A 72,089-nucleotide genomic window follows, 5' to 3' on the forward strand; every position below is an offset into this window, starting at 1 on the left:
TGTGTTGACATCTTCATATGTTTTGCTGTGGTTTGTAGACAATGAGCATCAAGGCTTTTAATCTCTATATTATCTATAGTGTGCAAGGAAATTAGAGAGATTGTTATATAAGTAGGCAAAAGGAACACTAATGCATATATCTCTCTAGTTTCCTTTGCCTACCAATAACCAACTTTCTTCAAAACTTGTTTCAATTGTATTATTAACTCCTTGACAAGTCTTTCTTTCATGTTATCTCTCAAATTTTGTGTGAACAATAGTTATAATAGTTAATTGGTTAGAGAAATAAATAATTCATGTGATTTTAAACAATGAGAATGAAAAAAGTTTAAAAAAATTGCAACGGTAAAAAACTAAAATGTGTTTTTTTTTAAAAAAAAAACTATTAAACTTAAGAATAGAATGTTGGACTAGTAAATAACTCATTTCTATACTTTTTAAATGTTCTTATTCAAAATTTTAATATTTATGTTAAATATAAATATATTTTTCTTAATTCAAATGAGTTCTATATTCTTTTATGCGATTTTATGATTAAGGTAAAAATCATCATTTATGTATACTAAATAGTAATTACATCTTTAGATGTTGTGTGTATATGTATTTTAAGTATCTCGATAATTCATAATATGATGAAAACAAATTGATTTTTTTAAAATTGATTAAATATTAAGTTTTAATATATAGCATTAAAAGTTAAAAAATCTTGATTAGAAAATAAAAATAAAAAAAGATCTGAAATTACTGAAGGATAAAAATCAAAAAGTAGAGTTTTCGGTTACAGAAAGCAAGTATCTTGAAGCTCATGCCAATTGGCTCACGTCAAAATTAGTACGAAGTCTAGGTTTCACCTTAAATCTAGTTGATTATTTTTAATTATGTCAAATAAGATATTTATACTGCACTTATATTTCCTATTTTTATAGAAGCAATGATATCTCCGGTTATAGTTTCTATGGGGGTGTAAAATATATTTTTTCTCATTATCCTCGTAGTGAATGAGATACAACAACGCCTTATCCCACTAGGTGGGGTCGGCTACATGGATCAACTTCCGCCATAATGTTCTATCAAGTACCATACTTCTATCCAAATCATTAAGTTCGATATCCTTTTTGATAACCTATCTTATAGTCTTTTTGGGTCTTCCTCTGCCTCGAATTGTTTGTCTTCTCTCCATCTGGTCTACTCTCCTCACTACAGAGTCTACCGGTCTTCTCTCTACATGCCCAAACCACCTAAGTCTATTTTCCACCATCTTCTCTACAATAGGCGCTACTCCAACCCTCTCTCTAATAGCTTCGTTTCTAATTTTATCCTGTCGAGTCTTACCACACATCCACCGCAACATCCTCATCTCCGCTACACCTACTTTATTCTCATGTTGGCTCTTGACTGCCCAACATTCTGTTCCGTACAAAATCGCCGGTCTTACCGCAGTCCGATAAAACTTTCCCTTTAGCTTGATCGGTACCTTTGCATCACATAACACCCCCGATGCTTTTCTCCATTTCATCCATCCTGCTTGTATGCGATGATTCACATCCCCTTCAATTTCCCCATCATCCTGTATTACAGACCCAAGATATTTAAACCGTGTGACTTGAGGGATAATATGGTCTCCTATTTTCACTTCTGAGTTAGAAACCCTCCTTCTTTTGTTGAACTTACATTCCATATACTCCGATTTGCTTCTGCTTAGGCGAAAGCCATGTGTTTCTAGAGCTCGTCTCCAAGTTTCCAACCTCTCATTCAACTCCTCCCTCGACTCTCCAAGGAGGACTATGTCATCTGCAAAAAGCATGCATCTCGGCGCTATCTCTTGGATTTGTTCCGTGAGGACATCCAGAATTAAGGTAAAAAGGTAGGGGCTAAGGGTTGACCCTTGATGTAAACCAATTGTGATGGGAAAATCGTCTGACTCTCCACCCTGTGTCCTAACACTAGTCGATACCTTATCATACATATCTTGGATAGCTCGAATATATGCAACCCTAACCCCTTTCTTCTCTAGAGCTTTCCACAAAATCTCTCTAGGCACTCTATCATACGTTTTCTCCAAGTCAATAAAAATCAAGTGCAAGTCTTGTTGGGCCATGCGATATTGCTCCATCACCCGCCGTAATAAATAAATCGCTTCCATGGTCGACCTTCCCGGCATGAAACCAAATTGATTCTCAGTAACTTGAGTCTCCTTTCTTAATCTCCGTTCGATCACTCTTTCCCATAATTTCATGGTATGACTCATGAGCTTGATTCCCCTATAATTTGCACAATTTTGTATATCCCCCTTGTTCTTATAGATTGGCACTAACGTGCTTCTCCTCCATTCCTCCGGCATGCATTTTGACCTCATAATTTCGTTAAAGAGTTCGGTGAGCCACTCAAGACCTCTATCTCCAAGAGTTTTCCACACTTCAATAGGTATGTTGTCTGGCCCCACCGCCTTACCATTACTCATTCTTTTCAACGCTTCCTTTACTTCCTGTTTCTGAATCCGACGATAGTACTTATAGTTCCGGTCCTCTTCTCTTGTGTCTAGACTGCTAGAGTCATATCCATATCCATCATTAAATTAGTTGTGGAAATACGCCTTCCACCTTTCCTTGATATCTTTTTCATGCACTAAGACTTTGCCTTCTTCATCCTTAACACACTTTACTTGATCCAAATCTCTAGTCTTCCTCTCTCTACCCTTAGCAAGCCTATATATAGATCTTTCTCCGTCCCTGGTTCCTAGAGCTTGGTATAGTCCGTCAAAAGCTTGGGCTCTTGCCTCACTCACCGCCTTTTTGGTTTCATTTCTAGCTATCTTATACTTATCCTAAGTTTCAGAATTTCTACACCTAGACCACTCCTTGAAACACTCCTTTTTTACTCTAACTTTGCTCTGAACATTTTCATTCCACCACCACGATTCTTTACCCCTAGGTCCAAAACCTCTAGATTCACCCAACGTCTCTTTAGCCACTTTAATAATCTCTTGGGACATCTTGTTCCACATATCATTTGCACTTCCTTGTGATTGTCCACACCAACCCTCCCATATCTTTTGTTGGAAGATTCCTTGTTTCTCACCCTTCAAGTGCCACCATTTGATCCTTGGTGCTACCATAGGACTTCTTCTCTTTGCTCTATCTCTAATTCTTACATCCATAACCAAAACTCTATGTTGGGTAGTCAAGCTCTCTCCCGGGATAACTTTACAGTTCAAGCAATACTTCCTATCAGACTTCCTGATAAGGAAGAAATCTATCTGAGAACATGTCCCTCCACTTTTGTAAGTGATAAGATGTTCCTCTCTTTTCTTAAACCATGTATTGGCTATAGAAAGATCCAAAGCCTCCGAAAACTCCAAGATGGATTTACCCTCCCCATTCATTTCCCCTAGGCCAAAACCCCCATGCACTCCCTCAAAACCTCTAGCCACGCTACCTACATGTCCATTGAGATCCCCTCCTAGGAAAACTTTCTCTCCTTGGGGTATATCCTGAAGTACCCCTCCTAGATCCTCCCAAAATTTTACCTTAAAGTGTTCTGCTAACCCAACCTGAGGTGCGTACCCACTAATAACATTAAGTTTGATTAGTATCATATTGTATGATTACGATTCTATCATATATAGTTTGAATTAAAATTTATAAATTTAAGTTTTAAATTGAATTTGCATGAGCAACTTAAGCCTTTTCTCATTTTTACCAAAAAAACAAGTTTTCAGTCAAAATTTTAATGTGCAACCATATTTTTAAGTATAATCAAACATCGTGTGAAACTAAGTTTGTTTTATAAAAATATGCTTAATATCCAAAATTACTTTTTGAACGATTAATCAAACAAGCACTTGATCTAAGAACTTAGTAGCAATACAAGTACAGTTGAATATCAATAAAAAGTCTCGTTTGCACAAAAAAAAAAATGAGTTCATTTTTGTTCTTAAAAACAAATGTATAGAGAAAGAGCCAAATTGAACTACACGTCTAAACCTACGTTGTTTTGCAGATACCAAGAGGTAACAGAGCACGTAACTAGAACACTAATCCTCTATGGTTGATGTCTTTATCATATTTCATTCTCAGACACACATTTGAGAAGGCAAGGATCCCCTGCAACTGCAGGCCCATTTACAACGCTGCACCATCCTCAACATTTGTTTCTGTTCATCATGCCCCATTTTTCAACCAAGCTCCTTCAGTTTTCTCCTCACTCTTGCATCAATTCTCGAACACCCTTATCCATGTCAAGTCCATCCACGCGCAGATTATCAAGAATTGGGTATCCACGGAAAGCTTTCTGGCCGCAAAACTCATCAGGGTCTACTCTGATTTGGGTTTTCTTGGCCATGCCCGCAATGTGTTTGATCAATGTTCTCTACCGGAAACCGCCGTTTGCAATGCCATGATTGCCGGGTTCTTGAGGAACCAGCAACACATGGAGGTTCCCAGGTTGTTCAGAATGATGGGGTCTTGTGATATAGAAATCAATAGTTATACGTGTATGTTTGCTCTGAAGGCCTGCACCGACTTGTTGGATGATGAGGTTGGCATGGAAATTATTAGGGCAGCTGTTAGAAGGGGGTTTCATTTGCATCTCTATGTCGGTAGTTCAATGGTTAATTTTTTGGTTAAGCGTGGTTATCTTGCTGACGCGCAAAAAGTCTTTGATGGGATGCCAGAAAAGGATGTTGTATGCTGGAATTCGATCATTGGCGGTTATGTCCAGAAGGGCCTCTTCTGGGAGTCAATTCAAATGTTTCTTGAGATGATTGGTGGTGGGTTAAGGCCGAGTCCAGTGACAATGGCGAACTTACTCAAAGCGTGTGGACAGAGTGGACTTAAAAAAGTTGGAATGTGTGCTCACAGTTATGTCCTTGCGTTAGGCATGGGCAATGATGTGTTTGTGCTTACTTCGTTGGTTGATATGTATAGTAATTTAGGTGACACTGGCAGTGCTGCTTTGGTTTTTGATAGCATGTGCAGTAGAAGTTTGATTTCATGGAATGCTATGATTTCAGGTTATGTTCAAAATGGTATGATACCTGAATCTTATGCACTCTTTCGTAGACTAGTCCAAAGTGGTTCTGGGTTTGATTCTGGAACTTTGGTGAGCCTTATTCGAGGATGTTCTCAAACATCTGACTTGGAAAATGGAAGAATCCTCCATTCTTGTATCATTAGAAAAGAACTTGAATCGCATCTAGTTTTGTCCACTGCAATTGTTGATATGTATTCTAAATGTGGTGCTATAAAGCAGGCAACTATTGTTTTTGGAAGAATGGGAAAAAAAAATGTAATTACATGGACTGCTATGCTGGTTGGTTTGTCACAAAATGGCTATGCAGAGGATGCCCTCAAATTATTTTGTCAAATGCAAGAAGAAAAAGTGGCTGCCAATTCTGTTACTCTTGTTAGTCTTGTGCACTGTTGTGCCCACCTAGGATCTCTCACTAAAGGAAGGACTGTCCATGCTCATTTTATCCGACATGGCTATGCATTTGATGCAGTTATTACATCAGCATTGATTGATATGTATGCCAAGTGTGGTAAAATTCACTCTGCTGAGAAGCTATTCAACAATGAATTCCATTTAAAAGATGTTATACTCTGTAACTCTATGATTATGGGTTATGGAATGCATGGTCACGGGCGTTATGCTCTAGGTGTCTACAGTAGAATGATAGAGGAAAGGCTCAAGCCAAATCAAACTACATTTGTTTCTCTGCTAACAGCTTGCAGTCACTCAGGCCTTGTTGAAGAGGGCAAGGCTTTGTTCCACAGCATGGAAAGGGATCATGACGTTAGGCCTCAGCACAAACACTATGCTTGTCTTGTAGATCTTCATAGTCGAGCCGGCCGCCTCGAGGAAGCGGATGAATTGGTGAAACAAATGCCCTTCCAACCCAGCACAGATGTGCTTGAAGCTTTGCTCAGTGGTTGCAGAACCCATAAGAATACTAACATGGGGATACAAATAGCAGATAGATTAATTTCCTTAGATTACTTGAACTCAGGAATTTATGTCATGCTATCAAATATATATGCTGAAGCAAGAAAATGGGAATCAGTGAACTACATAAGAGGCCTCATGAGGATGCAGGGCATGAAGAAAATACCTGGTTATAGTTTGATTGAAGTAGGGAACAAGGTATACACATTTTTTGCTAGTGATGATTCACATCCTTCTTGGGCAGATATTTATCAATTATTAGAAAATTTAAGGCTTGAGGTGGAGGCAGAAGGTTATATTCCTGATACTAGTTGTGTTCTTCGTGATGTAAATGAGCCAATGAAGGTTAAGTTGCTCTGGGGACATAGTGAGAGACTAGCCATTGCATTTGGTCTTTTAAGCACACCTTGTGGAAGCTTGATTAAGATCACCAAAAATCTTCGTGTGTGTGTTGACTGTCATAATGTAACCAAATACATATCAAAAATAGTTCAGAGGGAAATTATTGTCAGGGATGCTAATCGTTTCCATCACTTTGTTAATGGGAAATGCTCATGCAATGATTTCTGGTAATAAGGACTTGCTGAGAACTATGATCCAAAGATAAAATACATATCCAATATGACAATTGTATTATTCTAAGATGGTTAAAATATGTTTTTGTCTCTATAAATATCGAAAAGTTCAGAATCTGTCCATGCAAATTTTTTGATACGTTTTTCATCTTCATAAAATTAAAATGTGATATTTTTTTGCCCGAAGTAAGGCTTGGATGAATCCAAGCCTATGTGGCATTTTTTAAAGTTTAAATTATAGGTTAAAATATATTTTTCATTCCTATAAATATTGAAATGTTCAGACTTCGTCCCTCCAAAATTGTGTCTTTTTTTCGTCATCGAAAAATTGAAATTTGTTACTTTTTTTATCCAGACATAGGTTCGAGTATCAAAATCTATGTGTCACTCTTTCATTGATTTCATGGGAGTTAAAAATCGTCACAAAATACTAAAAAAAATCCCACAAATTTATAAATCTCTTTTTCTTAACCTTCTTCTTCCCTAACTTTCTTCATCTTCTTCAAATTTAAATAAACAAATTTTTTGGTTTTTTTTTAAGTGTTATGTTCAACTGCAATGACCAACACCACCTTATTAACCCTGTCATCTTCTTCTTCTTTGAATTTCCCTTCCTTTCGAAAACCTAACACCTTTACTTTCAAACTCAACGTTACAAATATCAATTCCAATGTTCTATCGAAATCAAATGTTACTGACAAATTCAACAACTTGACTTTCGAATTCACCTCTCTCTTGGATTAGCTTGGTGGACGAAGAAGATGAAGAAAGATAGGAAAGAAGGAGGTTAGGGAAGAGAGATTTACAAATTTATGAATTTTTTTCTATATTTTGTGATGATTTTTAACTCAGAAATCATTCACTCCCATAGTCATCAATGAAATCAAAAGAGTGACATGTAGGTTCAAATACTCGAATCTACGTCCAAGCTAAAAAGTAACAAATTTCAATTTTTTGAGAACAAAAAAAAGACTCAAAATATTACAAAGATGGATTCTGAATATTTCAATATTTATAGGGACGAAAAAAAATATTTACAAAAATATCTTGTAAGTTCAGATTTGTCCAAACCTGACTCTCAGAAAAAAAAAAAAAAAACAACACATTTCAATTTTAAAAAGCAAAAAACATATCAAAATTTTTATAAAAACAAATTTTAAACTTTTCGATATTTATAAAAATAAAAAATGTATTTTAGCGGATATGATACGTGGATAGGAAGATATTAGATACGTATGTATAAAAATTCATAAAACATAATACATAAAATGTAACTCTGTAAATTCAAATTAAGAACATATTTCTTATACGCTATAAAAAAAAAAATAATAATTATAAATCATTATCTTTATAAGTTTCAGGAATAAAACTATCAATTTCATTTCTTTCTTAAAATCATATATAAAGATAACAATTTCTGTCTTTGATTCATTAATGAAAAATGCTTTCATTTTTCTATATCATACATATTTTTATGGAGTTATATATACTTTATCAATCGGATACGGATAGGTGAAGTAAATTGAAATACCGGTAATTCATTGGCTGAAAAGCTATTGACAAGTTACAAAAGCTACCTTAATGAGGAAATTAATGAACGTGACTAATGTCAAATACTCAAATGGTTGGAACCCATGTATCTAGTTTGGGAAATTCATGACATGGTTGCAAAAGAGAAATACTATAGTTTTTTCTTTCATAGTTAAACTTTACCGACCAGTCAATTGTGTTAGTGCGGTGCTACTCAAATTCAATTCTTTAAAAAATGTAATTATTGTGGTTGGCGTCACTCTAAAAATTCCATACCCAAGGTAGTTGTGTAAAGTAACATGGGAGTTGGTGAACTTAACAATCCTCTCAATAAGTAAATCATGACAAAAACACACTACGAGTATATTAGTACCTCTACGAAATTTGTTAAACTCCTAAAGTCTCCACTAATTGAATACTATAAAAAATTTATGATTTAAAGTGTATCGACAAAGAAATTTGTTCTTGAAAAACATATGCTTGGTATGAACATAGGAAACTAAGGAAAACAAATGTTGGTAGAATTTTTAAAAAATATAAACTAAAAGGAAAATGCTTGCACTTTAAATGAATTTTGTCGGACCTTAGTATACTTTTTTGGACATTAGTATAATTTATCAACCAGATAAAAACCCGTGTGTTGCATTGCATGAATATGTTATATTGTTAAGATATATATACATATATATATAATCAAGGCTTAATTATATTTTTTACATCCAATTTTTTATTTTTTGGTGAATTTTATTTTCAACTTTTAAGAATCTTACGAACTTTATCATTTTTTATTTTACTACCAACATAATTGCACTTTTTATTCCAGATTTATTTTTATTTTTATTTTTGTAAATTTTACCCTTAAATTTTTAAATTTTTTGAAGAATTTTACCCCTAATTTTTTATCTTTTTGGAAAATTTTATTCTTAACTTTTATACTTATTAATAGATAAATGATAGAGGATAAAATTTGCAAGTTTCTTTAAAATTGGAGATAAAATATGCTAAATTAAAAAAATGATGGTAAAATTTGTCAAAAATTAAAAAGTTGGAATCAAAATTACTATTAGGCCTAATATCAATCATAGTAAATGTTTTAGAATAAATTTTGCTGAAGTGTTTATGTTTTTTAAGGAACTAAAGTGTTTATGTTATGTCAAAGAATTATTGGTTTAAATTAATGCGAGATAATTATAGCATGATATTATAGTTTAAAAATAAAAATGTTCCTTTTTAATAAACAGAATCCTTGTTTGTATTTGTTTTTTGTTAAAATAATTTGTCTTTATTTGTACATGTTTGAATCCTAATTTATTTTTCTTTTGAATTTTTTTTCTTCTAACTTTGAATTAAGATTGATTCTTTTTTATAGGATCTTGAGTTGTTTGTTTAATTGAATGAATTAACTTATTTTCAAATTGCTTAGACAATTGAATGATTTTCTATAATTGATAATGTTAATTCTTGTGTATCCTAGTATGCATTTGTCATTGATCATTGATACTTTTTTATTTTTGCCTTTCATTATCATCATCATTGATGATTGTATAAATTGTAAATATTTTTGGTTTTTTTAGTTTGATATTAAGAAATATTTTGTATTTTATATTTTTTTAATGAAAATTTAAACATATCTTGCATATAAGATTTCCATTCTCAATTTAAATGTGTATAATAATAAGGAAGTTTAATTAATTCAATTAATTGAACATATTGTATGAGTTATTATAAACTCTTGACGTCATACAAAAGGTTTGATATAAATTTATTGAGATATTGAGAAAGTTATAAAGATTAATGAGAAATATAGGTTAGGAAAGATGATACATTCATTAATTAAGATTAATGAAAGATAAAGTAGACTTATTGTGAAGGTTTATTTTAAACGGTAGAATGATGATAATTAAGCTGAAAGTTTGATGTGGTAATTGGTGAAATTGTTTTGTTAAATTTTATTTATATGAAAATGTTACCTTCATGTAAATTACAAATGACTTAAATAATTTTTAGGTTTATGATATATATTTGATCTTTGTTTTAAGATTCTGATAAATTTTTTCGTTGTTTTGAGTTTTTAATATATGTTATTTTGTGTCTTTATTAGTTAAGCGATAGTATAGTAGTGATAATGTACATCATCCCAACTATCAATATATATTGAAAGAATCGTTGAGATTATATCATATCATCACTTAACTAGTGAATTCAGAGTAAAACTTTTAATATATCATGACTCAAAATAACAACAAAATTTTACCAGCAACACAAAATAAAAATCAAATATATATTATTACGAATTTCAGACATATTTAAATCATTATAAATAGATAGATTTTTTTTCTCCAGAAACCACTTATATATCATTTCATTCATAATCAATTGAACAACACAGGATGGAATGTTTGAGAAAAGATGGAGACTAGGAAAGATGGAACCGCTTCTGCAGGTGCATGCGTCCTAACAAAACCCAGGACTGAAGCTTGGATTACTCATGAGTAAGGACCTTATAAATAGATAGATAGTCTTATGATTTCTTCAACTTATAAAGTTTCAACCGAATATTTGATTTTAATTGCAGCAAATTAACCTTTGGGTTCATAATTTTGATAAACTATAATTCAACTATAAATGAAAAACAATAAGTAAACCTCTATTTTAGTTTCTGACATTATAAGCATTAGTTATATATTTTAATAATTGATTTTGCAAACTTCTTACTTGGTTCCTAGTTAACCTTGCAAAGGGTCATTTATTTTTTAAAAAAAATGGTACAAACAAGAGTGAAAAATGCAGTTAAAAAATAGATGAACATTTTTGTAAAATAAGGATTTAGTAAAATTATGAATTCAAATAACTAACACTTGCTATATTAAGGAGTACAGTATACTCAAAAAGTAATGATATAATATATGCTATTAATATAGAATAATAGTGTGATATATAAAATTCAGTTATCAAATAACTAGTATTAATTACCCCAAAAAATAACAAAAATTAAAATGATGTAGAACTACATTATTTAATAGTAATTTTAATTTAAATCTATCATAATTTATTCAGTGATGTTATTATCTTCGCATTAATTAAACAACAATACAATTTCCCTAGGACCAGGCAACCCACCACACAACTTGATGGGGATTCTTAGTACAATTTTGAAGGGCTTCTGGATGTTTAGACCGTATCATCGTACCCTACGACATACGAAAGATGCTTTCTTAAGTACAATGAGCAATTCACCATTTTGTCCAATTTCATTATTGAAAGGACAAGGTCTTCTAATTTGATGAGCCGAGTATATGCATGGACTTCAATTTTGGCCTTTAGTATGTGTTCAATTCCCAAATATTTATTCTGTTTATTTATTTATTGCAAGTATTCCCACCTTTGTTCACTTTGACGAAGATAAAACATAACCAAAAGAAACTCCAGTTAGTTTAATGGAAGTTGGAAATAAATTGCTATGCCTTAAAACTTTTCTATTTTTTTTTTTTTTGGTGAAATGGGAATATATTAAAACGTTTCAATTAAACTGGAACCAATCTTCAATTATAGTCCTAGGAAAAAAAAATCCCTGAATGATTAAATTCAAGTACTAGTTCCACATGTGCAAACAAACTAAAGTCAGAACAAATCTCTTCTTCACATGCAACAAATTGCTATGCCTTTGAAATTTCACGAACCCTTCAATCCACGCCGCGATTATCGTTTGTCAAGTCTTCGAAGATATCCAAAAAAAAACACAAAATTATCTTTAAAAAACACACAAAGTCCAATTTATGAAAGTTTTATAATTTTGGCCTCGTGTGAAGACTAAAGCACGGTTGTTGACAAAATTGAACTTATAGCTTATGGTCTTTTTAAGAGACAAATAGAGTCGTTGGTTATATTATATTTTATATTTTATGTCCTCTTGAAAGCGAAATGATACGTAGTTTAATGTTTTCTCTTCTGGCCTATTCGTTAAAAAAATTGTCTTTTTTTTTTTATCTAATGCATGCCTTCTTTGTTGACCAAGGACCCCAATTTCAGGAACAACTATAACTATTAAACCACGTATTTATCTTGAACTCTTTCATTTCAAGTGTGTGAGCATTAACCCCTTTGGTTTTTTGTGAGGAATAATTAAAATCTGTTTCATTTTATCACAAAGTGACATTGATTCTCTATACCCTATAGTGCCTCAACCTCACAAAACTAAAAGGCCAAAGAGAAATTTTGTTCAATTGGGGTGCTAGCTATAATGGGTAACACATTTGGTGCGAAGAAAACCACAAAGGTTATGAAAATTGATGGTGAGACATTCAAATTGAAGACACCAGTGAAAGTTGGGGAAGTGCTTAAGGATCACCCTGGTCTTGTTTTGCTAGATTCTGAGGCGGTTAAACACTATGGCGTGAGAGCAAAGCCATTGGAAGCACACAAGGATTTGCAGCCTAAGAGGCTGTATTTTCTTGTGGAGCTTCCGAAGGAGACGACGCCGCGAAGGGTTCGTTCCGGCATCAACATGAGTGCCAAGGATCGCCTAGAGAGCCTTGTGCTCACTAGAAGGTCTGCCTCTGATCTTTCAATCATGAAACAAAGCAGCAACACCGATAATAAGGAGAATAGTAATAATGGTGGTGGTGTGAGGTTGAAAATGAGGCTTCCAAAAGCAGAAGTGGAGAAATTGATTCAAGGTTGCAAGGATGAGGCTGAGGCTGCTGAGAGGATCATGAACCTTTATAAGGCCAATGGAAGCAGAGAAAATGAGGGTGGAACTAAGGAAAATGGTGAAAAGATGGTGGTGTTGGACCAACAAAGTGTTAAGGAGAGTACAAAGGTATGTGAAGTTTGTTTTCATGGCATGGTTTTGTCGATTGTTTAATCTTTAAACGTGAGTTTTAATGTTAACTGGTTCTTTTTCTATTAATGTTAATTATTAGAATCCTCTTTTGGATTTATACAAAAACTTGCTCTTTTAAACCAGTCTAAGGAATTCGTTGGAATTTGGTGACAGAGTTATGTTGCATTTAACAATTGTGTCGTATAAAATATGTGAAATTTTAAAAAATTTCATGACGCTATTCCTCCTATTGTTGAACTTTTTTTAAGAAAAAATTAACTTTTACTTTAGTTTGATAGATTTCATAGTGAAGTAGATTTAAGAAGAGGAGACATTTAGCTTAATTATTTTTACCTTGAATGTGAGTGTATTTGAAGATTCAAAGGCCAGATATCAACCACCTTATGTTTTGAAATTTGTCATTATTTTCTCTTCCTAAAATATCTGTTAGGAAAATGATATTAGAAATTTCCGGAGGTGGTATATTTGAACAACCATATTAAGGTTTTATTCAGAAAAAAAAAAAAAAAACATGTTAAGGTTTTCTTTAAGAGTTCTACCAAAATTTATGCCTTTAAAACCTTTTTTAATTGAGTTTCGCCAAAATACAAAAAAAAAAATGATGAACAAACTAATATTAATGGCTGAGAAGCGTCTCAAGAATAATGGGGCCGAAAGAATGCTTAAACAATAATTAATGTTGTCTGGCACACGCTTTTTTAAATTGTAGGAGTTGAAAAATGAGATAAGAGAAAACTTTAATATTTGATAGATGATGTGATATAAAAAGAAAATAAGATGAAAATAAAAAGTGTACACTTATATAAATATCATTCTTATTTTTTTTTTTATACATCATCATTCTTATTTATTAATAGTATGCAACAACCGAAAGATTTCAATACATTAACATACTCTGCATGTGACCCCCGTGAGAAATTAAGTTACCCTGCAACCGAAAAAGAGTATTGAGATCTGAAATATTACATGTTATGTTCATTTCAATTTGTTGGTTCTGCATAAGATATAGTTGCACGAAGTTTGCATAATGCATATTGACTTCAAAAAAAAATTAGAGGGACTGAGATTTTTATTTTATTTGAGTATGAATATTATGTGTGTCCATATGACTATTTTTTACAATATTGTATCACAAAATCCTGTTTATAAAGACTAATTTTTTTGCGTTGAATCAAAATTCTTGCAGAAAAGGGTGAGTTTTATGCCAATCAACGAAGGAGGAATTGAAGTAGCTGTGGCTTCATAACCACTTTCATTACATTAACCATGAAGCCGAATATTGAATCCACTGTGTTGCTGTTAGCTTGGGGAATATGAATATCTCACAAACCAAAGGAGCTTTGCTTACACATAGTTGAATAAGAGTTATGTTATTTGAACAATGCTTAGAATTTCAACTGGTTACAATTTTATAGGTGTCTGTATATTAGTTTTCATAGAACAGAAGAATATATATTTAGTAAGAACTAGTAGTTGCTCTTTTTTAGCAGACACCTGTTGTGACTAATTGTAAATCTATGTATTGTATATGTAGCATTACTCCTAGAGTGATGATGTGTACATATTTTGAGGATGACTTGATATTAACTTTCTACTTTTCTCTTAAGAGTTCTCTCAGGTGTTTATGATTACCAAATAGTTTTGAAGCTCCAATTATAATTAGTAGCAAAAATAGAACAAGGAAAAAAATGGTAAATTACTAGTAGATGAACATAGGTGAATGTTCAATCTACTATGATCGATGAACATACTATACAAGACAGAAATTCGGATGAAGAGGAGGTGGGTCTCGAGAGTGCAGATGGAGATTTTGATTAAATTTAATATAGTTTGAACAATAAACTTTGTTTAAATTATCATTCCTAAATTGTGGAATCAGTCTACAAGCATAATAAAGTGAACAAAATTAATAGATTAAATTTAAAATGTTATTTAACAAAACTTAAATGAAGTATTTTTACCAACTGCCTATTGCAGCTACCCAACTCAAAATTCTATTAAGTTTTTTGGTCAATTAGCTTAGCTCTTAAATATCATATGAATTAGTTAGGCTGTTAAAATAATAGTCGATTCAATATTCTAAAACTATAAATAGTTGTTTCGTACATATGACCAAATACAAACATTTATTTTTCTCTTATTCTTCTCTAAGAGTGTGTCTTAACATGGGGTAAGTTTTAAAGCGACAATCTTCTCTACTTGCTATTTGTGTATTTTCTCTTCTCATTTGCCTTTTCATCTCCTTCCATGGTGCGTCCTCCAACCATTGATGACAATTTTTAATCTATGCTTTCTTCACCCATTGGAGAGAACTATTAACTCCTAGAACAGGTCAATTCAATGAATCTATTTCTCGTCCTAATAAATGAGCTTGCCATCTTTCTTCTCGTTAACAAAATAACATCTTCATCAATTCTTGATTACTCAATTTAGTTTGTATTGACTGTGTAACAAAACTTCACATAATTAAAGAGAATGTAGAGAAGAATTGAATATTTTTTACCAACTTGCACCTACATCTATTTGGCAGTGCACATGGTTGAACATAACCCAATAAGAATATGTACTTGCCTTTATAATAGGACCCAATGAATGCTATTCTCAAGTTCATAGACAAATTATTCTTTTGGATCTTATCCTTTCCATTTCGAAAGTTTTCTTTATTTGTTCAATATGGTGAAGCATTGTGAACTTGGTTATTCATTGTTACTAGTGCAAGAATTGCAACTTGTTTTTGCTGTGAAACACACCAATTTAAAGTCTTCTAGCAATTATCTAACAAAAATGGAAAAAAAAAAAAAAAAAAAGATCATCCCTCATGCACCCATAAAGAGGCTTGCTTGGGCACATTATATGAATGTGTGACCTAGATGTAATGCATTTAATTTATCACAAGGGCACATTCATACATCATGCTCAAAACTGAATCCTACAACAATTTTTGTTTTTAACCAAGTTGGCCCAAAATCTAAGTTGTAGACTTGTTGGTTCAGCAAATTAAGATTGTGTTTGCATGTTACCTCAACGCTGGTGAAATAGGTGTCCAAACACAACCTAAATCATTCCAAGTCGTACAGTAGCAAAGAAAAGATTAATATTTTAAAGGTAAAACAAAAAGAAAAAAAAAGTTAATCATATGACAAGAAATATTTTAGTTAGTTAATTTTGTTTCTAAAAGCTTTTACCTAAACAAATTAAATGTCTTAAATATTTCAGATGGAGAACAAAGAAACATGCTTTTTCTTCCTTGTAATCGAACTACTGCATTCTTTTTTGTTTTGGATGGAGAAACTTTGTGGTGAAGGGATCAATGTTGTCACCCAATCCAAGGCCAAGACAAGTCCTTAAGTTAAGCAGTAGTCATAATAGAATATTCTTGAATTAGAACTCAAGTTATGTGTGTTTGTCATGGAAGGAAAATGATTAGGAGAGCCAACCTCCCTTGGCCGCGTTATAGTTTTTTGTTACTTTTTTTTGCTGAATGTAGTTTTTTGGTTACAAATAAAAAAAAAGTCATTAATATGGATTAATGTTGAAATTGAAGGTTGACTATGTATTCTTGCTTTAAATTATTATATTTGTTCGTTATATTATTATTTGTTTAATTTTTTCATGTTATGATTGGTTTTGAAGTTGCTCTTGACATTCTTTTTAAGAAATTATAACATAGTGGTTGATTCATTAGCTAAGCCTGCTAAAAATATTAAGGTTTTTTAAAATGTCATGCTACCATAATTTAAGTCATAACATTTAAAATATAATGTTTTTAAATGGCATGCTATCAATGTGTAGTATAAGAATCACCTTTCAATATTTCATACACATGTCACAAGGTGGTTGGTAGTTTAACTTAACATTAAATCTCACATTTTCGTATGTAATTATTTTATATCTTGCTGAAAAATTATTTTCTGACAAAATGTATGTTTGGATTGATAGTAAGTTCAACTCACAATAATTTTCAAAAGCAACGAATAAAAGTCAGTTACTTTTATGGTGATGCGCTTATCATGATTTTACACTCACCACAATATATTTTACCATCAAATCAAACACATTATAATACTATTCATTTTGTTACTATTTTTGTCTTACAAATATCTCATTTTCTTCGTATCCAAAAATATTGTCCAAAATGTACGACTACATGTGAAGTCAATTTAGTAAGCTCTCTGAACGTGGCCTGCACATGTAGAAAAGAAAAGTCGAAGATCTCTTATCAAGAGAATTTCATCTCACTTTCCTATCAAAGCATGTGCAAAAAAAGTGCACAGCCATTGAATTCTCGGAAACTCAAGCTTCCGTCAGCAGCAGCAATATTAAATCATTCATTCAAAGAACACCATCTTAGGCCCAATCAAAAGGCACGCTAATAATTAGCCATTCACAAAGCTCAAAATGTATCTCAGTTTAATTTAATTTATTTCAAAAAATATTGTAACTATTATTATTGCATTTGTTTCTTTATAGGAACTTTTAATCATGATAATTCTTCTAATGTTATTTCCACCTCTAAACAGGCACTTAACGTAAATGGTCAATTATTTCAAATTATATTTTTTAATATAATCTTTGTGACACCATGATAATGCTATTTTATTATTAAGTGAATTTTATGTGATTTCTGTAAAATAAAAAATTCAAATAATTTAGTGAGACCCGTAAAATTCATAGCTTCATTCAAAATGAGATGAATAAAAATGAAGTACCAGAAGCAATAAATAAATAAAATGTAGTGCCAAAGATGAAGATTTATTTGAGCAGAAACCACCACGTCCAATTTTTTAATAGTTTTATTCATATGATTGTTTAAAAGTACATTCATTATTAATTTACTTTTAAGTACATTATAGCCTTGATTGATCAAAATTTAAAAATGAACATACATTCACTTGGCTTTTTAAGTGCATGTTTATGTTTGCTTTATTGTTACAAACATACTTTTGGAACAAAATGAGATTTACAAAAACATTCAGATCCTTTCTTTTGCAAAACTGTGTTTGTAAACCATTAGATTTATCTTTAAAAATTTACACCGCATTTTGAACAGAAATCTAAACATAACAAGTTTTTAGTCAAACTCTCTTTAAAAACACTTTTTTTCAACTTCAAAACCAGTTTGTTTAAAAGTTCAAACATGAATAACACAAGTTTCCTAATCTGCCTCGTGTTAGCTGTTATATATACCTGCGACAATTAATTAGGGTTAAAATATAGTTTAGCATGACGTGGTTCAATTCAGTTCACAATTATTTTAAGAATAATACTAATAGTAATGCCTCTCCCTCTCATCAGTTTTATTGCTATCATTAGCCTGTTATATTATACACCAATCCCATTTTCTATTTTACAAAGCCAGTTCAATAGCCATTTTACCTAATATTTTACATTAAACGTGCATTCTAATTTACAAAGAAACGTACAAAGGTTCCAAAGAATTTAACATAATTCCAACATACCATTTTGATTTGGAGGCAAGCTGATGAGGCAAAGAAAACAAGTTAGCAGTAATTAATCATTATGAACATATCAAAATATTCATTTCTCAAATTATTGTAATATTCTAAGTTAGAACAATAGATTGGGAAAGAAAAAAAAAAGTACAGCAAGGTGTATCCAAAACAACAACTTAGTATCGAATATGGATACATGGCTAACATGTACATTTGACCACTGCCTCTGCCCTTGTTGTGTGTTGTTTGGAAAAAAAATATATGATTATACATTTTCAGGATGACCATTGATCAGGTAAGGTGAGAAAGTATGTAGTCATGGCCTTCCTGAATCTTTTCTTGTATTGCTTAGGAGAAACTATTGTGGGAGCAGCATTTTTTGGACCCCCAAGTATCCCTGATGCCTTCACCCATGTCTCTAAATGCTTGTCCCATGTGTATTGTCTCATGAAATCAATGATCCCCAAAACCAGTTCTTTGCTATCATCGTCCACCCCAACCAGCAAAGAATAGTCCATCACATAAACAGACTGAAGAACCAAAAATGTTGTAGAAAGTAAGTAACAAGTAACAACCTTGCAATAGAGGCAATTGCTACACTTAAGTAAGTGGTAAGACCAAGAAATGGCTAGTTAAAACATTTGTCATAAAGTGAAATCATTGTTTGCATGCATGGTTCAAGGGAAATTTGTCAAGAGATCATTTTATAGAAGCCACATGATTAACATAATAAACAAGCCTCAAGAGATACCATGGACACTTAGGCATAACTTATGGATACAGCTAAGTGCTAAGCAAATTATAATTCTGTATAACTTAATTTAAAAATGCTAGATGTAACCTTTAGCCATTTAAGGTTGTTTAGAAGCCAAAATAAAGCTTACCGCCAAAAAGGATGTGTCATTCCATACAGCTCTTTCCAGTCTTCTCTTAGCCCTACTCCCAAGAAATATGGGTTTTGTTCTCAATGTTTCTAACAAATTCATGTCTAGCATCACTTTGTTTGTCCCGGTTGTGTCTGGATTATACCTGGATCTTTCTGAGCCCTTGAGATCATATACCCTGGATATGTTTCTCTTGTAAAAGAGATTCTCCATTACCATCAGATCTATTTTTGTTTCCTTGCCACCTTTTGGGTATTTGACAGTGACCTGCCACCAAAACAAGAAACATTGTAAACATAAAATTTACATTTATACACCAGTCTGGCGCCTGTATACAAAATGTCAAATAAAGACTTGAGTTCTCAGTTCTCACCTGATAAATACCAAGAATTTTGGCAAGACAAGTTGGCCCTCCTGAGTTGAGGGCATCCATCAGGTATTTGAAATACTGAGGTGCAAATTTTTCAAAGGACTCCAATTCTGTCTTTGTCACTTGTTTAATAATAAACCTCTCGTCCAATGATTTAGCGAAATATACATTACTTTTCCCTCCTTGTGCACTCCATCTCCGGCAACGGCTCATGGATCGCACAAAATCAACCTCATTGGGGCAGCATTTTTTTCTAAGTGATTCAAACTGCTGTGCAAAATAGCAAGTGACAGAAAAATTCACTTTACCTCCAGCTCCCACAGAATCATCACCAAAGGAAATTTGCAAGTGTAAAGATTTTTTGGAGTCCCTGAGAAGAGAACCAACAGAAGATGGAACATCTTCAGACCCATAACTACCATAATTGATATAATCCAAGTCCAGACTACCCCATGCAGAAAAGCCAGAAGTAGCTAAATCTTCTTTGCTTCTCTCACGAGCAATCCTACTCTCTTGCATATCTGACTTACCAGACACCCAATCTTCATATTCCTTGGAACTAAGGGCATAGGATATTATGCTAGAGTAATCATTGTCATAGACCGCAATAACTCTATCACCATGATATGTTTGGGAAAGTAGCAATCGAGCACCTTCAGCTATGCCTGACACAGAGGAAATGAATGATGGTGTGGAGCTCAGAATCAGATTTAGTTTCTGAGTCTCCCATGGCAACATTTGAAAGTAAGACCGCAATATGTTAGAGAGGGGGTCTCTAACCATATTCCCGTAATCTCCAGAAGCATGAAAAGATCTAAGTGTCGATAAATGTAAAGATGAGGGCAAGATTTTTCTGATTCTTTCCTGAACTCTTACTGCTGAATCAAAAGAATGAACTCTCACTGGTTGTGACACCCTTCTAAAAGGAGGACTATCATGTTGATTCGGCCGCTGAATACTTCCAGCTGGGACGGCATTAGCTTGAGGTTGATCAGTTCCAGTCCATGCAGAATCTATTCTCTCAGAAAGATTGGACTCATTTGATGGGAAACACTCGGATAATGTTCTGTTAAGTTCACCATCTGAATGTACTTTCTCTCCCTCAAGATAACATGTAAATGATCCCGAAGCACAAGGTTCAAGTGTGTCATCTGGCTCTGCAAGCATATGACTCTCATGAGATTCATGCAATTTTGAAAGGCGAGTATTATTTTGCTCAAGTCCACAATCAAAATTCTGCTCCTTGTGAAGTGAGTCAACTCTTAACTCTTTAACATCTGCACATAATTCATTTTCTTGTTTAACCTTGGAGCTAAAACTTCTTTTAATGAGAGAGTCCAATGAGAATAGTCGGTGATCCCAAACATGTGAACCAATAAGAAGAGAACGCCTCAACCGATTTAGTTCCAGAATGTCTAATGTCATCATCCCTGGTTGTGTGGCCACTGAGCCTGACTGTAGCAAACACTACATACACATGCATAAGAAAAGGAGGGGGGACAGGAAATTAGATACAAGTATTAAAGTATATTCATCAGTAAAGCACACATAAAAACACTTGAACCTGACAAGGTTCTACAAAACCAAGTACCATAAGGCAACAATGATACATTACATAGACAGCATATATACACTAGCTTGCTTACATGATAATCAGTTCTTTCTCTTTGAAGCATATCTTTCAGATCCAGTATGTAGTTTTGAATGTCACATGTATCCGCCGACTCATTTCCAATACCAGGAGACACAATCTTTGTTTCCAGCCGTTCAAGCACGTTAGATATCTCCACATACAAGGTTTCCACTTTAATAAAAAGCTGCACAAAAGAATAAGGAAAGTGAAGTTAATTTTTTATACCAAGGAGCAGATAAACTAAAATTTACAATTACTCTAGAATATACATACATACATACATACATATATGTATGTATATATATATATATATATATTGTTCAGAACTACATTTAAAATAGCAAAGAAAATATTGTAGCTTTTTTATATCACCTCTCCTGCCTCCTTTATAATCCACTCCTCTTGGATGTGGCCAAATTCCAACACAGATGGAGGTAGATGGACAGAAAGAATATCAATAGGGGAATACCGGAAGAAAGCAACCATGCTCCCAAACCTGTTACACATAAGGTTGTTTGTTACCTTTCAAGTATTGATAACCAACACAAATTACATAACAAAAAATTGATTGGTGATTCCTTGTCTGGATGATTTACCCATAGAAACGGAGGCAATCCCTCTGCAAAGAATGTCCACAGGTTGCAACTCGATTTGCAGTTGCATGGTTTGAAAAGCTAAGTTCCAAGAACTTTCCAAAAGATAATCCCCAAGCAGCATTCGACATAACAACTCTCTGAGTTGCTGGTGGAACTCCATCCTCAAATGGACACCTCAGACACCGGTGCCACATCCAAATCTTGCCATCTCTTTCCCCTGGTAACTTCACAGAGGGAAGGCACCGAACATTGATTGTAAGATTTCCTTGCTGGTGAGTAAAACATAGGACGTGAGCCTCTGCTGGCTCTTTACAAGACTGGCAGCAACATGCCTGGAAAAAGCAATTCATGTCCTTTCACTTCAGAAATAACTAGTACCAGAAAACACAAAAATAAACACAACTTACCTGATCAAACAGATCATCACGAAGATATCTCCCAAGAGGCTTATCAAAAGATCCATAAAATTTAAAGCGCAGCAACCTAGTACGTTCACATACAGTTCCTTTTGATACACAATGACTGGAAAAGTACACCAATATGCTCTGATGACCATCAGTGGCAGAAAAGAATTCACCAGAAAGCTCATCCTCATTAGGCTTGTCTTTTGAGTCAGCAACTTCACCACACTCCCTCTCGTCTTGAACCATGGCTTGTTGCAATTCTGATTGCAAAAGGTCTCTTGTACTAAATATAGTCTCTCCGTCTGATTCATTGCACTGATGTAAATAATCTGATTCTACAGTCAAATTAGAAGTTAAATTATTATAGAATGAATCAGAGAGTACACTCTCGGCTCTATAACCTGCCATGGTGCCTGTATATGAATGACAACTAAGGTCATCAAGATGCTCTGGCACTGATCCCAAATTTTCAAGCTTTAAATCAAGGCCAGCAAAGTCTTTCACTCTAGAAGCATCGTCAACCTCTGATTGGCACATGGTTGTAGAAAAGGAGTTAGGTATCATAGAAATATCAGTGTCAGCAGTTGCACTCTCTGGCATGTCAGTAGAGTTTTTTACTATCATTTTAGGTAGGGTAGCACCCTCATCGGCAAGGAATGAAGTCTCAAGAGATAAGTGATAGGCTGCAAAAACTGCATATTGCACAACATGTTTAATTTTCTTTAGTTCTTCACGGCATGTGCCCTTCAGCAAGACCTATAATGAGAATCAAAATCAGAAACAGGCACCATTGCACATCCATATCCATACCTTACACAAAAAGAAACATGTAAAAAAACATGGAAGAAAATAAAAAGAAAAAGGAATACCGTGCAACCCAACCGCCGTGGACAACCTTCAAAAAACATTAATGTTTTGGTTGGCTTTTTGTTCAACTGATGAGTAGTCTCATGATCTTCCATCATTCTGTCTAACCGGAACAACTCACAGTGCCCCAATCGTGCTTTAGATAAACAATCCACTGATGGAGTGACAAGAGCGCCAGTGCACCGAGCTATACGCTCCAGCAAAGGCCTTTTAACATTCAACACCAAGGAGATTTCCTTTGCCAGCAAATATTCCTGCGCACATGAAGCTACACTTTTTTCTACCAGCAAAACATTTGGTCGAAGAGCCTCAATTTTCGAAATAATCATCTTCAGATGATCATTTTCCTGCCAGCATTTACAAATGAGAATTTCTTTCGAAGAAAGAAAAAAAAAACTGAAACGGAAAGACACATAATCCTATGTGAGTCATGAAGGCACCTGCTGTAACAATGTATCAAAAGAAGCCAATTGATTTGGAACTTTCTGATATTCCAGAGCTCCACCTAAAAGGAGTAGTCTAGGCTTTCTGTATTGAGAGGTCATGCGCTTGTGCTTAATATTTTTTGTGCAAACTACTCCTTTGACAAGGGTGCTACAAAACCAAAAATCATAATTTAATGGTGAATCACATAGAAGTGCCTAGGAACAAGGCAGGGATTTACAAGGTATATAGGCAAATTTCGGAAGATATGTTACCTCTCACTTGGGCTTCCAGATGCCACACATTTGACCTTCACATAATCACCTGGATCCATACTGCCACCTTTGCTGGTATCTGGTCTCACAAAGTTAGCAGCCTGCCACGCTACTGTTGCAACTATGTCAAGCCAGTCCTCAGAATCATTTTCCTTACCAACTTTAATTCCCTCTCCCTGTAAAAGCTGTGAAACAAGAGCTCTAAAATGCCCTTGGATGACTGATTTTAAAGGTTCCTTGTTTTCGTCATTATGTTTCTCCTTTCCAGGAAACATATTAGATAGACTGCAACTGGATGAGAACAAGGCACCTGAGTCACCAATATCATCATCCTCGTCATCATATGCAAAGAAATTACCTTCTGCATCATCGTTCTCATCATCAGGCGGTGGGGGGAACCAAATATGACCACTGTTTTCAAAATCCAATGGCCTCTGCGAATTCTCATTCTGGTTCCGGAAAATAGACAAGTCGTCAGAAAAATAAGCAGTAGTATATGCATCCTCAGTCCCTTGTTCAGGCTTTCTTAAAACAGCCATACTTTGTTGACCCAAGGGACCATCATTCTGAGGGATGTGGCCTTTCTCCTGCCCCTTCTGTTCAGGAAGCCCAGCCCTACTAGAAGTAAAACCAATCCTAGAAGGGCTATCTGAAGGACTCGACCCCACAGAATTATAGTTGTAAGTGTCATGTCTAGCACTAACGCTACTTGAATCTATATCTGAATAAGTATCACAATATGTACGTGACGATGGGCTGAGAAGGAGCTTCCTAGATTCCTCCATCCCCTCTTCATCACTCCTACATTTATACACAACACATATCAACTACAAAGGAGTTTTGAGGAAGAGGGACTACTTGAATTATGCAAGTAACTTTTAGTTTTCAAACAATTATAAAGGATCATTTTGTTCTCGAAATTCAAGGATAAGAAAACATATATGTGAGAACATATATTCATCATCAATTAAAATAACAATGAAAATTTACCCTTTCAATTGTAATAGTAATAGAACATGGAACACCATTATGTTAAGATATCAGATACGCAACAACTTTCTAATGAAATTCCAAAAAATACAAACCAAAAACATATAACTTCCCGTAATGATGATGAAAATATGATTACCTGAAGGTAGGTGGATGAGTAGATACCGAAGAAGGGTGAGTACAAGATGAGTTCACACGCTTGTTGACCACAGAACAAGGATAACATCCATAATCCAGATCGTGGAAACAGCTATCGAAGTGAGTTCCCTGATTCAGTTCAGCATTGAGAGGAGAACCGAGTCTATCACTCTCAACACTAAAGCATGGAGAAGGTGGCTCAGGACTTTGTCTTGGACTCTCTTGTGGAGAGACAGAAGGGTGCACTTTCTCACTGCACTTCTTCTGACCCTCAAAACACATCCTCCTACTATTGGCATCTGAACAGAACTTGCTTGAACGAATGGTTTCCTTAATTCCAGTGTTATCAGATTCACGATTCGACAGGTCACAACCCCGGATGCATTTCCCACACAACCAACGGCCACAGCTTTTGCAATTGTAATTCTGCTGCTGATTCATTTCACCAAGATTTCTATTGCACTCACAACACATTTTGCAGCCACTATGATGGAGCATATCAAATTTCTCAGACAAATAACACAAATCACTTCCTCCCCAAGAAACCCAAGACCTTACCTTTTCTATTAGATCTAATAGTGAACTATCAGGTATTCCCATATAAGATTTAATGATCCAACAAAGAACTCAGTCACTGCCTCAAAACAAAAACAAAAAAAAACTCTACTTACCCCTTTTTCGGTATAGGGGTTTTCTTTCACAAAATCAAAAAAAGCAAAAGTAAAATCCTATATATGCTTCGGCACCAGAATACTGATCACTAAAATTGTCTAAAAATAACAAATCAAGTGAAGAGTATTGGTAAAAAAAACCCACGATAAAATTAGAGGGGGTGACTGTGATTGTTTTTTTTTTTAACAAAAAAAATCAAATTAAAAATAGTTTCCTTTTTTTTCCTCTTTTAATTTTGCAAATCCTCCAGGGAATCAAATAATATCAAAGGAGGAGGAGGCGACAACTATAACGACGAGAATCTAAGATTTCACCAATCAAACAATATTTACACCGAAAATAGAAAAAAAATCCAAAATAACCACTGAACAACAACAATGTTTCAAATATCACGAACCAAGAACGAGAACCTCTCTCTCTCTTTCTCTCGCTCTCCACAACACCCAGCAACAAAAAAGCACGAAACTTTGAAATGCTAATGAGACCCCCACAAAAACTAACCGATCCCTAAATCACCCAGAATGCAGTGAGGAACCGATTCGAGCATTACCACGAAAAAATAAACAAGACCCTTAATAGAAAACGAGTTTTTCTCTCTGTTTAGAACAAAAAGGTGAAGTCTTTGAACAAAGAAGAAGAAGAGAAGAGAAGAGAAAGTGTGAACGAAGGAAGAAACTTTAAATGATGGGAAGAATTAGAATCAAGAGGAGAAAGAGAAGAAGTACAGAGAAGGTTCCCTTTCTACCGGAATAGGCTCGCATCTCAAACAACAACAACGCCACTTCCTTCTTACCCATCTTTCTCTCCTTCACTGCTTTCTTTTCTTTTCTTTTTTCCCTTCGTCCTCTCTTCCTTCACCACCTTATTATTATTATTTTATTAATTTTTTAATCATATAATAAATGTAGTTTTCATTGGTTGGTTTTTCAAAAAGAGCACGCAATGCTCTTGCTCCTATTTTTTTAATAACAATTAATTAACAAATATTAATATTATTTTTAAAGTCTGGGTAACGGATGCCCTTAATAAGAACACTTGATAAGAAATTCAAAATAATTTTTTTATTAAAATTATATTTCTTTTTATCTTTATCCCCATGTTTATCAGAAAAAAATAATATTTTTAATCAAAAATTATTTCTATCAAAAGATTTAATTCAAGTAATATCATATCGATTCAATTTTAACTTGAGCATATTAACTATTTATTTATTGAAATTAATATTTTTTAGAAAATCAAAAATATATTAAATGTTAAAATTTCATTAAAAATGTTGATTTGATCGTCCTTTTAATATATTTTAAAATACAATAAAATTAATATTTATAGCCAAAAAAATTACTTTAAATTTCTTCCCAAGTGATCTTGTTTTCATAAATTATCATAAATACTTTTGCTCAAACTTGGTAAGATTGCTATGAGACGATAAAGATCTCCTTTTGACTATTTTATTTTTAATTTTTAATATAACTACCTATTGAAAAACTTTTTTAGGGATCATATTGAAGCTTTTTTTTTACAAAAATATTGAACACTTAAAGTCAACATTATTGATTAAGTAAAAATAATCATATCAATTTATATACATAAATAATAAATATAGTGTGATATTTAAGATGTTTAACTTACTTGATTAAATCTGATTGCATGAATTATTATAAATTTTATGATATTATCTTCAATTCTCATGTATTAAAAAAAATAGTATCATTTGCATCTTATTACTCCTTTCTTTGTTTTTTTTGGGACTTGTGCTTATTATATCCTGCAAAATAAATATAATGTGGTATAATTGTTAGATAATTTTATTTTTTTTAAAAGCATATTAAGAATTTGATGTTAAATTTTATTTATATTAAAAGAAACATATTGATTTTCGTAAGTTTATGTAAAATAAAAAGATATATATTAAAAATATATATCTTAAAAAATAATTCTTTAACTTTTAGGGAAAAATGCATGTCATAAAAATAAAAAATAAAATAATATGTGATGATTCCTTTTCAGATGTTACTAAAGCCTAAAATAGAACAGTCTGATTGAGTTTTTTATTTGTCTGTGGCTTCCTATTGGTCCTATGTCAGCCTGCCTATTGCATTAGCTGGGGTTTAATTAGTATAATACCATTATCTTCAATTGTATTATCCTTAATTAATTAATTGGTTTGTTTTTTTCTCTGTTTTTTAAACTTTGCTTGTTTTGATCCGCCCGCAAAAGCATTGTTAACTGTTCATTGGTCAGCATCAGTATGTAGACCACAGGTTGAACTCTTTTTATCACTTTTTATATTTACAATAATAGCAAGACGGAAAATATAAAACAAAGGGTTTTTTTTAAATTAGTGGCTATGATTTTTATAGTGCTTTTATATACCATATGTCAATCTAATTTGAAACAATATAAAATTTTGTTATTTTAAACTAGTGAAAAGACAGGTACCTGATTGCATTATTATTTTTGTATAATGTAAAAATACATATATGTGGACATTGGATAAAAGTGAAACATTAAATCGAAAATTGGAATCACTTTCTTAACAACAACAATCAATTAAGATAATTCGGAAGTTAAAGAAGAAGAAAGAATATGAGAATTGAACAGAAAATAAAAATAAAATAAGAAAGTATAATGTACAGTTAAAGAGTAAAATAAGTATAAAAATCGAAATAGGATATTGCCTTTATTATAGAAGATTATAGATTATAGGCTGTGGATTATAGAGGATGATAATGTTTGATTAACAAAAATAAAGCATAATCTTTGGAAAAAGATTCTTTCCATTTTTTTATATTCTCTATTATTATGTTTTTAGAGAAATAAAAGGATACTCTCTACTATATATTACCTCTATTTTATTTATAAGAAAAGAATTGTTGCAACTCCATAAAATGCTATAACTCATAACCTTTCTTTCTTATAGTAAATAAACCGCAACTTAAAAGTCATCACTTAATTGATATTAACGTGAAAATCCTAAATAAATAATTGTCTAGAGAACAAATATTTTTCACTTGAAGTCATCATATTTGAATTGGATAAAATTACTCTTATAATGGAACGTAGCGTAGCCAATTAGGTCAAAGTCGACTGGGAGGGCATTGAGTTGGCTTTCCATGCAGGATAATTTGTGTCATTTAGTTTGGCAAAGGGGGAATGATTATTTAGAACAACTGATTAATTGATTGAGAGTCATTAACTTGGATGGATCTAGGTGAGGAAGACATGATTTATAGGATCGTTAAGCTAAAACTTATGATACCATATAATAATTATGATACCATATAGTAGTATAGAGAGGAAGAATGAATCTAATTTATTCAATGAAGGATTATACTCCATGTATAGATGTAGATTACAATCGAATGATAATTACAATAATTAAAACTGAGAAACAATAAAATTATCTATGGTTAAACTAACGATAATAATTATCTACAATAATAATTATATATTTTAAACTAGCAATAATAATGATGTGTTGTGAACAATTTATTACTGTATAATAAGAAAAAGATATTATTAACGGACTAAGTTAAGTTTATCCAATAATGATCACTAAAAAAAATATTCTAAATATTTAACAAAGCACTGAGTGTGATGTCAAACTAGCACTATACATTGGTTGTTCGTTGTAACAAAAAAAAACTAGCACTATACATTTATTTATTTGGATGACTATTATTTAAATAATAATTATTAAATTAAATGTCATAAATATAACCAAAATAAGATATTTTGTTTTAATTATTGAGTAATTATTTAAAAAGTAAAATACGTTTTTAATCTTTCAACTATTCAAGGTTTTTGTTTGTAGTCTTTTATGTAAATGCTGACAGGTCTTAGTTCTTAAATTATGTTTATATTTCATTTTATGTCCATGTGGTTTGAGACTTCTGTTAAGTGATGAATTATCTGTTGAGGTGACGAATTGGGAGTAACCATGTGGATAATTTACTCACACGCGTAAAAATCATAATGCCACATCACATCATAAATAGTTAATTTAATTTTTAAAATGATATTACTAAATATTTTTTAATTTGTTAAATAAAATAGAATTTACTTAGAAAGTGTGTTGTGTACGTTTGAAAAGGACCAAAGTTTGGATCCAACGTGTTATTGTTTGAGCCCTAACAGGAGGTAGAATGGGAGGCTACCCATCTTCGTGCTCATAGTCCAGTCAAGAATGTCAATTTGGAAAGTGTCCAAAAATAATCTAAGTCTCATATCGATTAAAAGTAATCTTCCATTAGAATATATAAGTTAGAGATAACCCTTATTCCTTAAACTAGTTTTTGGGATTAAATTAAGTTTCTCACATTATACATTTTGGGATCATACTTCCACTAGTTCTTGATTGGAGGATCATCAATCTTCATTTAGTTTACAATTTAACTATACAATTTTTTTTATTTTAAATATCAACATTAGTTGTTAATTTGTGTTAATAAGAATGATTCAAATTCATGACTTTTTTTTCTCCTAACCACAGGTCAATTTTATAACTATAGATATATATTGTGTTAAAATATTAGATTGACTAAGTTTTGCCCCCACATATTTCAAGTCATGATTAAGCTGGCTTTCAAGTTTTTAAGATGCTCTCAAGTTTGAAAATAATTTTTCATAAGTGTTTTGGTGGGCATTAACGTGAATGAGATGTGGTTGGACAAGACTCGCAAAAACTCTGAATTATAAGATGGAACAATTTCCCTTTAAATACCTAAGATTGTCTATTAAGGGTAAACCTAAGAAGAGAACTTTTTGGAACTCTATTTTTTCATAAATTAGTCTCATGATTTTCAAGAGTGACGATACCTTATTTTTATAAGAAAATAAAATGAAAAGGGATTGGGAATTTAGGATCAAGGAATCTATATTGAGTAAGTTGGTAGATATTCTTATACATGTGTAGTAAAGGAAGACTTTGAGCAAAGTAAGAAATGCAAATATCTCCATTATTTCTGGGCGGCATATTAGCTACTATTCCGCTAGGTCCTGATCTATTGATCGCTGTTGAAATTGGAAAATTAGCACATTTATTTCGCATTAAGCTACTCGTGAAAGTCCAAACTAGAATTTAATTACTTAATAATTAATAAATTTGGCCTCTTTAGAGAACTTGTTAATTAAATAATCACAAGAAACCCAAAATATGTATTGTGTTTAAATTTATTTGGCAACTTACGTAAAATACAAAATCAACTTGTAATTCTAATCTCCCACTAATCTTTGTCTGTGATTATTTGTGATAATATATTGGAAAATCGAATAGCTAGTACGTATTACAATATATATATATATATATATATATATATATTGGTAATTTTAAAAATAAAAAAATCATCACTTCTATTAACATGCTTAGATTAACTCCAAGACTCTTAACTTGTTGGCAAGTGTACTAATTTGTCATAAATAGTAAAGTTTAAAATGGAAGTTCAAGTGTCGAGTTCACATAAACTTTGTTTGTAATTGAATTGATTTATATCCAATTTGCAAGCAAAAGAATTGTAATAGAGATGGAAAGAAAGAAATAATTTGAATTTAAATAGACAAGGGTAAAATAAACAAGATTAATGCAAAAGATAACGTCAGAATTTAAATATGTTGAGGTCTAACATGTCTAATTACCCTTAATGTAATATTAATGTTTTTCTCTGTTACCTACTTTCCTAATTTTCACTCACATCTATTAAGACACTCAATCTTGATCTCTCACGATGAAGAATCTAATTTATCTATTCTCTCTCCCAAATCTCTCTGCAAAGATTGAATAGTAAATCGCATTAAACATGAAGATGTATGCAAAGGCAAAACAAAGTCACTTTATCCCTAACAATGAATTGTTTAAATGTCATTTTCCAATTCTTTAAAAATTACAATTTCCCAATGTATAACCCCTAAAAACTAATGCATGGATGGCCAGACTATACAATAAAGATGAAGAGTAGAAAAGAGACAATAAAAACTAAAATGACATTTAATAGATAAAAAGAGCAGTTACATTACAAGGGTATTTGGCTGCTAGGCTCCCAATAGAGGGGGTTTAGTCTCTCATAGTCATGAGAGACTTTGCACTTCAGAGGCTAATGGAAGAAAAGGTTGGATGACTAAAAGCAAGAAAGGGGGAAATGACTAAAGAAGGAAGGTTTCCCATAAGGGAGAGGCTCGAACTTTGGATTTCTTCACTAGAGAGCTCTGAGACTCGGTGTGTCTATCTCTTATGTTTCATCCTCCTTATATAGGCTTCGACTCCGGGTAGTTTGCTTTTCATGTTGACTTCACGCTTAGTGCGGGCTCTCATGCGTGCCTTTGGACTTCGTTGTGGGCTTTTTTCGCGCTTAGCCTGAGGTTGCCCACTAAACACGGACACACACTAAGCCTAGATTATGTGTTAAGCAAGATGTCTAATTCTTCCAATTTTTGCATCAATTTCCCTTCAAAGCACTTGAATTCTTCTTCTTTCTACTTCTGTTAATAAAAATTTGCAAATATGTTAATTTCTTCATTATTTCATTAAAAACAATAAGTAAAGTGAAGAAATTGTAATCATTATTAGTCAAAATTGACTATCAAATTAACTCGGATTTCGCAATTATCAAAGACCCTAAAGAATTGACGCAATGGTGTAATGGTATAAGGGGTCACGGATCGAGAAATCTTATAAAAGGAAGCTTGAAAACAAATTATTTATAATTGTTTAAATGTCTATCTTTTAATAAATAATAATTTTGAAAAAAAATATTATTTTTACACATAAAATTGAAATTAATTTTCATATTAAATTATTATAACAACAAACACGCAATTAATTTTACACAATTTTACACTACTTATCACTTAAAATATTGTAATAAAACAACAAATATAACTCATTTTACACAATTTTGCACTAATTAATCTTAATCATTATTATAATAATAACATACAAACTTAATTTTATACTAATTGATTCAAAAATATATATGTATGTACACAAAAAGTTCCAAGGGATTAGGTGTTTGGGGGGGGGGGGGTGTGGGGGACTCGGGCTCCTCTGTCTCTGGGTGTAAGATTTTGTTGCATTCACCTGTGAGGAACAATCAGCCTAACGAAAAAATTAGTATTTGATTTCCACCATGTGCAAGATTTTTTTAGGTCAGCAACAATCTCACATTGCTAAGAAATTAGTTTTAGATTCAGTGAGTTGGGAAACATCCAGAGTCTCTTATAATTTTTAAAATTTATTGATTTATTTGCAACTAATATTTCAGTGTGTGAATTGAAAAAAAATTATTTTTATATAATTAATATTTTAGCTTTTGCATTAAACAAAATAAATATTTTTTTGTATATAATTATAATTAAATTCATAGGTGTACCTATAGGGGTCAAGTAAGGCTAACAACTCTGTCAGTCCTAGCAGGATTTCTCGCTCAGTCCATGCCTAGGGGGGGCTAGAGCGAAAAGGAAGGAGGAAATCTTGTTTGGCCAAAGCCCAAACACCTCGTCGATCTAAGCCGAACCCCCATCGTTGCCAGTAGGACCTAACCCTTTACAAAGAGATTGTTATGAGGATTAAGCAAAGATTACGCAAATCACCAAGTAAACATTATTAGTAAATAATAATAATGGAAGATTAGCATGATTATTAGCCATCATAGGTAAGGCCATGGATCAAGGCCCATTAAAATATGCATATAAAGGATGAGCCTTTTGAGGTAGCACATACTATTCCCTAACATTTATTACTCTCATTTATTATATTGAGAGAGTTCTAACTTGGGCGTTAGAATATCTTCAAATAGTCACCTCTGCCATAGAAGACGAGGAGCTCATGACGAAGTGGGTGAGCAATCATCGTATTGGGGTAAGAAGAAGTTACCTTAATACCCTCATATAGGTACAATAGTATATATAAGTTATATTTTATATTTATAACAAATAATTTAATTGTAATATAATATTAATTGAAATAGAAATAGAAAAGTATTGAGAAAATCAAGTATATTGACAAAGATAAAAATAGACTATTTTGATACTGTATGAAATGCATCTTTCAAAGAGAGAAGAAATAGTGTGTTAATAATCACTAATGGCAAGAGTGGGAGCTTCATTCTCCAAGTTAAGAATTTTGATCAATAATATAACAGTAAATTAAAATTTATATTAAATAAGTATATTTAAATATATATATATATATATATATATATATATATAATACATTTTAGATTTATAATAAGTAATCTAAATTATGATATAAATTTATTCTTAGTTATCGACAATTATTATTAAAAGAATTTACCGATAATGATAAAAAAAAGGTAGATTGAAAGAGATTGACAATTAAGAACACATGGATCAATTGATATGGAGTTATTTTAGTTTAATTAAAGGTCTCAAGTTTAACTCGTGAGTAAGCAATTGCATTATAGATGGAGATCACTTGTTCAAGGACCTTGTCCCCATGAATAAAACATCAACACATCATTTAAAAATCCATATTTGCTTTTTTATGCTTCTCATATTACCCGTGGCATACCTATTAGCATCATTTTTATTTTTTGGAAGACCATCATTAAGTTTCCCCGACATCATTAACACCCCTTCCCTCCAACCTTCATTAAACCCACTCACTCGTACCTGATGGCATCAACCACCTCAATTGTCTTATGGATTTTTGAGCCCTTCCTTTTGTTGTTTCTCACAGACACATTTCATAAGGGCGCAAATCAAACATTCTTTTGTAGGTGTATGAACTATAGGGTGTGATTACAATGCTCACATATCCTAGCAACGCATCGATGGAGATCTATCTTATTCACTCGCAAACCATCCATAATGTGCTCTTACGACATGAAAAAAGCAACATGTTCATAGTCGATGTCTAAATACTTTCCTTCAGACACATTGAACCCGATAGGACCTCACAGGCACATTTGTTAGCAATAACAATCAGAATTCTAAAACAGTAATTACACACACACAAACACAAAATTTAACAAGATTCGACAATTGCTCCCATGTCCTTGGGAGCATAACAACTATTTATAATATTTGACAAATAGGGTTACATCAATACCTATAAAATAAAATAAAAATAGTATAGATTTATAATATTACCCTCGTAAAAAAAAATAGGGGGAAAGCCTCGCGCATCCCACCCCACGTTGTAACCAAACAACAGGTGAACAAGTGGGCTAGGCCCAAAGGCAAATATTGTCGCTCCACTCGTCTTCACTTATGCTTCGTTGCACTTTGCTCCAGTCCAACATTTGTCCACCCATAGAAAATGAGTCATGCACAACAATGTTGATGGATAATGTCCACATCATCACCTTTACTAGTAGAAGAGTGTTTTGTTAGCAATGATAGAGCTGATAAAGACAAAAGCAATGTAGGTGTCTCAAAGCAAGGTCTTTGGTTTTGGAATTGGAATTGGGGAATTTAGGAAACATCAAAGCTTTGAGATTTTGGGTACTAGCTTGTGTAGAGAACCCCATTAATGACATCTAGGAAGCTTTACGATGGTTTTTCTAAAGCAGAACGCAGTTAACATGTCTGTCTTATCTGGGGTAATATGAGAAACATGAAAATGTACACGTGGATTTTAAATTATGTGTTACGTGGGACTGAAAATGAGACAAGCTTTTGAAATAATTAATCTTTATATTTGCATTAAATATTCGAAGGGAGAAATTTATCGGAGATAACAACCCTATTTATCTCAAATAAGATTATCTCTAACGAAAGATACATGTGGTCTATATACCAAAAAATACATACAAAATAAAAAAGGATAATTTTAGATGAGTGAAAGTTGTTGAAATAATGTGAAAATGAAAATCTAAAAAGAGAATAAAGAAAATATTAAAAATGTCTAATTAAAAAATAATAAAAGTAAAAACTTCAATTTGTAAATTGTATATACTTTTATTAGTATAAATTGGGTATTCTAATTTATAGCATAAGAATAAATGCATTATGATTAAATCAATATGCAAACATCTTAATTGAAGAGAGATTTTAAAGTAACATGTTTAGTTCACAATTCACATTGTGTAAAAACTACTGTTACGTGATAAAGTTCAGAATTCACATTGTGTAAAAACTACTGTTACGTGATAAAGGTGTGTCAGAATGAAATTTGAAAAAAATCAATAATATTTTTAGTTGATTTTAAAAATTAAATAATTTAAAAATATTATCTGAAAATAATTTTGAGATGCATGATATTTATTTTGTTGTGAAACTAAGATAATATGTCTTTAGATGGCATAAAACACTTTTATATAATTATAAATTACTAAGAAAAGAGCTTGGTGTAATTTATATAAATATATATTATGTAAAATTTTATGTTTTAGGGATAAAATTGGTAAATATGTTGATAGATAAGATTAGAAATATTATAAATTGTAAATAAGAATTATGCTAAAAATTATTTATAAATAATTTTCAATATAAATTAAATAACCAATTATTTAAATTTGTTTCCCTCACTTTGATTCAAAATTTGTCATAACAAAATATTTTGTTATCTTGCATAAGCATAGAAACATAGAAACATGGCCAGTAGAACTTGTTATCTTGCATAATGGGTTTGGTTTGCAACTAGCCTCTTTTAGTTGTTCTTTTATGCCAAATTTCTTGTTTCAATATATTGACAATCTCTCCTTCAACACTTTCATGTAGTCTTAACCTTGGGAATTTGTCTATTTTCTTCATAATGCACTCATATGATTCATAACCATAACATTGTCTAAGTATATATAGCCAGTTTGTTAGCTAAGTCAATTAATGTTGCAAAAGTGTAATAGGACATATAGTTTATCAAAGTCAATTGATTGTACATTGTCACTTACATTCTAATACTTTTTTATGGTCCAACTCCAGGTATGTAAATGTAAAGACACCTAAACACTATGTGAGAACACGACTATACTTCACATCAGTAAGTGTCGGGTTAGATTTTTTAATAACCTTCAACAAAAATTTACTTTTAAACCCCTCATTACCCGTAGTGTTTCTGTGATTTAAAATCTTTTCAATCTGATTATTTAAATCATTGATAGGTTACTAATTAACTACTTTCATGAACATCTTTAACCTATTAATTGATTAATTATTCATAAACTGAGTAATTTTCAATGAGCGTCATTCTAGTGATTTTCCCAAAATCCTATCATCATGTTGGCTGGGGACTCTTGTTGGAGATTGGGATCCATTTCATCTTATTCTTGGTAGACTTTACATGAAACTGATTCTACAACTGGCTTGATCCAAGAAAAAAAATGGAAAGGGAAAAAGTTTAAATAAAAGTAGATGTGAAAAAAAATGTTGTTATAGTGAAGGGGCTCCAGGGGGTAACAAAACTTGGCAGTCAAACATGTTGGATTGGCTTTTCAAGTCCAATTGGTAGCATTATTTACACTCTTGTTAAGTATAATTGTTTTAAGTTTTCTTGGCATGAATATACTTGATTGATGATATTTTGTTCATGTTGTATTGCAACATAACAAGGATAAAACAAATAAAAGAAATACAAAGCTTTTGTTTAAATGTCAAATTAAATTGAATGGGTTGGCATATAAATGCCTTCATCCAAAATTTCTAAATAGATTCATCCGGTTCATAATTTTTTAACATTTGTATAGAATTTATCTTAGTTTTATTTTCATACTTAAGTTTAACAACAATATACATAGCTGCAAATACAATTTGCTTTATATTTATTTAGGGGCTTCATTTTGTTTAGGACCCATAAAATCATAAAAATAAATAACATCAGTTTTATACTAAAAATCATCTTAAAAGGGAGACTTTTTAAGATAATTTTTACAACAAAACCGTTTTAAAAAAGCTTCATTCTAAGATGATTTTTACAGAAAAATTGTCTTAGAAAGTTATGGTTCTAAGACGATTTTCTCGTGAAAATCGTCTTTAAATTTAAATGATGATTTTTTAAGACAGTTAAGGAATCATCCTGAAATTAATTTTTCACGACATTAACTTCAAAGACGATTTAAAATTGTTGTTGAATGTGTCAAATAACCGTCGTGAAAGATGTTTTTTCTAGTAGTGAAAAACTTTTATAAAAAAAAAACTGTAGTCAGCAAAAAAGAACTGTTATTGATATAAATTTAAATATTACCAAACACATACTAAAATTCCAATACGAGTATGAAATATTTTAAAATATTATTTGTTGGACAATTAAAATATTTTTGTATCTAAAATTTTAAATAATCAATAATTACGAATATAAAAAGCATGGAATAGTTTTTAAAGCTATTTTAATGGAAATAATACGCATTTGCGAAGGAAAACTAGCTACTTGAACAAGGAAAAATAATCGAGAGGTAAGTGACATGAAAACTATTTGAAGTCTTTCACAATCTCCTTTTTGCAATAACTTATATTAATTAATTGGTTTTTCTCTTAAAAAAAATTTAATTGGCTTTCTATAGTATCAATTTGAAAATTAGGGCCATGATTGGGTATATACATGTAAAAGCAAAAATACACCAAGCTGGCCTAACTTAATTGGTTGATAATAATGTATAAATTATTATAAATTTCTTGCTAACTTGTATTTGTCTTGATTCACACAGATAAGAATAAAAATTGAAAAAGCAAAAATACCTTGAATAGTTTAGTTTTTAGTAATGAAATTTAGATATACGTAAAGTATTTTCCTCAATGAAATGACATGCCCCATGCAATACGAATAGGTAAGAAAAGGGTTTGGTAGCATTAGCTTGGAAAGTGTTTGGTAGCCAGACAACGTCTGCAAAAGAGGTGTGCCTGCTGAGTTGTGCCGAAAGATACAATATGCCTTTTCTTTCAAAAATTTCTTTCTCCCATTATTAACTACATGTACTTTGTTGGTCTTTTCTTTGGTAGACCATAATTCTCCTAAAATACACTCATTTTCCTCGCGTGAGCAAATTTGGAATTTTCAATCACAATTTTTTTTAATTAACTCTTAATTTCCAAACATTTAAATTTCTTTAATCCCAACTTGGACGCATAAATCTTGCTGTTCTTTATCTATTAGTTACATCATTGTTACACACAAATAGTTACAAAAGGATAAGAGAGAAGAGCGAGAGAAACCGCCCTTGAGGCTATTAAGCAAACAAATCTGCTTCTTCTATATAGATCATGAGTCATATCCATGTGGGACGGTGTCATACTTTGTGAGCTATTTTTGGTTGGTAGAAGACGATTCCTCATCCCACCTTTCTTTAATTACGTGATGCTTGTCAAATTGAGGAACCCAGTTCTTGAATTATATTTTCATGGGGTAAATAGTTACTCTAAGTATTTTTTATTTATAAATACCATGTATCATTGGAGTATTTAATGGAGCTGCACCTTCTTGAATACAAGATATTAGATTAAATTAAATAATAATCATATATCAGTTGATTCACACATTTAATGATAATTATCTTTAATATTTGTTTTTGGTATAAAGTTATTCTTAGTATTTGAAACTTCACCAAAGTATTTTTCATTCTACAATCTAGTTCTTAATTTTTTTTCCATTTTATTATCTAAATTTATTGAATTAATATTTTATTAAATTTTTTAATCTTAATTTAATCTCAAAAAAACAAAGATGTTGTTTAGTTATAAAGTTTCACATTATTTAGGAATCCAAACCGAGAGTAAGTTATAAATACTCTTTTCTCTTAATCTATTGAAACACCTTTTATAAGCATAAAATCAGATGTTGTATCGAACACTTAAGCGAATAATACTTCAGATATAAGAGATTCTGACGATGTATGTGGATTTGAGATCGAAACATAAATACGAGAAGGAGGACCTAGACTAGTCTCGATTGGTGGGCTTGTTCCAATAACTACAAAATCCTACATCCCTTAGGAGTTGAGACCAATAATCATTTATAAACATCCTCTCTTCTCAACCCCTGAAATATCTTATATAAAGATAAAATTATGACGGTTTATCTAGTAGTTAAATAAATAATACCTCATATATATATATAGTAACATATGATATGTTTTATAAATTTAAAGAATAATTTATACACATATATGAAACATAAAATTAGGAATCAAACTTTAAGTTAATTATTTATTCAATATTTGCATAGTGAATTTGTCTATTAGCACTTAAGAAGCGTTAACTGTTCCTTCTACTTGTGTTATACTTTAGAGCTAATTTAAAGTGAAATTAATTCATTGACGTGGAGTTTGGGTAACTTATTAAATGGGTTATACCATTAAAACTCATTACTCCCATTGTATAAAAAAAAGTCAAACCGATGAGGATATAAGATACAAATCGAATTTATCTAAAAAGAAAACAACACAATCGAATGTTACAATTTCTTTTCAAGCTTTTAACCGATCGCAGCCCTCAATTGACTTTTATTTTTTCCTAAAAAAAACCATGTTCCTCTTCAAATTCTGCTTACAAATCTTTTTAAAGATTCACATTTTGTTTAACAAAGACTCGTATTTTAAGTTTACCTTTCTTTGACAGAAATTTTAAGTCTACCCATGGATTAATATTTTAGTCCGTGCAATACACGTTGATAAATATTTATTTTATATAACTAAAATTTATATTAAATAAATATTTTTGAATATATAAATTAAATTATAATTAAAACTTATAATAAATAAATATTTTTAAACATATAAAATATTTTTTAAATTTATAATAATAATTTATATTGTAATACATGATTATATTCATCTATTAATAATTTCTTTAAGAAAATTTAAAATTTAATTTAGAAATAAAAATTAAAAGGATAGATTGAAAGAGAAGAAAGGTTAAGAAAAAAAATCCTTAAAATCACTCTTTGCCGAAGGAAAAATTCCTAAAAAAAATCCTTTTGTTGAATTACTTCTAACAAGACTTTCACTCGAGATAACTATTCTAATTTACAGAGAGAATATAAAATATTTCATAAAAAAATTAGCTCTGGTAAAATATAAAACAAAGGATACATTTTATAGAAAAATGAAATTAAAATTGTTAGTTATTCATCAATTATTAAGATTGTGACATATAAATGTATGCCTTTGTTTTTCTTTTTTTCTTTTTAAAAACGCACCTGTGTTACTTCAGAGCAATCAAATCCAACAAAAATTATCCAAATTTTAAATCAAGTTCACACCTTTTTTATCATTTAGAATTTTCCATCCTTAACGTTATCCCATTGAGAGTACTTTATTAATATGAATCAGGTATAATAGGAGTGAGGCATGATGCTTGCTATCTTGTCATCGTCCACATCACGATCAAATTAGTCCTTAAACACAAAGATCAACATTAGGACCTATAAGAGGAAGCTATTAAGTATCTTTTGGCAATACTCTGACAAAAACATAGTCAATAAGTCGCATCTTATGTGCATGTATGTCTCTTTACATTGGTCGGCTTGAACATATATATTCTCAATAAGTTAAGGACAAACAAGCCCACTTAATCCTCAATTGTGTTATGTCACACTCAAAAGTTTTCTCACTAATCGGTAAATATCTCAATCATACATCGTGCTAATGCTAATGCTAATACCAATACAATGTTGATAGATTAGGCCTTGCATTGCCTTTATGGTTGAAATTTGAAGATTAAGTGACCAGTGAAAAGGAAAAAAAATGGTTAAATCACCTATTTCATTCTTAAAAGTAATAGACATTATTATCTTAGTGTCTCAAATTAAAAAAAATTAAAAGAAGTATTTGAAATTGTAATTTGTGAATCACTTTAGTATATACCATGTAACTTATAATATTAGCATAAGTTCATAAATTAAAATGATAATAAATAATTAAATTTTAAATTATTATGATATGAATATAAAATATTCATCGATTTGCTCATGATTAATTTCTATTAAAAAATATCTAAACAATTAAGTTTAAAAACTTAGGTGAAACGATTAAATGCATGATTGTTTTTCCATTTATTTTGCTGTAGTACGTGATTGGAGACAAATTAACCCAACGGATGGACGGAAAAATAAGGGGGGGATCCATTAAAAAATGTACCTTTGGTGCTAATCCAACAAATTCTCAAACACGCTCTAACAATTTCAAACATTTATTTACGTTTTTCTTAATTTTAGAAATTCATGTGACGATATTTATGAATTTGAGGGCAAAAAAGGTGATTTACCCCAAGAAAAATTGATGCCCTTGGATAGATAGATTAATAGTTCCTTCACTTTATGGTACAAAGTTTGGTAGCTCCTTTAAAGAGCCCTGTTTGAACCACCGCTCTAAATGGTAGTTTTTATTCCTGGGAGACACACTGGTGGTGTGGTATTCTAGGCCTTATACTCGTCTTTATTTACAAGCTTCTGTTCTGTTGTATCCTTCTGACTGTCCGGTGAGAGCATTATTTAGATTCCAAGTTTCCACCCTCAAAACTCCAAACTTACACTCTAGGATTCTATATATGTTTGTGACTTTACTCTTTTCATGAGCAGCTGCCCCATACCCTACAATAAATAAATGCATATATATGCTCAGAATCCCTAGTTCTTGTTGGGTGTGTTAATTTTGTGGAGAATACAGTTATGATCCTGTTGCCAGGCTTTGTCCTCATTTATATGGAGGATATCAATGTAGACAAGAGGTGGTCACATTAGATCATAGTGCCCATTTTCATGTGTCTCCCCTGAAACACTTTATGGACCAACCATATATGGCCATACCCCATTTAATTGAATTCACTTCTATTTAGTCTACTCAATCCAAAAATAAAAAATCAGTGTAATAGTGTAATATGATTGATAGATTACCTTATTTTTTAATTATATTGTCAAAGATTCAATTAGTCCTTAACTTTTAGGTCAGTTAAAAAAAAATAAAACCAAAAGCCAAAATAACAAAATCTCAAGCAAATATTGAGTCATTCTGGATTGTATAAAATAAAATGCATGTGCTTTACCCATCAGTCATCACCAACAGCCACATACACACTACTCATCCGTTAGATTCTTCATTACTAAGTCATGAAAAATGAACTTTAACGTTAAAGGGAGGCTGCGCCACCTAGAAATAGCACTATTTCAGTGGTGCTAGTTTCCATCTTTATTCTTTGACTAAAGTGATCATGAGCAAAATTGAGAAAATTATGGATGCCACTTTAGGTGAACTTAACTCGGTAATTAATAAGCTTTCAATACAATTTATTATTATTGACTTCAAGATAGTGGAATTCTGTGGCTTAGTCTTTTACCGACTAAATTGGTAAATCCAATTAGGCAAGAGTTTCTCCAATGTTGGCGTGTAAAGCTCTAAAATTGAGTTCAGATAACTCTTATCCAATTGGGCACACGCCACCGTTAGATATTTTTCTGGTTGAACTTAGAGTATTCCCTGTAAATTAAATAGGTATCGATGCAAATCAATTTAAATGATATATTTAGATCAACCAATGAAAATTAAATATTACGAGCGTACTTTCATTCATTGTAAATCGAACACGAAGTAGCGCATACATGAACCTAAAAGTAGTTTTGTTCTTCTCGACTCACTATAAATAGATGTTGTATTCTTTCTGAATAAAGAAGTGGATTTGATGATACAAAACTGATAGCACTTCATCCCTATTTATAGAGTCTGTCAATCACAGATCTCAATCAAATTTATAAAATTCTCAAAAAAATACAATAGAAATAAAAATAAAAAGAAGCACGTAGAACGTGGGCTTCGAACATTCTTATCATTAAGAATTAATTTGTCGATGATACTCAGATTTATTTTAATTCTTAAGAATATTGAGATTTATCTAAAGTTTTTTTTATTTATAATTTAATCAATATAAAACTTATAAACTTTTCAAAAATTTTATCAAACACATTCGGATCCAAGACAATCGTATGCTGGAAAGCAAAGACTAATCCATTAAAGTATTTACATATTGAGATTATTTAAAGGGTTAATCTTTTATTTAAAGGACTAATCTCTCTTAAAAGATATTTTTCTATACAAACAAATTTAAAATCGATATAAAACAATAATGTTAATATGATCACATAGATTTCAAGGTTTCGGCAAGACTAAAGAAGGTTAGAAAAAGCAGAGTTATCCAGCAGACAGCAGAATTTGAAGGTGTTGCGGATAGAGCCGTAATGGAAAATGAAAATGAAAAAGACTGCGGATAAAGCGCAAGAAAAGAATCTATAGTTAGGCAGAACACGTTTGACATTTTTTCTTCTTCTTGATTATGGTGTTAATATGAATTAGTTTCTGTCACTGATTAATTTTTATCGAAAATTTTAAATATATATAAAATAAATATTTTCTTCTCAGTATGAATTATTTCATATTCATCAATATTCGAATTCTACACAATTTAATTAAGGAACGACATTTGAAATTTGATTATAACAAAAAAGAATAATAATAAAAATAATTTAGAATGAAATTATCTGTTAGTTGTCATAGCGACAAGTTCTTTAATTTTGTCCCAGATAATTTTTTGCATTTTCGTCAAACAAAGTGCATTTATTCGATGTTTGTTTATTTAAAAATAATTTAAAAACTATCCAGGCCTATATGTTAAAATATGTGGAGTATTAAAAATTTGCTTCTTCCTTTCAAAAAAATAAATTGCTTCTGTTTCTTTTTCTTTTTTTTTTAATTTTAAAAATCGTCAAAAACTGTAAGGGTATACAAAATTTGCTTCTAAAAGAAGAGAACACAATGGCTGCTGTCAAAGGTCCACAAGCACCACAATTCAATCTATTTTGAACCCTTGCTTAAATTTTTAAAAATCAAGTTAATAGAATTAAGAAATGTATAAAACAACCCAGTTAAAGTATCTTTGTTAACTTTTTTACATTAACTAAGATACTTAAGCATATAAAATCACTTTCATGACATGATAGAATAGCGTATATATCTACCGTGCTTAGTTGAGTAATTGCAAACTAGCTTTTGAATGAAAAAAAAAAAAACCTCATTGGTACAAGAAACAGACACTCCATAAGGAGAAATTGTTCTATAATTTGTAATAATGATATTTTTTAATTCACTTTCAACTCATCTTTTTGAATTTGGATATTTTAAACTTTTCTCATATAATAGAATATGGGTAAGTAAAACAACAAAAAAATTTCCGTTAATAGAATACAAATAAATTACACAAGTGAGATATATGAATTTTTCTTACTTATATGATTTAATTTAATATGGTCATTTTTTTACTAAATGTGAAACTTCTTCCCTTATACTTATCACTACAATAACCTCTCCATAAAATAAGTGAAAGTTTATTATTATTATTAGCTTAAATCAATAGGACACATCACTTGACCTCAACATTGTTTTAAAAAAAAATTGATACCAGGGATCCTAATACGTGAGTGTACTGTTAGAAAAAATTTTAATATAAGGAACCCTGATACATAAATTCATCACCAATTTTACTATCTCTTAATATTTATTTTAGTTGGTATCAAATCATACTATGACCTCCACACTGCTAAGATTGATCACCTAGTGGCACCACCTAATCTTGATATCAATTGTTATGAGATATTATTGGTAAAATATTAAAAGAATCTCTACCAACAAGTCATAAATGAGCCACACAAATAAATTTTATATCACATTTAATCTAAAATTTTAAGATATTAAATTTATTTATCTTTCTCACTCATATTTTACTCAATATATATAATAATTTTTAGCACATATGAAACTTTCCACTCACATGCCACTTCAACATTTTAAACCTTTCTATTTTCTATCTCTTTCTAATTTCTCTTTTTCTTTCTCTGTGTCAAAATAAAATTAACCCCATGCAAACTTATGTGTATCATTGTCTATTGTAAAACTAAACATATAACATGCACGAATTGATGTTAACTAATGTTTGAAAAAGATCAAAATCTTATTCATTTTAGACAACAATACAAGAAAGTACATATTCACATTGATTAATTTTTATACATAAAAAAGAAAGGAAAACAACAAAAAGAAAAAAAAGTAGGAAATACAATATAAGAAACTTATCTCTCATGACATCAACCAAGAATAGTGGTATGAAACAACACTTGAGCCTCCAAACCCGATTTAGAATACATTAATGATGTAAATATTTTTTCACCAAAAAAATTAAATATTTTTAAACATAATTCAATAATATATTTTTCATAATTAAAAACATTAAATTTTACAACAATTATTTTAAAAATACATTTATGAGGATTTTTAATTAATTGATATAATGTGTCAAATTTAATTACATTCATTTATATTTTATAAATTCTAATACACCATCTTTTCCAAATTAGAGAAAAAATATTATAATATTTTTAGTGCAATGATTATATTGCTTTTTCAAGCTAAGCAAAAGAAAAGGCATACATTCCATTATTGACTAAGAAGACAATTACTTTATATTTGATGGAAACAAAAAAAAATTAGTTGTTTGCCGTTTATGTTCAGACCTAACCAGGGTCGTCCATTTCTTAGCCGCACCCATTTGGGTCAACTCACGGAAAATGCAACCGTGCAAACGCACGAGGGACCATGAAAATAAATGAAACCATTTTTCCCTCTCTTTTTTAATATTTATTATGAAACCATTTGTATAAACATTATTAAAATATTATTACCAAAAAAAATTGTTATTAAAACATTGCAAATATAAGCAATGAGTTTACCTCGGTTGACAACACACTGATTTTATGAGAAAAAAATTTGAATTCGAACTTCATAGAATGCACTACTGGGAGAAGAGTGATGAGTTTTAAGTATTCTTTTTATTTTTTGTGTTTTTTTAAAAAGGAATGTATCCACCCTTAATTTAAATTTAAGATTTGTTTTAACACAAATCAAGAATTAATATTTTTTTTTTCATTTTACCTAATTTTTCACTTTGAATCATATCCTTCTTTCCCTTGTACTATTGACTCCTTATTATATGTTAAAGATCAGAGAAAATAAAATTTTGCTGCTGGGGTTGTCTTTGTGACATGGAATGAAAAACTAAACCAAGATGGGATTAGTTAGGATTTCTTTGCACTTACTATTAAGACAAAAAGAAAATTAGCCCAAAGGAATCATGATGTCCATTTATTGGCTAGAAAGAAAGTCATTGGATCACGCCATTGGTTTTTATTACTATTAAATATTAAGTATACGAAAATGAAAGTGTAACGTGATTCTTTTGGCCCATGTATAACGGAGCCTACTATTCTATATCCACCACCTAGCCAACTAATAGTAAGATTGCAACATCTATGAAATATATACAAAATTTTTATGAACAAGTATATACAAGTTTTTATTTATTAACAACAACCATAATCATTTCATTCCAAATTTAGTCACACATAAGAATTAAGGCTCATCGCCCCTCTTCAAAAGTATGTTTTGTGAAAATCGACTCTAAATTTTTTCCCACAAACTCAATGTGTGTACCAATAGAACTATACTCATTGGTTATATACAAGTTTTATTAACACATGAAAATTTTCCGTAGCTATATATTTTATTTGAGTTGTAGTTTGCCACTTCACGATAATTAGGTCATTTACATGCCACTAGAAGGAAAACAGTGCCACAAGCTAGATACTATGAAATGCTGGTTAGTGAGCACTGAGCAAAAGTGAAAACTGAGTGCACCATATCCATTGAAGGATAATCAAAGCTCGTTCAATGCGACGTCAATTTCAAGAGTCAAGACCCATACTTGCAATTCAGTATCCACTTTGAGTTTGAGGCAGAGAGATGCTGAGTGCTGTCACACAATGAATCAAGCAAAACGTTGCAGAAAAACCCAACTAAAAGAGCCACTCAAATAAATAATTAATAATTTTTCATAAATAATACATGCAAGTTGTGAGTAGTGTGGTTTGTAAGTTGTTAAGTAAATGCGTCCAAATACTAAGATTTTAAGATTACAAATTACATACAGTAAAAGATATTTATGGTCTCCTAAAAGAAAAAACTCCATGCTGATAAATTTTTTATTGGTAAAAGTTGAAAACATATCTCAAAAGATTTATAACAATTCATTCATGTACCATGCGTAATTAACAAACCCCTTCACATTCTATGCTGATAAATTGTGGTTGCGTTTAGAAGTTCTATTATGACAATGTTAACTATAAAAGGAAGCTACAAAATAGGTTTCAATATATAGTATAAATTACAATAACACCGTTCAGATGACAGAGACTTTCACCAAAAGAAAAAAAAAGAAGATTATACATTCTGAAGTACAGTTTGAGAGCAATTTTTTTTTTTTAAATATTTATCTTCAAAAACTCACTTCAAAATATAAAAAAAAAACTTTTTTTAAAATAAATGAATGAAATACACTCAAAATACTTTTTTTTTTAATTATATAACCGTCAAATAATTCAATAAATATGTGAATCAATTAGGCTTATGGATTCATTATTTCCAAATTGTCCCATTTCGGCCCAAATCATAGGAATTATTCTACTACCCAACTTGCCAAGCCCAACATCATTAGGTGCAGTCTCCGCATGGTCGCACCGGATGCTTTGAAACTATTTCAATGTGGGTAATTACTTAAGGCACCTCATTATTTGTTTTGGTGCATCTAAAGTATATCACGGATTGGGTAATCAGGAATATAATTTATTACAGATTCTTCAATTCATAATACACTTTATATAACTTATGAAAAGTAAACCTAAAAAATAAACCCGAATATTAAATAAGTTTAATTTAATAAAAAAAACTTATAAACTAATGAAATGGGTTTATACCTTCCTCAAAAGTCAAACTAAACCAAAGTATTTATATATTTTTCAAAATTTGTAATTTTGATTTTGTATATTAAGATAGAGAAAGTTAATTCTTTTTGTACAAAAACTTACCTTGGTAATTCTAAAATATTAACCGGTAAAAGATTGATTTGATTTTGAAGCAATTTAGTGGCTTGTGATATGATTTCTTTTTATTCATCTCATAATCTCTTTCCATGTCTAGAATCACACTTTTTCTTCCAACTAAAATAGTGATTTACGTGGGGATTGTAAGAACGACAGCACAGCAAGCAATATGACGCGTGACGACATTGAACCTCTCTCACCTCAAAATATCTAATCTCAAACTCACTCTCACAACCACATGTTATGTATTCTCTCAAGTATCTACGTCCCACGCAAAATATCTATTCTTCACGAACATTCTAGGCTTTGGAACCAGCATGTTCCGTAAAACTTTCTAGAGCATTCATTTCCAAAACAATAATAAATACCCGATAAACCTTTCAAACCTTCCCTCGTTCATTGTTCACGTACTGTGTCAAGAGCAAAGAGCCAAGAGGGTGCAATTACATGAGCTGAAAGAAGTAACGCAAAAGCCCCTTTATTTTTAATGGTTAGAACTTAGAAGCTGATTGTGACAATGGATGCTCGTGGAGAAGGGTCTTCTACTTCTTACTACAACGTTCTTGGTGTTAGCTCAGATTCTAACGTGGATGAGATTAGACGTGCTTATAGGAAGCTGGCTATGCAATGGCATCCTGATAAGTGCACAAGGTCGCCTTCTTTGCTGGGTGAAGCTAAGCGCAAATTCCAGCAAATTCAAGAAGCCTATTCAGGTATGTATGTATGTTTGTATGTTTCAAGTTCTTGTTTTTATTTATTTATTTTTTATATGTAGGAATCGAACACATAAATTAGAATATAAGAATGAGTTGATTATTTTTGCACTCTGTCATTATCAACTAATCATAAATTACGAATCAACGGAGTTGGTGTTGGTCTAGTGGAAGGGCTAATCTCACAACGTGGTGAACTGGGTTCGAATCTCCCTCGGAAGAGGTACTAACATCTAGTGTTCATCAAAAGTGTCTCGAATAAGATTGTGGAATAAGATTGTCTCCGTGGGAAGTAAAAAAAAAAAAAAAGATTTTGGTAGATATATAGATGATTATTATTAAAGTCAATCAATTTATTTTACATGTTAATTTGTAATTTAATTTTTTTACACTTTTGGTGTGTAGACTATTTTCTCGTCTCTTGTGATGTTATATTGAGCTCTGTTGCTTAATTATTTATGTTTTCTTGAGCAGTGTTGTCTGATAGTAAGAAAAGAACTATGTATGATGCGGGCTTGTATGATCCTCAAGAGGAAGAGGATGAGGTGAGTGTGTTTCAGAGGCATCTTTTATGTGGATTCAAATTTGGTTGTTTTTAATTTATTTATTTTTTCCTTGTTGTGTTATGGTCTTGAAAGATTTATGTGTGTTTCTCTGCTTCCAGGGCTTTTCTGATTTTGTGGAAGAAATGTTGTCCCATATGGCTCAAGTGAGGCGAGAGGTAATGCTTCTTATAGAATTGAATGAAAAATTATTTATGCTTCTAATATGGTTAAGGTAGGAGGAAAAAGGTTGACGGTTCCCCCTTTGCTAAAAAAAAATAACTTTCTAGCAAATTAATAATTACATACTAACATTTGTTTTTGAAAAAAAACTTTAGTTGTTTGAATATGACTTGACCCTTTAACTAAGGTTTGGGGTTCCATTCCGATTTGGACATAGGATTGCTAAACTAGAGATATTATTTTACTTCAAAATAGGTTGATAAAGTGGGATATGATTAGTTTACTTCTAAGTAAGAAGTTTAAGATACCTTTTGTTAAATAAAAAAAAATTTAAAATATGATGAAAAAGTTGGATATAAAATGGATGCAAGAATGAGTAACAACACTAATCGTTTACAACTATCAATTGCTGCAGGGAAAGCATTACGGTTTGGAAGAGTTGCAGGGCATGTTAATGGAAATGGCTAAAGGATTCGAGTGTCCTTCAATGTATTGTGGGGTGAACTCTGTGATTGATGAGTCTCCATGCGTAAAGAGAACGCGTTTTGACACAAACATGATGGAGAATAAGGGGTCACATTTCCAAGTACCTGATCTTAACCTCTATTGCAGTTAAGATGTTTTTCACGGATCGATATCAAGAAAAAACAGATGGGTAGTGATGATGAATTTTGGTAGTTATTTTCAACATTTTGACAATGGATTTATCTGTACATATTCCTTGTATGGTGCTAAATTCCCAGGGCTTTGTCTCAGTTTTTCTAGTTGTAAATGATATATATCTTCTGAAGGGGAAGAGAGGAGAAAATAATGATTGAGTAGTTTGGAAATTATGTTTTGAGTAAGGATTTTCTGCCACGGGATTGTTCACTTTTTGTATTTCTTTGATTTGGATAAGAAGTTTTATGGACATGTTTGAGAAATTAATGATTTTTTTGAAGTAGTATTATATATATAATAATTTTTAATTAGATTATAGTATTTTTTTTATTTTGTTAGTAATTATTAATTAATTTGATTTTCAATATTATAAAAAATAATTTTGTTAGTTATTAATAAATTTGATCCTAGAATTGATATATATAGGTTAACTTAATATTTAGAATTAAAAATGATCAGATTGATTAAATAATGTCAAGGGATAATATTTTTTTTTTTCAACTATGATAACGAGAATTGAATATAAGTTTTCATTCATCTATTTCAATTCTATTATTAGGTCTATTATGGTGGTTAAGAGATTACATTAACCGAAGTCAAATGTTGGGAATTGTTATTGAAGTTAAGAAATAAATTTAGTTTTAAGAATATTACAGATTTAATTAACTAAAAATGCTGATGTTTGGAATTAAAGTTATTTATACACTTCACTTTACAATTAATCCACAATAAAGGTGTTTCAATTTTGATCGAAAGGTATACATATGTAAAAAAAAAATTATGAAAAATATATACTATATTTTGAAGTGATGTCACATCAAAAAATTATATATCCACCAAAAGGTCAAAAGCATTATATTCCTGATACATTTTCATAATCTACCCATTTTTCAGTGTTTGTAAAAATAAAAAATAAAAAATAACTTTCTTTTATTTATATGATATGATTTTCTCTTTATTTATATGAATTAAAGACATGTATTAATAATTTATAATATCCATGCATCTCAGTTGAGTTAGACTTTTTAAATATAAATAACTATAATTTGGGAACAATATAAATATATGTGTTCATTAAATTATAAATTGTTACAAGTTTCTTAAAAAACACTTAGATAGAAAATCAAATTACATGATTTGTATTGAAAGTTTGATGAATATTATTATTGGTGCTAAAAATATGAATTCATTATTGATAAAAATATAAAAGGATTAAAAATATAAGTTTTTTTTATTTATAAAAAACTATTTATTTTTTCCCCTAATTTGAACATTTTTTATTAAAAATATTAAAACAAAAAAGTTTTTATACCTTGCGTTTTGTCTTTTGTTTGGGTTTCGGCCTAACTGTTTATCTTCAGTTGGGAAGCATTTTGTTATATCTACTTTCATTTTTTCTAAGTACACTCCCCTTGATATCATAAATATTTTATATGCCCAAAATATCCCTATATCATTATTTTAAATTTCATAATGATGTTTAAATTTTGGCATTTCGAAAAATAATTTCCAAAAAGTATTTCTTGAAATTTAATAAAAGAATTTTTTTTGCATCTATTTAAAATCTAAAAAGACAATCATCTCAATAAAATGACACACAAATAAAATCCCATCTCTTGAATCTTTAATCAAATTTACATAATATGTGCAAATGGAGATCCCAAACTTGTAAGCACTTTTTTAGTTTGTGGTAAGAAAATAAAGATATAGATAAGTAAAATCAAGAAAGTGAGGAAGAATGAAAGATGAAAATAAAATATTCAATCTGAGTCATAAATGGATAGAAAGAGAGAGAGGAAATATTTTATTATGATGGAAGGAGTGCATTGTTGAGAGGTGGGGGTAATATGACCGTGTGAGGGAAAGAAGAGAGTTTGAATTGTAGAATGGGTTGGTTTATAACGTACCAGTAGGGTCATTCTTTGTCTTCAAAAACCTTTGCATTTCGCGATTTCCACAGGAACCAACATGTGCAAGCAAAAAGAACTCCTTCGTTGCTGGTGCAAAGTGTTTGAAGCCATATATGTAGATGCTGCGTCGCAGCTAAGAATATTAGGAGAGTGAACTGAAGTTTCTCCCACACTATCCTGCTAAGGGGACAGTCGCGAAGGATATGCAAGAGGTCTTCTTCCTAATAAGAACATTATTTAAATCATTTGAGTTTAGAAAGAAAAAGGAAAGTAGATATGATCTTATCACATTTTCATCCTCTTCATGTAAAAAACATGAAAAAATATAATAAAAAAGAAAGTTGTGGCATTTTATAAATCAACAATATCTTAAAATAATTTTTTAAAACTTAGTAACAAACTTAAGAATGTTATATTTTCAGCCATAGACTTTTAATGGTGATAAAAACGTACTAATTTTATAAAACTTTTATCATTCTGATTATTAAATGTGAGGGCATCCTTAATTATTTATTTATTTTATGTATTTATATTTTTTTTGTTATACATAGCTTTATCCTGATTTATTATAAATTTCTAAAAAATAATCAAATTATTATTTATATTACTTTCAGTTTTTGTGATAATTTCTCTCTCTTCAAATCTGAACTTATATTTTTTTTTTCATCTCAAATTCATCTACTTGTAGAACATGACAAATGTCAATTGTTTTTTTTTTTTTTAACTTTCCGATTGATCAAGGGAAAGAAACGCTAATCAATCTGAAGTTTGGTCGGGAGATAAGTAAAATCTGATCAAGAATTATTTTTGTTAAGGGTTAAACTCGAGATTAACATCAGTTTTGAATCAATGTTGAAACAAGTGATGTTAAAGTCTGACATTTCAGCATTGATTTAAAAAATTGTTGTTGAAAATACCTTTCCACATTGGTTATTCCACAAACCGATAAAAAAATTATCGATATAGAATGTAACTACACAATACCAGTTCTCTTTGTATTCGATATTGTTTACATACTTTCTACGTATATTTGAACAATTTAATTTTAACTTTAGTCCATTAATCACTTGTGCACAAATGTCAACTATATATATGTACTTTCAAATTATTATTTTTGAAAGTTATTTTAAAAAAATTATTTATTTGGAATTCCTAAAACTAAATTACTTATATTTTTATTTACACATTTATACAATTTTTTATATTTTTAATTTTGACTTAAATTACAAATTTTACCAGGTTCCTTGACTGTATTAAAAAATTAAGTTTCATATTTCAGAACACCAAATAAATAAAAAGTTTTTGTTTTTCTTTATCCATAAGAATTGAATACAATAAAAAGAAATTTTATAATATACTCACACATTATGTTCAACCAACTGAGTTGAACTCGTTAATAAAAAAAAGTTGCTATGGGCACTCCAAAAAGTTCAATTGCATTTGTCAAAGAAGTTGTGGTGAGTAGTAATACAACTTTTATGTGGATTTTATTTGTCTTTAGTTCTTTGTTTCTATAAACAGTCAGAATGATTTTCAAGATTTTGGAATAGGCTACCTACGAAGGATTCTGTCAAGTGGAGGATTTGGATGATGAGTGAAGTGTCATCGTGTGAAGTGCCGTAATGTGAGAGCCGCCGAACAAGTACGGTGTGGTTCTAGGACGAACCGGGCGGAAGCTGGTGGGCATGTAACACCCGGACGAATCACACCAGAAAGAGAGGGATCCAAAGGCTATGTAGGTATGAGATTGTACAATTGAGGATGACTTAAAAGGAATTAATTGGTACTATTTATACCAACAAGATGCATTTATTTTTTGGAACCCATCACTTAAGAACTTCATAGTTAAGTGTGTTTGGCTTGGAGTAGTAATGAGATGAGTGACCTTCTGGAAAGTTTCTCGGAAAGCATGTGAGTGAAGACAAAACACGTTGAAAAGTCTTGTGTTGATTTGTGTGGTCAGTCATTGATCCTTAAAGCAGACAGAGCTAGGAGTGGAAATAGGTCAGGCCAGGCCAAGCTTTGAGGGGCCTAAGCCTGGCCCGCATCACTATCATTAAGCCTTAGCCTGACTTGTTATTTGTTAAAAATAATTTATTAAGGCCCTGGTCTGCATAAAGATCTGGCTTGGCCTGAATCCCTGTATACAAGACCTGATCTAATCAAATACATAAAAGGCCTGAAAGCCTATGTGAGTCACGTGACAGACCGAGTCCAAGACATGTCCACCATTGAAAGAAGGAAACTATGGAAGTATGAATGTATTCAGGCTGTAGGAATGTAGAAGGAGGAATGAAAGTGATAGACCGGCTCTTACATATTGTGTGACTCTTGTAGACCACGTGTATTTTCGTAGAAAGGTCCTTGATGGACCACGTGACTCTTGTGGCCTGTATTATAGGTAAGTGAGATAACTAATAAGTGAAAGTAGAAATTATTTAGTTAAGACAAACTTACTATTCAGGCTTAGTGGACTTTTTTTAAAGCTTATGACATGACCTTTTTAATCAAAAAGGCTTTTTAAAAAAACTCAAATTTGGCCTTTTTAATAAATAGGCTAGGCAAAATCAGGTCAAGTCATGAATCTCTAACAGGTTGTTTGATCTATTTCCACCCTTAAACAGAATTGATTTTCGATGTTTTAGAAAAGACTATCTATGAAGGGTTCTAACCGATGAAGGGTTATGACTAACAAGGATGTTGAGTAGAGTATCGTAGTATAAGAGCTGTCGAGAAATAAAAAATTAAAGATGTTACATTTTTCACATTAAAGAACATATGAAAATATACATAAATTAAAGTGAACCATCCCATAGCAATCTCTAAATTAAATGTCGTACCATTGCACTACAGATTGCTTGGAGCTAAAGGGTTTTAGGAATATGTCTCATAAAACAGGGATTGTGCTTTCCAAAAGGTCATGGGATGGTACAAATGATAAATTATTAGGTGATCTTATAGTTTTTATTAATTTTCAAATGACATATAATTAAGTGGTTTTTCAAAAATTAAAAAAACTTTAATATGTGTCATCTAAAATTAATTAAGATCATAAATAAATATTTCTTTTGTTCCATTATAATTATTGTATAAGAAAAAAATTATTCTAAAAAAAATATTATTTTAATTTTTTGACGTAATATTTTTATATTTTTTACTTATAGTTCTTATAATATTAATGATAGACAAAAAAAATTATAAATGAATTAATGATAATATAAAATTAATTTTATAAAATTATTATTCTTTTTAATCTATTTATTATTTTTTGTTGATTAGTATAAAATAACTAAAACAAAAATTATTTTAGGATGGAAGGAATAATAATTTTCCACTACCTAATAATTTCTCATCAGATACCTGTCCTGGATAAAGAAAGAGCGAAGGATTAAACAAAAGTCATATAGGAGATCTCTCAAATATAAAAGTAGAGAAACCCAGCAAGTGTAGTGTGAAGTTTATGACTCAAAATCAAAGCCACAATTGCAATAGTCCAAAATGATGACTCAACAATAAAGCTACAATAATCCAAAATGATGACTTACTCAGCCCTTTGATTTGGGGGGTGGGTTAGAAAATAGGACATGGGAAGGGATAAGTCCTACACAAACAAGGCATATGCCAAAACGTGTTTGTTCAATATACTAATACTAATATAGTAATTATAATTCGTCATACGCGTCAATTTCTTTTGTAGTAGAAGGAAATACCCTTGTGAATGTGTTAGTGACTAGCTAACTACTCACCCCCTGTCATTTTCTCCCCCTTTTTTTTCCCTCCTTATTTATATACTGTGGTGCCAACTTATAACATAAAGTAGAACTTGATTTTAAATGCTAGAATAGATATAGAAAAAAAAATAGTTTGAAACAACTGATTAATTATAACACTAGAACTTTTAGAATCCTAAGGCCAAATAATCGGCATTTTTTTTGTTACAACGATCAAGTCACAACCTGCAGAAGGTTTCATATCATGTGAAATAATATAGGTTCACAAATTAAAAACTCATACAAAAAGTGTTTACATCAAGAAAAGGAATGACTTACCCCTCTTTGCAAGATATGATTTCCACACGCATACGCCTAATTTTCTGGTGATGATGACACTGTTACTGCTGCACTTTAGCTCTAAAAACGTTGCTGTCCACTTTAAGCTGCATTAATTTCAACAAAAGATAATTAGGAATTGGATTATAACATATATGGACTTTCCATGAACGAACTTTGATTTGACCTCAAAAGTGTTGCAACGGGTGGAATACAGGGATCCAAGATTAATCTCAAATCGTGCCAAAACTTGGCAATAATCCAAAGTGGTCTAGATCCATGTTAATTTTTTTAGCACATGTGGATCTATTATGCTTAGAGAAATTGTTTTTCACAGCAAATTAAAATTATACAAAAATGATTCAATCTTGTGAGGGAAATAAAAAAACAATGTAAACTATGATGAATATAATAATATCATAAAAAAGTAAAAAAAAAAAGTCAATACTACAAGAAATTAAGAGTAAACAGTACATTCATCAAACAATGTAAAAGTCTCATACTATAAAAAAGAATACCAACAAATGGTTAATCCAAATGATAATGACTTGATTTACTTAAGTGAAGAATTTATCCAACAACTCATATTTCCATAAATTCAAAATTTAATAATAACAGTAATATATACCAATAATAACAACAACCTTAAATATTATTATTATTATTATTATTATTAATTTAAAACAATATTATAATATTATCTTTTGTATATTTATTAAATTTATCTATTTACCTGTTTATCTATTTATTTATGTAAATTTCGCTTGAAATTTTTTAACTATCAGATCAAAACTTTAACTTCACAATAACAGTTGATAAGATTTAATTATGTAATATTTTCTTCAACAATTTTGAGGCATTAGATTTTGTGACAGAGATTATTAATAAAGCCTGTGGATGTTCTAGACTAGTAACAAACTAAAATCTAATTTATATCTTCCTATTTTTTTAATCCACAATTTTAGTTCTCATATTTTTTTTATTGAGATATTTTATCGTTCACTTTTAAAAAATTCTTAATTTTAGTCTTCTTATTTTTAATTGAGACATTTCATTTCTCATTTTTAAAAATTATGTAATTTTAATTTACTTTGTCAATTTTAGACTTAATTATGTATGTTTTTAATTTTTATTTTTTTAATAAATTAAACTTGCTAGCAATTAAATAATTAAAAAAATATATTTGTCATGTGAATAATAAATAAATATGTATTAATCAATGTTTGTCACCTACTTAAATCAATATTTAAAATTGGACACTAGAATTAAAATTATGAATTTTTTAAAAGTAATAAATGAAATATTTCAATGAAAAAAAATAAGAGGCTGACCTTTTTTAAAAAAATAAGGATAAGATGTTTCAATAAAATTTAGAAATCAAAATTATAAATTTAAAAAAATAAAGAGACGTTATAGCCAAATTTTTATAATAAAAAAATATACTATGATACATGGTGGAGCCCACAATATACACAAGGCACATGCTATTGAGGTTCCCTTATTCCATAAGTTACTTAAAAGACCCGAGATAGCGAAAAAGAGTCCATAATAGAAAACCCTTAATATCCTAAAATTCCTTCATAGAAAAGTACTCACCCTAAACCCAAAAGGTCAATTTACCAATTTATTTTTTTTATAGTTCCCATGCACTTAACGTAAGAAATCCTTCACCTTCACTTCTAAAATCTCTCTTTTCCCAAATCCACCAATCTCACTCACACACAAATCAGAATTCACACCCACATACCAACACAATCTCTCTGAATTGAAACCCACCATGTTGATTAAAGGGCATCATATTAAGGCACCAATTTTGGTCCTCAATTTGTTCCTTGTCCTAATTTGTTCCACAGCTTCTTCCGTCAACGTTGTTGAATCAAGGAAACTTGATGAGACCACTCCAGTGCCTGCCACAAACGGTACTGAAGAAAAGTGTGGATCATGTGGTGGTACCACTTATCCGTCGCCACCGCCACCGTTACTACCACCACCGTCGCCACCACCGCCTTCACCAAAGAAAACACCACCCTCTCAGTATTGTCCGCCACCACCACCGTCATCGTTCATATACATCACGGGGCCGCCGGGGAACTTGTATCCGGTCGACGAGAATTTCAGCGGAGCCACCAGCCATCACCGGAGCTTCGCCGCCGTGTTGATGCCACTTTTGGTTGGCTTGTTTAGCACGCTAGCGTTTTTGTGATTTGCTTGTGATGAAGAAGGTAATTAATTAATAATCACCATGTATCATTCAGATCATTCTAAATTCAGTGAAAGAATTTTATGGTTTATGATGTTATTGTTATATTTATGAATACCAAGAATTTACATAAGGTACGGCATGGAGAATTTTGTAATCGGTAATTAGTGTTTGACACTATGCTCTCTTCTTCTTTTTATTATGTGATCACAGCCTGTTCAATGATAACAATCTCTCTTGTAATTCTCTGTCAATTTTTTATAATAAAAAAACGCCTTTTTTTTATAAAAAAAATGTATGTCTCATATTAGGAACTCCAATTTATTTTATCACATAATAAATTAATATTTGAAACTGAACTTTATTAATTTTAATGGTCGGATATGCATGCAATTTCTTTTGAAACTGTAGAGGATGGGGATCAATTCATTTTTCATCTTAACAAATTTAATTTTCAGATGCACTGGTAATCCCAATTTTCCCAATCTCAATTAATTAGAAACCAGAGAAGTTTGAGAGTAACATATTTTTAATACACTACTACGAATATATTTTTATTATTAACTAAAAATTATTAAAAATAATATTTTTTATGGATGTCATTTTTTATTTAACGAGGCTTTCTTTTAATTTTACATTTTCAATAAATTTTAACTAATAAAAAATATGATAAAAAGTGTTATTGACACACATGTTAAAAACTAATTAGAAATTAATTGTTAATTAGTTTTAATATAATTATTATGAAATCCAAGTTTTACTATATAACTCAACCTATAATTAAATAATAGTGTAATGAAAAATTATATTATAACTCTAATTAGTCTCAATATTATTTTTCCACGTAATTTAATTTCCCGAAATGTGAAAAAAGGGATGAATGGTTATTGATGGATCAAACAAGAAAGTCGGTGCTGATCAAAATCGAGTGCTAGCTGGAATTTCTGCATTATTAAAATAAATAATGTTGAATTGTTGACCTATATCATTAATTATGTTGAATACAACGGCTCATCCACCACCTTCATCAGCTCCATACCATTGCTTTCACATTGCCGTCTCAATTATACACAAAGTTCATTGTTGATAATAATGGTATTCTTAGGTTCGGCGTAGCCTATCTATACAAATAACACATACCAAATAATGGATAGCAGAAATAAGAGAAGCATTCACCCCAATTCACTTTTGAATTTCCAGTTGTTAATTTAGATTTAATTAGAAAAGGATTAATAAAGTAATGCTTGTGATTTGTGAACAGCATATACGGAAGTAACACACACTGAAGTCTTGTGGATAATTATACTCTCATAACACTTTTATGATACTTTTTACAATTTAAAAGAGAAATGTTTTTTTTTTCTTTGGATAAGATGAATAATGTAATAAAGAGAAAAAAAAATTATAATAAATCATTATAAGAATAATATTACTCAAATTTTATTTCACCAAATGTATTAGTTGCAGAGGAAGTCTCACAGTTATTTCTTCAAGTATACCGGCCAAAGAAAAGAAAAGAAAAGAAAAGAGAAGTTTTGAATTTTTTGTTTGTTTAATATTGGCAGCAGTTAGAGAGAAATTTTGACATTTAGGATGATTATCCGTAGGATTCATAGAATGAATAGTTACCTAAGATTAGTTAGTGCTTATTATTCTATACATAACAGTAGCTCTGTATCAGAACTTATAATTATCCTTATTAAAAGGTTAATCAAAATTATGAAAAAAAAAACAACAAGCAGAGAGGACCAAACTCTTTAGACAAGCCACGTTTGAATGTGCAATATCATCTTTATCGTTTTATAAGTGGATGAAAGCGGAGTAGTGACCTTAAAGAATAATAATCTGTTGGATCCTGATGTCAGAGTTCAATTCATGTTTGTGAAATCAAAAGAGTCATTTATGTCAGTGGCTTGAAACATCAACTTCGGTTACACCAACCATGCATAGAGTGGGGACCCATTAATGGTTGATGTTTGGCAAGTTTAGCCTATTTGTCTCTATCTTTTCACTGTTTGATCCCTATCACCCCACTAAAGAAAATTCCAGTAGAGAAAATTTCAGTGGGAACATGGCTTTTAGTTTTGAAAATTGTTTGTGACTCTCGATATCTTATCTAACAATTAAATAAAATGTGTTAGGGATGTGTTTAAAATGAATGATGTTCATGTATTATTACTTTTTAATTTTATTGGCCGCATAAATTACATAATCTAATGGATTAAGTCAAAACTTTTTTGTATGTCCTTGAGTTCTATTGAAAATACCCCACTATAATTGTTTAGTGTAGAAATGCATTTAAGCAGTACTAGTAATAAATTGATTACTGTTTTGGAATGTTTATCCAAAAGAGGAGAACTTTTACTTTTCATAACACAGGACAAAATGTCACTAAACCAAACTATTGACAAGTTGTTTGCTATTTTTCATTTTCATTTCACACCTAACCAATTACATATTATACATTTAAATACAATAAAGTAACTTATATTTGATTATATGTTAGATATAGAAACATATAGAAATTATTGATGAGCTTTCACTCACACTCTTAATAGGACTGATCACCGACATTGTATTCCCTGTGACTAATAATTCGTTTACCGGTACAATCTATTACTCACGATTGGTCTTAATAATTAGCTATTAAAATAATTATGATTATTTTTTAATACCTTTTTACATTTTTTTTGTACTTCGTTATAGTGGTTAATAATTTATATTGACTAATTGTCTAAAAATACATTTATATTGACTAATTAACAACTAGTTTTTCTGAGTTATAAGGTTTTCTTATGTGTTTTCAATTTATTATTTAAATATTAATTAGCTACTAATATATTTGAAAAATAAGCGTAACTGGATATGTTCTAAATTAGTATGCAATTATGTTAAATATTTATTAAATTTTTTTTATCACTTATAATACTTCTATCATGTTCAAGTAAATTGTCTCTAGTAAAAATTTCTTATATGATTCATACAAAAAAAAGGAAGAAAAAACAGCTAAAAAGAGAAACAGAGTCATATAAATAAGTATAGAAAAGTGTTTTTACCAAAAATAAAAAGTGTAGAAAAGTGTATCAGTGTATAAAAATACAAGACTGCAATTATAATTTTCTATAATTGCTTAAGTGGCATTATTCAGACAAATCCCACTACCCTTTATAGATCACTAACGACATTCATTAAAAAAGAACAAATAAGCTTAAAGGCAACGAGTTTGTCAGTTTAACCTCATTTGTTTGCAACACTCTGTTGAGGACTAGCTTGAGAAGACATCACTTAATATTAGGTGTGATTGAAACTGGTGCACCTATGTTCAAGGGTGTAATTATTTAGGGCGTTGTATGGCATGCATCAAAGTGTATATGGAGTAGTTTATTTTTTGCTTGTCTTTTTTGAGTGGAGGTAAAAAAAACTAACTGTTCCCACATAGTAACAAAGAATTACAGGCTTGGTAAATATGAGATTTAGGAGAAACATTGCACTTATTTTCTCTTGAATGATGCATGTGTCGCATATCATCGTTGATATATAAGAGTTGACCTTGCAATAGTTAACGTTACAAAACAACTAACTATTTATTTGCTATTTTTATAAATATTAATTTTTGTTAGTTTTGTTAAAAATGTCGGTAAAAAGATTTGAATCCGTAATCTTTTTCCTCCTCTTATATCTTAAGCTTTATTTTATAACCATTAGGTCAATCTTATATAATAAGTGCTCATGATAGTAGACCTATTGCGAATGATTATGCAGTGTTAAGGTTATGAACAGTAAGATCTAATACCAAGTTCAAAGTTGCTCACTTGCTCTTAACCCTTCATGTGATTTTTTAAAATTAAATTTTAATTTCATATATAATTATACAGTTTAAATTTAATTTTCTCATTCTTATATAAAATACATCCTCTGGTGGTCAGATATGTATGTTGGTAAGAAGGATCTACAGTATACAAATGTTAACAAATCAAAGCAGAATGTGTTTTCTCTACAATATGGAGATCTAATGCCATATCTTAAGTCTTAATATAAGAAAGACAGGGTTAATTTTATCTAGTTCACTGTCATTCCTCACTTTTCATCTAGAAAGCAATTCGCTGCTTCTGCAAAATAAAATTGGAGAATATGAAAGAATGTATAATAGATATGCGAGAAGGGATAACTAAAATTAGGTATCTAGTGTTATAACAAAAGCCATTACCTATTTAACTTGCAGGAGAGAAGACTAGTTGAGTAACCGGGAAATTGCTAATGTAAATCCGAGAATAGCATGATGGCTGATATTCTACGAACAGAACATAACTGAATTTTGATAAATAAATACAAACTTGTAAAGACAAATAAAACATAAAGAAGGGGTTAAATTGTGTTCTATAAAAACTTCAATTTCACAAACATTTTCTTAATGAAAAAACACTTTTAAGTACACGTTTACAAAAAACTTTAAGATTCACTGAGAGATAAGACGATGTTTCATGCTATAAACTGTCCATTGAATCTAAACCATGCTTTATGAAAAATACTTTGTAGGACAAAGAAATTTTTTATGACAACACCAACTATTCCTTTTAAATAAGTTGGCATTAATGAAATGTAAAAGAGAATGGGATGAACAAAAGTACATAATATTTTTTTAAAAAAAATATTGTGCTAGTTCATCTCACACGCAACTCTATTATTCTTTTATAGTTATATTTTGTCTGAGTTGTGCTTAATCTCACACTTAATTTAGTGAGGATTGTACTTAATTAATATAACATGTGATAGTTATAACAAAATCTTGAATGGCAAATTTTATATATATGGTCAGTCTGAGCATTACTTTAAATCTGCATTGGATGCCCTATGAGACTGGAAATTCTTGAAGCTCACGTCTACTCTCTCTTGTTTTGGTATTCTAATCAAGTGTTTTAAATTAAGTACGATTATCACTAAGACCACAAATTATGTGATGAAAGATTAATAGAATCATATTTCATTAAAGCCAATGTATTTAGTTCATAACCTTTATATTAAGACAAATACTCTGTACCCTCCCCCCCATTCTTGTTTTTTCCTTTCGTGAGTCTAAATAAAATGTCTCAAAAATATAAGAAAACTTAGCTCATGCAAAAGTTTGTGATCGAGAGTATTAGAATGAAATAGTGCTTTTTGATTGGGATTGAAGAAAGTTTCAACATAGAAGGTTGAGGTCATATGGGCTACTGAAAGTGTGCTTTTCGGGATGGAGAATTATTGTAAACAGATTCACTTTGAAAATTGAAATGCCTTTGAGAAATATTATTAGTTTACATATATACTTTAATTTATTTGTCATTTTAGTCCAGACAATGTCTAAGGTGACGAAGGCTGATAGGTGGTTTAGAGTGACGAAGTATTTTATGATCATTAGATATACTAGTTAAATATTTAATGGTTCTGATTGTTTCAGTTTTTAACATTTAATTTTGTTTTGCATGTTATTTTTCATATTACTTTACTACCCCTCTGTCTAATCTTCTGCCATCTTTCAGTCTTTACCTTTAAACAATATTGTTGGGGTTCAACTCTCGTCCACCACGGTCATTTGTCACAATCCAAACACTGCTATTCAGGCTAATGAACCAATCCAAGAAAAAACCAAGAGCCCCACCAGATTCTACTATATATAATGCGTGAATCACACCCTAGAAGACACTGAAGTTGTTGCCTGATGCTTCCTCCATTTCAATTTAAAGATTTGCTTCACAATTAGATCTAATTTACACTTAGAACAGCTCCTAAACGCTGTTACACACGCCACGCTACGTGCTCGTTCCTTAGGTTTTTAATTACTTTTTAATGAGGGGATCTAATGTCATGTCAAGTTTTAAAAAATATATGTATAAAAGAATAAACTGGTTTAGCCTCTTATTCCCGGTAGAAAAAAAAACTTTCCCACCCTAAACCACCTTTCTTACTTTCCCACCTTAAACATCGTCTTTAGTCATTTGATTTTATTTTTACAATTGGAAATTTAGCTATATGAAGACAATGTGAGTATTTAACATTAGAGAGACTCAAATCACACATAAACTAAATTATAAGGATAAAAAAATGCAATAAAGCCTATAAAAAATATTATTGTTCGTTAAGTTAAAATTTGAGATTACTTAAACTCCCATCAAACAACATTAATACGAAAATATATATATTACTCTAAAACCTAAATATATTATTGTATACCTTTTATTAGCACATGCATAATGCAAATTAATAAGTCATTAGTTCGAGTAGAAATTAACATAAATTTTTTTAACAAGATTTTAAGTTTAAATTTTGTAAATAAAAAATGTTATTAGGAAAGAATATTTCATTAAAGATTATCAATCAATTTTTTTATAAAGATAAGTTATTACAAAATCGTAGATATTTTACACCAATAACATCGTAGAAAATTTTCTAACTAAATTTTCATTGAAATTTATTTTAAGGGTTTAATCTTTATATTCCTTTTTCAAGTAAAAAATTAAATTAAATATATAAATTGAGCAAAAACAAATAACAATTTAATTCATTCAAACAAGTTATAATCAAATTAATCAACCTAGGTAAACATAGACATAAGCAGTTACAAACAAGGGTTGAGTATAGTGAAAAAATTAGTCTCCCATGACATGAAGAACCAATTTTAAAATCCTTGTAAAAAATATACACATTTAATGTTCAATCATGTCTCGGCCTCAACTGTCTCCCAAGGAAAAGACTAATAAAAAGTCAAAAATAAAAAACATAAGGAAATAATTCATTTGATTGGCTCACATTTTTACATCACTTGTATACACAATGATTGTTCATTTCTACTAAAGAATTAGTTATTGTAGGTAATTTTATAATTTCTTTTAAGAAAAATGTTAACCAATACTTTAAGTGTATAAGAATTAGTTATTGTAGGTAATTTTATAATTTCTTTTAAGAAAAATGTTAACCAATACTTTAAGTGTATTGAACATAATTCCAAATAAAAACTTCCTAAACTCATTTTACTCGACTTAGTGGTGAGGATCGGAGTTTGGGTAGCTTTTAACCAATATATTGATTAGCAAGACTCGTATTTTTATTAATTTTAACTGAAATTTTGTTTAAAAAATAATATATATTGAAATATTTTTAAAGATCTTTCTAGTCGATCAAATATGATAATCTAGAAGAATTAAATAGGATGTGTTTGATTGTGTTTTTATTTTTTTAGATTATAAAGACAATTTTTAAATGATTTTTAGAAAACATAAATATAGCAAGATGTAAAAGTACAAAAAATAACATGAATAATAGAAAAATAATCATAAAAACCAAAATAACCTAGAAATTTCTAGCTTTTTGATTTTTGAAAACTAATTATGAAAATAAATTAATTTTGAAAGCAATTTTAAATAGTAAGTATTTTCGTTTTTCATTTTTAAATAGAAAATGGTATTCAAAAACAATAATCAAAGAGTCACTTAATTCTGAATTTATTATCCATAAAAGAGTTAGAAGTTTTACTAATTTTTTCCTTTTTTACCAAGTTGAAGAGTTATCCATCCGTAAAAGCTTGTGGTTCTAATTCTAATATCTTGAACTAAATATATATGGCTTATTTGGCATGGGAATCTTGTGCACTCAGAGACATGTGCATGAACCCAAAGAAGAAAACAAAACTAATTAGAATCTTTTGAAATGTTCAACTGATTTGGAATCACATATTGGTAGCTATAACCACTATCACACGTCAAATAAGTGTGTGTTTAGGAACAAGAAACCAACTACATGCATGGTCTTTTTCCACCTACACAAAGAGATTCAGTAAAACTAAAAATTAGCACCCCCCCCCCCCCACCTAATTCACCTTTAATTTCGTTGATGCTATGATATTTTTAACCCAAATTCGTTTTACTTAATATTTGGGACTAAATTCTTATTAAGCACCATAAGAAAAAACCAAGTTCACTATTATAAGTATTATTTGAATGTAGACATTTGGGTCAAATATTGAACATTAAAGTATTAGGCATTGCAGCTTTCTTTCATTGTAGCAGCCAACAAAGTGAGGCTATGTGACACAACATGGTGTTTCGGTTATGGGGCACGCGTCTAATCATTCATTCTCACACATTATTTTTTTTTCTCCAGCTGTTCTTCAATTTTCTTTCTTGCGTATGGAATGGGTTTTGGTGATTTGTATTACACTTGTGAAGTCAGCAAATTGGACACTAGCTTCAATTTTCTTTCTTGCGTATTGTCCACATGCTCCCTCTATGATTTGATTCTCCCAGTCCTCGAAACAACCCTGTTTTGATTAAATCCAAGAATCTATACCTAGAAAAGTTCATAACTAATCTATATTTAGATAATTAGATGCAATAACAGTAACAGTTAGGTCTCTACATATTATGATGAAAGAAACTGAACTTTTAGTCTATAATGTGGTTGGGACCATTTCATCCAAGTTCTTATTTCGATAACTAAAGTATAGTTAATTCAATGACAGTATATATATATGAATGTAATTGTTTATCAAATAAATAATTGTGCTTAAGACATAACTGCATTGAAGAATTAGAAAAATTATAAAAATGACAAAATTGACCTTAGAGTTTGAAGCTTTATTTATAATAAAAATTACATCAGTATAGAGTGTGCTGAGTTTGTACTTTAATTTGTAGCTTCCTTCATAAAAAGTTGTGATGAAAGATTTGTAACTTGGTCCATCCGAAGCATATTATATTTTGAGGGGGTTGTGCTGTTTTATTTATATTTTTCTCTCCTTAAAAGACGAAAAGAAGTCGTGTAATATATCTCGAGCATCAACATATATATATATGTCATATTTCTAATATATTTTATATTAACTAAAATCTATTAAATTGTATTCTGTTAAAAAAATTGTATTGAGTTCTATTGTAATAAAACCTATATAAATTAATTCCACTTAAAAATAAAAATATAATAAATAAAAAATTATAATAAAAATATAATAAATAAAAAATTATACTCGTACCATACAAGCATTTCTAACAAAAAAATATTATACAAATATCTCACTTATATATGATGGCGTGAAGACCGGGGCTCGAGATAGCTTTTGGTCTTCCATTATTCAGCAAAGAGTACTTTTAGTGAAAAAGATTTTGTGAAGAAAAGATAAAAATAAAGGCTATATTAATAATAACGAGCTTTTTAGTTTGAAAAAAAAGTCTAAATAAACTTTTTATTTTATATATATATATATATATATATATATATTATATGTTAACTTTGCTAAAAAAAATTTATGGAGTAACAATGTAAGATAATTTACACTGTAATTTAATGACAGACTTATGTAAAATAAATTTATTAAATTTTATGATAATTATTTTAAAGATCGTATTAGTAATAATTTATAATTAAATAATAATATAAAATTACAGTATATGACCATTAAATTCATGATTTTTTCCTTCTTTTCATTATATATATTTTATTTATACTTGTATCCTTTAATGTATCACCTTTTTATAAAAAGTATTGAGGGAATATAGTTGCTATTCATTTGGAGATAAACTGGCCTTACTAGTGACTAATGAATATGACAGCATACAAATTAAATTAAAGTGTGCATCATTGTGATGATTTGTTTATTGATGAAAAGATGTGTATTCCATAATGTCATTGTCTATCCATTATTACATGCTCAACATACAACTTAACTCGGCATATCATATCACTATATATACGAGGCATGATTTGCTATGATACTATATATTATTTTCACCAAAATATCAAGGATGGAAAAAGGTGCATATGATACTTATAAAAAAAAACATGAGCAGTTTTACTAAAATCACAAATGGAGTTTGGGATGGACATCAAAACTTCATCAATTATCATATACTCTTCAAATTTATTGTTTCATTTATTTATCTTGATTGGGTTTTTGGTCTTGTTCATCACTCCATAACAACTGCATGTCCCTTAACTGAAATTATATTAGCTAAAATTTTGAACTTAGCTTAGTAAAAAAAAGAGTTAATGTATTAGTATTGAAGGAAAGGGCACTGAATTGAAGTTCATATACCCGTCAAATGATTTAGTATTGTACTTTAAATCAAAGAAGTACATATATAGTTCAAATAAAGTTTGAATTCCAAGAAATTTTCTCCCCTAGCTGGTCAGGTAGGCCTGGCTAAATATATTAATTATACTTCTAATTTCGAAGAAACATAATTCTTCAAGGCCCGAGGCATATGTGGCAAGAGTCTATTTTTTTTTTTATATTACTTTTTAGAGTTGAAGCTAGCTGTGACCTGTCAAATTAAGTAATTTCATTTAATTTGAAGATGCTATTGAAATAACATTTGAAAATTGAAAATGGAAGTTTCTTTCTATTGAACCAACCCCCACCCTTTTGTTTACAATCAATTGAGACCAGAGTTTGATCGTATTTTATAACATCATGGGTTTTGTTATGAATCCTTCCTTTTTGTCGTAGGCATATCATGTGCAATCATTATTATTCTTTGTAAACAAACAATACAAGTGTTTTTTCTATACTAATCTTAATTTCCAATACCTCAAATGAAGGAGTTTGCTGTCCTGCAGCCTCACCACCCATCACCAACTCCACTTTGATTTTTCCTCTGTCCAATTAAATGCAACTAAACCGTTTTTGGTATCTATTTATTACCATTAGGGTACGTAATAATTAACAACTCAATAAACCGAATTTTTTACTAAAATTTTCTTAATCATTATTTTGAGAACAATGAATAGCTAAACCTAAAAAAGGCACCAACTAACTAAAGCAAAGTTCATTTAAGTAGTGTCATTAATTACCATGACCAAAAATTTTAACATCTCCGAAGTACATGCTTGACTTCTCCTTAATCACATCCAAGTCGCTATAACTTCACTTTCAATTCTTAGCAATATGTAGCATTGTTTTCCGTTGCTGAAAATATGACATAACACACGTAGCCATCCAATAAGACCACCAGTTCACCACACACACATTTCTTCAAACGCACTTCTTTCTTTCCTCACCTTAATTCTATTCACTCTCTCTCACTCACAAGTCACACCCACTTGGTTCCTTCCCCCACCCTATTTTTTTTCCTCCTTTTTTCCCATCCAAACATGTCCTCCACTCACCCAAAAAACCCAGCAACAATAACAACATCCACTACTCTCATCTTGCTCTCAATTATACTCCTTTGTTTTCCAACAACCTCAAAATCCGACAACCCTCCATGCCCTTATCCATGTTACCCACCACCCATTGGAACGGTTACTCCCACAACTCCTTCAGGTGGTTCCACTGTTCCACCAGCTCCACCTCAACCCGGATTACTATATCCACCACCTTCCGGGAATTACCCTTATTACCCCACACCACCTTTCGGCGGCGGCGGTGTCGGCGGCAACGACGGTAGCGGTGGCGGTGGTTTTGGCACCCCACCACCACCGGACCCTATTCTACCCTACTTTCCATTCTACTACAGAAAGCCTCCTCACAAGCCAGAAGATAATTCAGCGTCAACAACCACTATGCACAAATGGACAGGGATGGTTGCTATTACTAGTCTATTATCTTCATCTTTGCTTCTTCTCTTTGTATAACTCTCATGAATCATGATCAAAATCTTCATGTACTATCTGAACTCTTAATTTTATGCTTGTTAATTTAATGAAAATTTCTTTTTTTTTATTTAAATTTTAATGATTTTTTTATATATATAATATTCACAGAAGTTCGAAACTATAATCTTATGCATATTATTTCAATTTTCCGTTATTAGGATAATCTTAGTGGGTAAATTTAATGGTAATTTATTAACGTTTATGTTGTGTTTGAGAAAATATGTTACATCTCTTGTTGTGGCTGTGGATTGTGTCTGTGTATGTGATTCTGCAGGGGAAGGGGAAAAACATAGGAGGTATGATTAGATGAATTTTGGACTAGAAGAGGTTGTAAAGAGAAAAAACAAAAAAGATAAGAACGAAAATTTTGCTTGGTGTCGGATGATGTAATGTAATTGATTGTAAATTTAATTAAAATGTTGTTGAATTGAGCATTTTTGTCTGAATGCTATAATTATTAGAATAGTGTCACCACCGCTATTGCGCTATATGTTTCACCTGCTTTGGATGGTTTTATATGTTGTTGTCCTTCTAATTAATTTCTTCCTTCTTTTTGTTTTATTTTTCTTCACTTTCTACTTTAGTTGATCGTTCTTAATTTTATATTAAGAATAAGAATTTTTTATAAGGATGGTTTTTACGTATTGATAATTTTGCTTTCGTCTCTCTTCCATATATATATATATATAAAGACAAGTGAATTTATGAGTGTATTCAGAACATGAAATAGGAGTAGAATAAAACTTGTTCGTTCTTACAGATTTTTTATTTATTTATACATAAAAAATCATGTAAATTCAAATAATGTATTAAAGATTATATTATTCTACCAACAAGTAGTTATTTGAGTGGAATGAAACTCAAATTCAAACATTGTGAATTAAGAGAAAAAATCAACATGATCGATTCTCTGACAAATTTATTAATGAGTTATTTCACTCAAGTAATTCATGTATATATTTTTACTTCATGTGTTATATGAAGAATCGTTTTATTTTAATTTATATTATTTTATAAAAAGACATAATTTCAATTAATGTGTATTCATTTATGAATGATCACATTATTTCACTTCATGTCTATTCAAATAATTTCCTTCTCAAAATTCATATAAACCCACATTATTTTCTTTTCTAAAATGATGATTTGAGAGCTTTAAGTAGACGGGTACTTATGAAAAAACTTAATTATAACAATTAAAAAAATTAAAAGATAATATTTGAGTTAAAAATATTAAGAGACTTAAATAGAATAATTGTTAATAATAGTGAAAATATAAGTATTATCAAGTAAAAAAAAGTGTACAACTTGTGAGTATATATTTTGAGGATAAGGGTTTCTTTATAAAGTTAATATATGCATGTACTTATTTTTTTAATATTCATAATTAATATTTATCAATAGAATTTATGAAAATCTTATAAATTTGTCTGGTTATTTTTGAATTGAATATCTATGTAATCTATTTGAATTCTTATGTTGGTAGACATTTGCTTTTATTTTTTTCATTTTTAATGAAAATTAAAAGTTTGTGCCAAATTTCAAAAAACAGAAATGATTGAAAATATGAAAAGTAAAAAAAAAAACATGGATAAAATAAATCTCTCGAACTTGCAGTAAGGAAAGGGGAAATGAGACAAAGGTAGGGGCAGAAATAGGAGGGTGAAAGAGGAATGAATTTGCCTGGAAGTTTCAATTTAACTTTCAAGTGAAGCAAGCAAAATTTCTAGTCAAGCATAAGAATGGGGGTAAG

At 30.6% G+C, this 72,089-nt stretch overlaps 6 protein-coding genes and 1 long non-coding RNA gene across 7 annotated transcripts; 5 read left to right on the forward strand and 2 right to left on the reverse strand.

The window, feature by feature from the left end:
- The first annotated feature begins 4,050 nt into the window (after positions 1–4,050).
- Positions 4,051–6,516, forward strand: LOC100819857 (pentatricopeptide repeat-containing protein At3g12770). Its single transcript, XM_003556599.3, has one exon. The coding sequence runs from the start codon at positions 4,051–4,053 to the stop codon at positions 6,514–6,516; it is 2,466 nt and encodes an 821-aa protein (XP_003556647.1).
- A 5,565-nt stretch (positions 6,517–12,081) lies between these two features.
- On the forward strand, positions 12,082–14,497 carry LOC100819128 (uncharacterized protein At1g66480). Its single transcript, XM_003555857.4, has 2 exons — positions 12,082–12,867; positions 14,078–14,497. The coding sequence occupies exons 1-2, from the start codon at positions 12,289–12,291 to the stop codon at positions 14,135–14,137; spliced, it is 639 nt and encodes a 212-aa protein (XP_003555905.1). The 5' UTR covers positions 12,082–12,288; the 3' UTR covers positions 14,138–14,497.
- A 3,921-nt stretch (positions 14,498–18,418) lies between these two features.
- On the reverse strand, positions 18,419–26,460 carry LOC100776916 (putative 1-phosphatidylinositol-3-phosphate 5-kinase FAB1C). Its single transcript, XM_014772659.3, has 11 exons — positions 24,926–26,460; positions 23,797–24,597; positions 23,539–23,692; positions 23,101–23,445; positions 22,235–22,987; positions 21,828–22,159; positions 21,604–21,727; positions 21,245–21,415; positions 19,602–21,065; positions 19,229–19,495; positions 18,419–18,874 (listed from the first exon to the last, which is right to left on the reverse strand). The coding sequence occupies exons 1-11, from the start codon at positions 25,522–25,524 to the stop codon at positions 18,620–18,622; spliced, it is 5,265 nt and encodes a 1,754-aa protein (XP_014628145.1). The 5' UTR covers positions 25,525–26,460; the 3' UTR covers positions 18,419–18,619.
- Positions 26,461–46,875: 20,415 nt separating this feature from the next.
- LOC121174256 (uncharacterized) lies at positions 46,876–52,740 on the reverse strand. The gene is made up of 2 exons (XR_005890178.1): positions 52,460–52,740; positions 46,876–47,328 (listed from the first exon to the last, which is right to left on the reverse strand). It is a non-coding gene; the product is annotated as an uncharacterized lncRNA (long non-coding RNA).
- Positions 48,849–50,847, forward strand: LOC100306079 (chaperone DnaJ-domain superfamily protein). Its single transcript, NM_001250274.3, has 4 exons — positions 48,849–49,167; positions 49,642–49,712; positions 49,832–49,888; positions 50,308–50,847. The coding sequence occupies exons 1-4, from the start codon at positions 48,972–48,974 to the stop codon at positions 50,506–50,508; spliced, it is 525 nt and encodes a 174-aa protein (NP_001237203.2). The 5' UTR covers positions 48,849–48,971; the 3' UTR covers positions 50,509–50,847.
- Positions 52,741–58,041: 5,301 nt separating the features above from the next.
- LOC100780111 (classical arabinogalactan protein 5) lies at positions 58,042–58,848 on the forward strand. The gene has a single exon (XM_003555867.5). The coding sequence runs from the start codon at positions 58,289–58,291 to the stop codon at positions 58,712–58,714; it is 426 nt and encodes a 141-aa protein (XP_003555915.2). The 5' UTR covers positions 58,042–58,288; the 3' UTR covers positions 58,715–58,848.
- Positions 58,849–69,567: 10,719 nt separating this feature from the next.
- LOC100820386 (proline-rich antigen homolog) lies at positions 69,568–70,403 on the forward strand. The gene has a single exon (XM_003556600.4). The coding sequence runs from the start codon at positions 69,833–69,835 to the stop codon at positions 70,313–70,315; it is 483 nt and encodes a 160-aa protein (XP_003556648.1). The 5' UTR covers positions 69,568–69,832; the 3' UTR covers positions 70,316–70,403.
- Positions 70,404–72,089: the final 1,686 nt, after the last annotated feature.

Source organism: Glycine max, chromosome 20 (assembly GCF_000004515.6).
Source record: "Glycine max cultivar Williams 82 chromosome 20, Glycine_max_v4.0, whole genome shotgun sequence".
NCBI lineage: Eukaryota > Viridiplantae > Streptophyta > Magnoliopsida > Fabales > Fabaceae > Glycine > Glycine max.

Excerpts from the sequence above, each read along its gene's own strand:
- LOC100306079 (NM_001250274.3), top strand. The coding sequence starts at position 48,972 with ATGGATGCTCGTGGAGAAGGGTCTTCTACTTCTTACTACAACGTTCTT. Across the intron at positions 49,168-49,641 it reads AATTCAAGAAGCCTATTCAG|TGTTGTCTGATAGTAAGAAA; the intron begins GTATGTATGTAT and ends TTTCTTGAGCAG. Across the intron at positions 49,889-50,307 it reads TGGCTCAAGTGAGGCGAGAG|GGAAAGCATTACGGTTTGGA; the intron begins GTAATGCTTCTT and ends CAATTGCTGCAG.
- LOC100780111 (XM_003555867.5), top strand. The coding sequence starts at position 58,289 with ATGTTGATTAAAGGGCATCATATTAAGGCACCAATTTTGGTCCTCAAT.
- LOC100819128 (XM_003555857.4), top strand. The coding sequence starts at position 12,289 with ATGGGTAACACATTTGGTGCGAAGAAAACCACAAAGGTTATGAAAATT. Across the intron at positions 12,868-14,077 it reads GTGTTAAGGAGAGTACAAAG|AAAAGGGTGAGTTTTATGCC; the intron begins GTATGTGAAGTT and ends AAATTCTTGCAG.
- LOC100819857 (XM_003556599.3), top strand. The coding sequence starts at position 4,051 with ATGTCTTTATCATATTTCATTCTCAGACACACATTTGAGAAGGCAAGG.
- LOC100776916 (XM_014772659.3), bottom strand. The coding sequence starts at position 25,524 with ATGGGAATACCTGATAGTTCACTATTAGATCTAATAGAAAAGGTAAGG. Across the intron at positions 23,693-23,796 it reads TCTGGAAGCCCAAGTGAGAG|CACCCTTGTCAAAGGAGTAG; the intron begins GTAACATATCTT and ends TTGGTTTTGTAG. Across the intron at positions 18,875-19,228 it reads ATGACACATCCTTTTTGGCG|TCTGTTTATGTGATGGACTA; the intron begins GTAAGCTTTATT and ends TTGGTTCTTCAG.
- LOC100820386 (XM_003556600.4), top strand. The coding sequence starts at position 69,833 with ATGTCCTCCACTCACCCAAAAAACCCAGCAACAATAACAACATCCACT.